Raw genomic sequence first — 72,089 nt, 5'->3', positions numbered from 1 at the left:
TCATTCATGTTTCTATCTCCCTCTCCCACCCCCTTCCTCTCTCTGAGAACAATAAAAATATATTTTAAAAAATGTAACTGATTTCTGAATAGTTATTTTGTATCTGTTTACATAACTGAATTCATTTATCAGTTCTAGTAGTGTTTTGGTGGAATCTTTAGGGTTCTCTATATACATGATGTCATCTGCAAATAATGACAGTTGTACTTTTTCCTTTCCAATTTAGATGTCTTTTATTTCTTCTTGTCTGATTGCTATGGCTAGGATTTCCAGTACTTTGTTGAATAAAATGTTGAAAGTGAACATCCCTGTCTTGCTCCTAATCTTAAGGAAAATGCCTGCAGTTTCTGCCCATTGAGTATGATGTTGGGTGTGAGTTTGCCATATTTAGCCTTTAATTATGTTCAGGTATGTTTCCTCTATTCACATTCTCTGAGAGTTTATAGCATAAATAGGTGCTGGCTGTCCTCTAAGGCTTTTTCTGTGTTTACTGATACTATCATGTGGTTTTTATCCTTCATTTTGTTTACGTGGTGTATCACATGTATTATTTTGTGGATATTTTACCAACCTTGCATCTTTGGAATAAATCCCACTTAATCATGGTGCATGATCTTTTTTAAATGATGCTGGATCTGGTTTGCTAATATTTTGTTGAGGATTTTAACATCTTTGTTCATCAAGGATATTGGCCTATAATTTTCTTTCTTTGTCATGTATTTACCTGGTTTTGTAATTAGGATAATGTTGACCTTGTAAAATGAGCTTGGGACTATCCCCTCCTCTTGAATTTTTAGAATAGTTTGAGAGGATAGGTGTTAGTTTTTCTTTGAATGTTTGGTAAAATTTTGCCTGTGAAGCCAGCCATCTAGTCTAGGACTTTTGTTTGTTTGGAGTTTATTAATTACTGCTTCAATTTCACTAGTTGTAATTTGTCTATTCATATTTTTTGATTCTGTTTTGGAAGAGTGCATATTTCCAGGAATTTGTCATTTCACCGAATAAAATAACAACAGACTTTCAGGTACTGGGAGCTCATTTTTCAAGTCCGAGAAAACAAATGAAGCCAGACTTGGAGAAAAGTAAAGCCAAATTGCTTGTGGAAAAGTGTGGGGAGGAGGAGGCAGAAAGAATTCATGAGTGGTCCTTCTCCAGGAATTTAAGGCAATTTCTTCCTTCAATAATTCTTCAAAAATAGTTTAAATAGTTGGTCTGTCTGCAAAGGCTTACAGCCTCCTTTGCAGACATCAAGGAATGCACTTTCAAACAACCTCTTGGAATCCCTTCTCAGAATTTGTTATTGAGACGGGCCTCTATGAGAGAGAGCAGGGTAGGTTTTTGCTTAACTGATTTCAGTCCTAGATCATAATTTCAGTTATATTTTTAAACTTAAGTTTTAAAACCTCATAAATTTTTTATATACAATGAAATAAAGAGTTCAGAAGACATAGGTTAAGCATTTTCCAGCATGTAGCCATCAGTCTATTAAGTTCAGGCAGCAGCCCTGCTATTATGTTGAAAAAGGGCCTGGGACCCCTTTCTGTTCTATTTGGCAACACATTTGTTAACAATTTTCTTTTCCAAGTTACTCTTGCAGGGAAACTTTGGTGGCCTCATCCACAAGTAGCTCAAGTGAAAAAAAAGCAGTTGGTGATTGTGAACAGTCAGTGATGCAACACCAGGTGGCACTCTTGTCACAGTGAGCGCTACAGAGCAATTCATTAGTCAAAGGATGCACCGCTTCAAGAGATGTGGTTGGTCTGAACACCACTGGGAGTCTGCCTGACAGTTGGAGCAGCAACTGGTCACAGTGCTGGCCATATGTGGGCTTCAGAAAGTGGACTGGTACAATAAGGCAGGGGGGCAAAACATCATAGAGCAACAGCAAAAGAAAAATAAGAACTAATAGTACACTTATTAGTTACCTTCATTATTTATTTTAATCTTTATGACAATCATCTTTTCACTGGTGCTCCCTACACATGCCCAAGACAATTATTAGATAATGACATTTCTAGGTAGAAATAATATCCCCCCATGATCTTCAGGATAAAATCCAGCTTCATATACCACCAATCATCCGTCTTTCTTCATTACTGAAGTGTCTGAAGTTCCTGAAATGCATCCTGTTCTCTTGTATTTGCTTTATTGTGTATGATAGCATTCTACCTAGGACTTTCTCTGTCCTTTTGTCTTTGTGGATGAACACAGTCATCACTTCCTCTTGTAAGCCTTCTTTGACCACCTCTACTGGGCAAGAGTGTGAGGACTGAAATATATGTAAAGTGCCTGACTGCGTGGTAGCAAATGAATGTGTTTCTGTTACACCAGTCCAATTATTTTAGTCTATTTACATACCACTCATTTTCATTTATTTATGCATGAGTATTTACTATTTCTTGAACCATCTTCAGGTCCGTTATGTTTTTTTTAATTTTTTTATTGCTTAAAGTATTACAAAGAGTATTACATATGTATCATTCCCCCCACCCCCCTTGACATTCCCCCTGCCTCCCCTACCCCCAAGTAGCTTGTGTCCATTAGTTATGATTATATGCATGCATACAAGTCCTTCGGTTGATCTTTTACCGCCCCCCCTTTCGCCCCCAAACCCTCCCCGGCCTTCCCACTGTAGTTTGACAGTCTGTTCGAGGCTGCTCTTCCTCTGTATCTATTTTTGTTCATCAGCTTATAATGGTCTTTATTATCCATAAATGAGTGAGATCATGTGGGATTTTTCTTTCATTGACTGGCATATTTCACTTAGCATAATGCTCTCCAGTTCCATCCATGCTGTTGCAAATGGTAAGAATTACTTCTTTTTTATAGCAGCATAGTATTCTATTGTGTAGATGTACCACAGTTTTCTTTTTTTTTTTTTTAAATATATTTTATTGATTTTTTACAGAGAGGAAGGGAGAGAGATAGAGAGTTAGAAACATCGATGAGAGAGAAACATCGATCAGCTGCCTCCTGCACATCTCCTACTGGGGATATGCCCGCAACCCAGGTACATGCCCTTGACCGGAATCGAACCTGGGACCTTTCAGTCCGCAGGCCGACGCTCTATCCCCTGAGCCAAACCGGTTTTGGCATCCACAGTTTTCTAATCCATCATCTGCTGATGGGCACTTACGCTGTTTCCAGATCTTCGCTATGGTAAATTGTGTGGCTATGAACATTGGGATGCATATATCCTTTCTGATTGGTGTTTCTGGTTTCTTGGGATATATTCCTAGAAGTGGGATCACGGGGTAAAATGGGAGTTCCATCTTTAGTTTTTTGAGGAAACTCCATACTGTCTTCCATAGTGGCTGCACCAGACTGTATTACCACCGGCAGTGCACAAGTGTTCCCTTTTCTCTGCATCCTCTCCAGCACTTGTCATTTGTTGATTTGTTGATGATAGCCGTTCTGACAGGTGTGAGATGATACCTCATTGTTGTTTTGATTTGCATCTCTCAGAAGAGTAGTGACTTTGGGCATGTTTTCATATGTCTCTTGGTTTTCTGAATGTCCTCTTTTGAAAAGTGTCCTTTTGTTAAGTTGTATGAGTTCCCTATAAATGTTGGAGATTAAACCCTTATCAGTGATAACATTGGCAAATATGTTCTTCCAGGCAGTGGGCTTTCTTGTTGCTTTGTTGATGGTTTCTTTTGCTGTGCAGAAGCTTTTTATTTTGATGTAGTCCCATTTGTTTATTTTTTCTTTAGTTTCCAATGCCCTAGGAGCAGTATCAGTTAATCAATTGCTTCGGCATATGTGTGAGATTTTGTTGCCTTTGGATTCCTCTAGTATTTTTATGGTTTCCTGTCTTACATTTAAGTCCTTTATCCATTTTGAGTTTATTTTTGTGTATAGTATAAGTTGGGGGTCTAGTTTTATTTTTTTGCATGTGTCTGTCCAATTTTCCCAACACCATTTATTGAAGAGACTGTCTTGACTCCATTGTATGTTCTCGCCTCCTTTGTCAAATATTAATTAATCATATTGGTTCGGGTCGATTTCTGGCATCTCTATTCTATTCCATTGATCTATATATCTATTCTTGTGCCAGTACCAGGCAGTTTTGAGAATAGTGGCTTTGTAATACAGCTTGATATCAGGTGTTGAGATCCCACCTACTTTGTTCTTCTTTCTCAGGATCACTGTAGCTATTTGGGGTCTTTTTTATTCCAGATGAATTTTTGGAGAGTTCGTTCTAGATTTGTGAAATATGCCGTTAGTATTTTAATTGGAAGTGCGTTGAATTTATAGATTGCTTTGGGTAGTATGGACATTTTAATGATGTTGATTCTACCAATTCATGAACATGGTATGTTCTTCCATCTGTTTATGTCTTCCTCTATCTTTTTTTCAACGTCCTGTAGTTTTCTGAGTAGAGGTCTTTTACCTCTTAAGTTAAGTTTATTCCTAAGTATCTTAATTTTTTTGGTGTGATGGTAAATGGGATTGTTTTTTCAGTATCTCTTTCTGTAAGTTCACTATTGGTGTATAGAAATGCCATAGATTTCTTGGCGTTAATTTTGTATCCTGCTACATTGCCGAATTCATTTATCAAGTCTAATAGTTTTTGATGGAGTCTTTAGGGTTTTTTATGTACAATATCATGTCATCTGCAAATAAGAACAGTTTTACTTCTTCTTTTCCAATTTGGATGCCTTTTATTTCTTCTTCTTGTCTAAATGCAATGGCTAGTACTTCCAGAACTATGTCGAACAGGAGCGGTGAGAGTGGGCATCCCTATCTTGTTCCTGTTCTTAAGGGAAATGGTTTTAGTTTTTGCCCATTGAGTATGATGTTGGCTGCGGGTTTGTCATAAATGGCTTTTATTATGTTGAGGTATGATCCTTCTATTCCCACCTTGCTGAGAGTTTTTATCAGAAATGGGTGTTGGATTTTGTCAAATGCTTTTTCTGCATCAATTGATATGACCATGTGGTTTTTTTTCTCTCAATTTGTTTATGTGATGTATCACGTTTAATGATTTTCGGATATTGTACCATCCTTGCATCCCTGGGATAAATCCTACTTGGTCATGGTGTATGATCTTTCTGATGTACTGCTGGATCTGATTTGCTAAGATTTTGTTGAGGATTTTGGCATCCATGTTCATGAGGGATATTGGCCTGTAATTCTCTTTCATTGTGTTGTCTTTATCTAGTTTTGGTATGAGGGTGATGCTGGATTCATAGAATGAGCTTGGAAGTGTCCCTTCCTCTTGAATTTTTTGGAATAGTCTGAGGAGGATAGGTTTTAGTTATTCCTTGAATGTTTGGTAAAACTCCCCTGTGAAGCCGTCTGGCCCGGGCTTTTGTTTGCTGGAAGCTTTTTGATGACTGCTTCAATTTCTTCCCTAGTTATTGGCCTATTGAGATTTTTTGATTCTTCCTGATTGAGTTTTGGAATGTTGTATTTTTCTAGGAATTTGTCCATTTCCTCCAGGTTGTCTAGTTTGTTGGAGTAGAATTGTTCATAGTATTTTTTAGCATTCATTTGTATTTCCATGGGGTCTGTTATTTCACCTCTGTCATTTCTGATTTTGTTAATTTGGTCCTCTCTCTGCTTCTTGGTGAGCCTGGCTAGAGGTTTGTCAATCTTGTTTATCCTTTCAAAGAACCAGCTCTTGGTTTCATTGATTTTATGTATTGTTTTTTTGGTCTCTATGTCATTTATTTCTGCTCTGCTCTTTATTATCTCCCTTCTGCTCACTCTGGGCTTTTCTTGTTGCTCTCTTTCTAATTCTTTGAGATGTAGAGTTAGATGATTTACCTCCATTTTTTCTTGTTTTTTTTGAGGTAGGCCTGTAGAGCTATAAACTTCCCTCTCAGGACTGCTTTCATTGTGTCCCATAGGTTTTGGATTGTTGTGTTTTTATTGTCGTTAGTATCCAGGATGTTTTTAATTTCTTCTTTGATCTCATTGGTAACCCAACCAATATTTAATAACATGCTATTCAGCTTCCAAGTTTTTGAGTGTTTTGGATTGTTTTTATCATAGTTTATTTATAATATTATGCCATTGTGGTCTGAGAAGATGCTTGATATGATTTCAATCTTCTTGAATTTTGGGAGACTTTGCTTGTGATCAAATATGTGGTCTATTTTTGAAAATGTCCCACGTGCACTTGAGAAGAATGTATATTCTGGCTTTGGGGTGAAATGTTCTGAAGATGTCAATTAAGTCCATCTGATCTAGTGAATCATTTTGGATTGCTGCTTCTTTGCTGATTTTTTGTGTAAAGGATTTATCCAGTGATGTCAGTGGTGTATTAAAGTCCTCTACTATGATTGTATTGTTGTTGATCTCTCCCTTGCCATCTTCCAGGAATATTTTTTATGTATTTAGGTGCTCCTACATTGGGTGCATATATGTTTATCAGGGTTATATCCTCTTGTTGTATCGATCCCTTTAGGATTATGAAGTGGCCTTCCTTATCTCTTGTTATGGCCTTCACTTTGAGGTCTATTTTGTCAGATAGAAGTATTGCTACCCCAACTGTTTTTTCCTTTCCATTTGCCTGAAAGATATTTTTTTCCATCTCTTCACTTTCAGCATTTGTGAGTCCCTTCTTCTGAGGTGGGTCTCTTGTAGACAGCAAATGTATGGGTCATGTTTTTTTTATCCATTCAGTCACTCAATATCTTTTGATTGGAGCATTTAGTCCATTTACGTTTAAAGTTGTTATTGAAAGGTACTTGTTTGTAGCCATTTTTATTTTTGTGCCATTCTTTCTTAGCTTTTTATTTCTTCCTTTACACTAGTCCCGTTAGTACTTTTTTGCATTGCTGGCTTGGTGGAGATAAACTCCCTTAGCCTTTTTTTTGTCTGTGAAGCTTCTTATTTCCCCTTCAATTTTGAATGATAGCCTTGCTGGATAGAGTATTCTTGGATTCAGTCCTTTGCTTTGCATCACTTTTGTAAATTTCTGTCCATTCTTTTCTGGCCTGATGTGTTTCTTTTGAGAAATCATTTGATAATCTAATGGGAGATCCCTTGTAGGTAACTTTCTGTCTCTCTCTTGCAGCCTTTAAGATTCTCTCTTTGTCCTGAATGTTTGACATGGTATTTCTGATGTGTCTTGGTGTGGGTCTTTTCACATTCATCTTGCTTGGGACTCTCTGTGCTTGTGTAACATTTTTCTTCCCCACCGCAGGGAACTTTTCTGACATTATTTCTTCAAATAGGTTTTCTAATCTTTGTTCCTCTTCCTGTTGTTCTGGCACCCCTATTATTCATATGTTGCTTCATTTCATGTTGTCCCATAGCTCCCTTAGGCTCTCCTCCTGCCTTTTAATTTTTTTCTCCAATTGCAGTTCAGTTTGGGTGCGTTTTGCTTCCCCATCTTCTAATTCGCTAATTCGGTCCTTCGTTTCTCCTAACCTACCTTTGAAACTTTCCACAGTGTTTTTTTTATTGCAGCTATATCACTCTTTATTTCTTCTTGATTCTTCCATACTTTATTGATTTTTTCCTCCAACTGATTTATGCACTCTAGGACACTTATTCTGAATTCTTTTTCTGACATATTGCATGTGTCTGTTTCACTTAGCCTCTTTTCTGGTGACCTTTGTTTTCTTTCCTTTGGGGGTTTCTTTGTCTACCCATTTTTGGTCTCACCCACTGATCTAGATGTCTAGTTGTGCAGGGGCTGCTCCTTGGGTGGCAGTGGTTCCTCGGGCTGCAGTTGCTCAAGTGGTCACAGTATTGGCTGCTTCTCAGTTGGCAGTGGCTCCTTTGGTGGGTGCTGTTCACAGCAGTGGTGTCTCCTCTGGTTGGTAGGTGAGGCTGCTCGCACAGCTGCTGTTCCTTGGACAGGGGTGGGCTGATAATGAGGCTGCTGCTCTTCAGGTTGGGTGGGCTGAGTGCGGCTGCTGCTCTTTGGACAGGAGCGGGCTGTTCACGTGGCTTTAGCTCCTCGGATGGTCTCAGACTGCTCATGTGGCTGCTGCTCCTTGGATCGGGGCTGGCTGCACGCTGCTGCTGCTCTTCGGGTGGGGGTTAGCTGCACGTGTGGCTGCTGCTTCTCAGATGGGGGAGGGATGCTCACCCAGCTGCTGCTCGTTGGACAGGTGCAGACTGCATTTGGCTGCTGCTCCTTGGACCAGTGTGGGCTGTGCAGGGCTGCTGCTCCTCAGATGTGGTCAGTCTGTCTGTTTGTGTGGCTGCTTCTCCTCGGATGAGGGCGAGCTGCTTGGGCAGCTGCTGCTCCTTGGGCTATATTGAGCTGCATGTGCAGCTGCTGCACCTCGTATGGGGGCTGTCTGCTTATGTGGCTGCTGCTTCTAGGATGGGGGATGGGCTGCTTGCATGGCTACTTCTCTTCAGGCGGGAGCGAGCTGCATGTGTGTCTGCTGCTTCTCAGATGGGGGCAGGCCGCTTACCCAGCTGCTTCTCATCGGACAGGTGCAGGCTGCGCGTGTCTGCTGCTCCTCAGACCAGTGTGGACTGCGCAGGGCTGACGCTACTCAATCATGGGCTGGCTTCTTGTGTGGCTGCTCCTCCTCAGACAGGGCAGGCTGCTCACGTGGTTGCTGCTCCTCGGATGAGGGAGCTGGCCACTCACACAGCTGACAGCTGCTGCTCCTTGGACTGGTGCAGGCCATGTGAGGCTTCTGCTCTTACGCCTGGTGCAGGCTGCTCATGGGGCTGCTGCTCCTTGGACTGGTGTGGGCTGCTCACTTGCCTGCTGTTTGCGTGGTTGCAGTGCCCCGGGCTAAGGCATTGGGCTGGTCAGGGGGAGCACACTTCAGAACTCACGAGTCCGCGCCCAGGGTGGCTGGAGATTCATTGACCATGGGACCCCAGCCAAGGTAGCAGGTTCCTGGCAGGGGTGTCTGCAGAGTCCCAGGTGTTATCTGAGGGCACCCTGGGTGGGAGTGAGGCCTAGCTCCCAGTTACAGCAGCTCTCCCCTTAAAAACACTAGGCTTCTGGGGATGAGTCAGCCTCCTGGAACTGCTTACACAGTAGCAGAGGCTGCCTAGTTAGGCAAGCCCAATTAGCCTGACCCCGAAGGCCCTGCAGGATCTATCTTTGCCTCACTCACATACACACACACACATCCCACATGACCACACACTCCTCTTTTGGTCCCTCACTGACTCATGCTCTCTCCCTCACTGCCACCTTCTTCCTGCCTGTGTAGTTGGGTTTGGGGTGTTATTGACCCATTTGTGGATGGAGTTTCCTCTCCAGGTGTCTGGTTATGAGGCTCACCCTCTAGCACCTGGCCAGACAGGATAAAATTCACCTCGACAAGACACAACACAAAGGGACCAAAGCATGAATGCACTCATGACAATAATAACCTTATTATCAGTGACCGCCTGAGAAAAGAGAGAACAAGTTATATCAAAGAGAGTGAAAAAGATAGGAGAGAAAAGAAGGAAGAAAAGGAGATTTTATATATATATATATATATATATATATATATATATATATATATATATATATATATCTCCTATCTAATAAAAGAGAAACATGGTAATTGGTGTACGACCGCTACCCTTCCCATTGGCTAATCAGGGCAATATGCAAATTAACTGCCAGCCAAGATGGCGGCCGGCAGCCAGGCAGCTTAAAGTGAACATGAGGCTTGCTTACTTCAGTGACGGAGGACTCCAATGTTCCCCGCCTGCTGCTGCCGGCCTCTGAGCTGCAACTCTAAGCAACTATGTTACAAATATAGAAGCTAAACAAAACCCCAGAAACCTGACTTAGTCTGTCGGGCTTCAGCCAGCAGGATCGCAACATTGTTTCAAATAGAGAAGATAAACAAAAGCCAGAAACCTGCTTTCAGCAGTGGAGGCCTAAGAGCTGGAGCCAAGCCTCAAAGCTAAAGCTGGCCCACAATTAAAACAAAAGAAAAAAAGGAGTGGTTGGGAGCTTCAGTCACCCGCCAGCCTGAAAACAGCCCTCAGCCCCTCACCCAGACTGGCCAGGCACCCCAGTGGGGACCCCCACCTTGAAGGGTGTGTGACCAGCTGCAAACAGCCATCATCCCCTCATCCAGGCTGGCCAGGCACCCCAGTGGGGACACCCACCCTGATCCAGGACACCCTTCAGGGCAAACCAGCCGCCCCCAGCCGTGCACCAGGCCTCTATATAGTAAAAGGGTAATATGCCTCCCAGCACCGGGATCAGCGTGACAGGGGGCAGCGCCCAAACCCCCTGATCGCCCTGAAGCTCTGTGTGACAGGGGGTGGGGCCACAACCTCCCTATCTGCCTTGCTCTGTTTGTGACAGAGGAAGGTGCCCTAACCCCCTGATCAGCCCTGCTCTGTGCCTGATAGGGGGGAGCTCCCTAACCCTCCTGATTGGCCCTGCTCTGTGCGTGACAGGGTACAGAGCCCCAACCCCCCTGATGGACTCTGCTCTGTGCGTGACCGGGTACGGAGCCCCAACTCCCCTGATGGGTCCTGCTCTGTGCATGACAGGGGGCAGTGCCCCAACCCCCTGATTGGCCCTGCTCTGTGTGTGACAGGGGGTGGCGCCGCAACCTCCCCATCGACCCTGCCGTGAGTGTGACAGGGGGCGGTGCCCCAACCCCTCAATTGGCCCTACCCTGAGCGTGACTGAGGGTGGCATTGCAACCTCCCAATCCGCCCTGCTCTGTGCATGACAGGGAGCGGTGCCCCAACTCCCCAATCGGCCCTGCTCTGAGCCCAACCAGGGGCTGTACCTAGGGATTGGGCCTGCCCTCTACAACCCGTGAGCAGGCCTAAGCCAGCAGGTCGTTATCTCCTGAGGGGTCCCAGACTGCGAGAGGGCACAGGCTGGGCTGAGGGACCCCCCCCCCGCACCCCCGAGTGCACAAATTTTTGTGCAATGTGCCTCTAGTCTATATATATATATATATACATATATATATATATATATATGATATATATGATATATATATATATATATTATATATATATATATATAACACCACAGAACCAATACATAAACAAACAAATAAAACAAACAAAAAATAATAGTAATAGTAATAATAAAAATAAGAATAAAAAAAAATGCAAACACCAAACCACCAGCAAAGAGGATCGGGGCAGAATCTGTAGATGCTGAGCTTATATATAGAAGATAAGGTTAAAAGTTGGATGAATATGGGGAGGATCTCAGTTCAGTATAGAGGAAGTAGAAAGGGGATGGATGGATAAGAGGAAAGAGAATGAAAAAAATAATAATGATAAATTTATAAAAAATTTGATTTCAAAAATGGTATAAAAATAGCAAATAAAAATAAAATAAAATAGAGTTATGGAAAAATAATGTGAAAAGAAATAGAAAATAAAGCAACAAACAAAAACAGGAACAAAAAAGAAGAGATAAAAAAAGTAATAAAAAAATAAAATAAAATAAAAATGAAAAAGTGAAGTGTTTGTTTGGCTGGCTTAAGATCCCAATCTTCTATACTGTAGTGTTTCTCTTTAGTCCAGCCCCTTTGTGCTCTCAGGGACTATTTAGTTTTTTGTTTGTTTGTTTGTTTTTTAATCCTTTTACAGTTCAGGGTGGAATCTGGGTGTGGCTGTATTAGTTGCCTGGATACTGGAGGAAGGGGGCTATCTCTTCAGGACAAAATGGCTGTCTGAGTCCCAGGCTCAGGCATGACTCAGCACCACACTTTTCTGGATCCTTCTGTCCCCCCAGATTCCACAATTCCGCACCTTCTCCCATGCTCCAGCCATGGGTAAGTGTCTGTATCCGAAAGGTCCTATGAACTCAGCTCTAAGAAGAAAGGCATAAGCCACAGAGGCCAGAGAGGCTGCACCTCTGTGAACTCTCCTGCTTTCACTCCTCAGTCTTTCCTGATTGTGGACGCAGATCTAGCAGCAGTTCTGTGTACCTTTTTTGCCCACTGCGCCTGTCCCAAGGGAGGTGGGCAAGCCAGTGCTGTGTGGATTCCCTCTGATCCTCAGGGCTCACAGTTCTGGCCGATTATCCTTCCCAGGGCCTTGACTTTACCTTTCTCAGGTCCGTTATGTTTTTATTGTTAGATAGAGATCAGAATGCTACTTAATAATCCCCTTTATGCAAGTGCAAGTTGACATTTTCTGGTATGTGTGTGTGTGTGTGTGTGTGTGTGTGTGTGTGTGTGTGATCTTCCTGATTACTTAATTCAGTAAGCCCTTTCTTAATACCCACTGGGAGGATAGGGTATAAAAATGGATAGCATAATGAAGAAACTTATTGTATAGTGATTCATAATATTGTATTATTGTTTAAAATGTCAAGGATAAATTTCATCATTGTTATGGGGAAAATTTGGCAGTAATAGTGTCCCCCCCCCCCCCCCAGGTTATAACTTACAGATGGTTTTCTGCTATTTTTTTTTTTTACTATAGTTTATATTAGTAATTTCCAAATGCATTGGCTCTTGCCTACAGTAAATCTTTGAGCCCTCCTCTGCTAGTTAACACTGCCTCAGAAGATCCTCTTGATATTCATTATTTTATAATTGGATTAAACAATAAACAAACCCGATAAACAAAAATAGAGGCAGAGACATGGAAGCATCAAACGGACTATCACACTTCAGAGGGAAGGCAGGGAAGGGTGGGATGGGGAGTAAGAGATCAACCAAAGGACTTGTATTCATGCATATAAGGATAACCAATGAACAGAGAAACTAGGGGGGTGAGGGAATGTGCTGAGGGGTGGGGGTGGCCGGAGAGAGATCAATGGGAAAAAAGTAGACATATGTAATATTATCTGTAATACTTTAAACAATAAAGAATTAAACACACACACACACACACACACACACACACACACACACACACACACACACACACAAACCCCCTCAAACATAACAAAAAAACAAATGAAAAACCACTACAGGATCCTATTGTCAAATGTAAAATTAGTCTGCTTGCAAGTTCTTATTTATAACTGTGAATTAAGGCCTTTGAATAGTCAGGATCCTGGAAACAATCAAAAGATACCTCCAAGTAGTGAGAAGAGGACTGCTTGTGGAGATGTGGAAAAACAAACTTCCCTTGGGCTAGCAAATGAGGAGCTAGTCCTCCTCTTAGGCCTCAAGAAGCAAGGGGAGGGAACAGATTGGGGAACTCAGAGAGGGTAGTTATAGGGAGAGGACTGCCTGACCAGAGCTGAAGATTTCTGCAGACAGAGGCAGCTTTTCCATGGAAGAAAGGCCTACTCTTGCATGAATTTCATGCACCGGGGCCGCTAGTATTGAAAATAATCACCACATTAAGTCCACTTAACATCCACCACTGTATACATAGTTCCAAAAATATTTTTTGGTGATGAGAACTTTAAGCTCTACTCTCTCAGCAACTTTAAAATATAAAATGTAGTCTTACTACTATAGTTCTTATGCTATATTTAATATCATATGGCTTATTTATTTTATACTAGAGGCCCAGTGCACAAAAATTTGTGCACTTGGGGAGTGGGGGGGGTCCCTCAGCCTGGCCTGTGCCCTCTCGCAGTCTGGGACCCCTCGGGGGATGACCACCTTCTGGCTTAGGCCCACTCCTCGGGGGATTGGGCCTAAGCTGGCAATCAGAAATCCCTCTGGCAGCCTGGGAGCCCTCAGGGGATGTCCACTTGACAGCGGGGAGCAGGCCTAAGCTGCAGTCTGACATCCTTAGCGCTGCTGAGGAGGCGGGAGAGGCTCCCACCACCACCGCTGTACTGGCAGCCGTCACCCTGGCTTGTGGCTGAGCAGGGCTCACCCTGTGGGAGCGCACTGACCACCAGGGGGTGCCAGGGTCCAGCCCCAGCAGGTCCAGGGGTCCCCAAAGGTGTGGACGGAGTCGGCGAAGAAGGAATGACACGGAGACAGCGTTCAGTTGATCATCATAGCCGGGTTCTCTTGTCACGGAGAAAGTGTTCAGTTGATCAGCAGCCTTGCCAGGATCTCCAGCCACAATCTCCAGCCAAATTCTATGTCCATGTTCTCTTGCTAGGTTCTCCAGCCAGGTTCTCCAGGTTCTCCAGTCAGGTTCAGTCACCAGGTTCTAGTCAGGTTCTCCTGCCAATTTCTGTAGTCAGGTTCAGTCCAGGATCCCCTGCCATGCTCTCTCACCAGGCTTTGCCTCCAGGCTCCGAGGCCAGTCCCTGTCCAGGATCCTCCAGCATGCTCTCGCCAGCGAAGTTCTTCTGTCCGTAGAGAACGTTCTGTGTAGGTTCTGTGCCTAGGCTCTGTCTCTCTTGGTCCTGTCTTCCAAGCCCTGTGTTCTCAGTTCTGTGTCTGAAGTTCTGTCTCTTGCTGTCTGGTTCTGTGTTCTGAGTTCTGTCTCTGTCTCTAGATTCTGAGTTCTGTCTTGTTACAACTGTATTTATACCAGTTGATTCAATCCTATCAATCTCTATTACAAAGGTTAGGGCGTTTCTTATCTCCATTCCAGGGGGAAAAGATTATGTAGTTTAAGCATGATTGTTCATAGTTAAAGGGATTAATTACCCGCCTGGCACTTAGTTGAGGGGTTTTATTCCCTCCCTAACTTCAGGGGAAAATCCCTACCTGGGGATTCAACCTTTCTCGGAGAGGTGACTTTGGTTAAAACACAGCGCCAAGAAGGTGAGCAAACATATTAAGAAACGTATGCCATATATGCCAGGTCCCTTGAAACAGCAAGGATGGACCGGCTCCCGGCAAGGGGGCATCTCCTGCATTGAGCATCTGCCCCCTGGTGGTCAGTGTGTGTCATAGTGACCAGTCATTCCCAGTCGTTCTGCTATTAGAGTCAATTTGCTTATTAGCCTTTTATTATATAGGATATGGGAGTTTGTAATTTTTAACTTTCTTCACTCATTTTGCACACATCTTCTAACCCCTCTGGCAGCATATAATAGGTTCCTTCTTTGGAACCAATCTGAACTTCAAATCTATGAGCTTGTTTTTTTATTTTTATTGGTAGTTTCCACATATAAGTGAGATAATATGGTATTTGTCTTTCTCTGTCTATGTTATTTCACTTAGCATAATGCTCTCAAAGTCCATTCATGTCGTCTCAAAAGACAAGACTGCCTTATTTTTCATGGCTGAACAATAGTCCATGGTATAATATATACCATATTCTCTATCCATTCATTCATTGATTTGACACTTAGGTTGTTTCTGTCTCTTGGTCACTTAAAATAATACTACAATGAACATGGGGGTGCAGATGTCTTTTTGAGTTAGTGTTTTCATTTTCATCATATAAATACACAGAGGTGGAATTGCTAGATCATACTGTAGCATTATTTTTAATTTCTCAAGGGACATCCATACTGGTTTTCCATAGTGACTACACCAATTTATATTTCTACCAACAGTGCACAGAGTTGCTTATTCTCACATCCTTGCCAGGACTTGTTATTTCTTTCTTCCTCCTTCCCTCCCTCCCTCCCATCTTCCCTTCATTCCCCTCTTCCTCTATCCCTTCCTCCCTTTCTCCCTTCCTTCTTTCCTTCCTCCCTTCCTTCCTTCCTTCCTTCCTTCCTTCCTTCCTTCCTTCCTTCCTTCCTTCCTTCCTTCCTTCCTTCCTTCCTTCTTTCCTTTTTTGTTAATCCTTACCTGAGGATATTTTTCCACTGATTTTTAAAGAGAGTAGAGAAGGGGAGACAGAGAGAGAGAAACATTGATGTGATAGACAAATTGATTGGTTGCCTCCCATATGAACCCTGACCAGGGCTGGGGCTTGAGCCTGAAACCAAGGTATGTGCCCTCGACTGGAATTGAACCCAAGACTCCAGCCCATAGGCTAATGCTCTATCCACTGAGCCAAACCAGCTAGGGCTGTTTTTTAATTTTTTTTTTAAATTTGTGTTTATTATTGAAAGTATTACAGATGACCTCCCTTGTCCCCCATTGATTTATGTCATCTTTTTTTGACATTTTATATTTATTTATTTATTTATTTATTTATTTATTTATTTATTTATTTATTTTTACTCTTTATTGATTAAAGTATTATATATATCTCAGTTTTCTCCCATTGACCTCTCCCCGGCCACCCCTATCCCCCAGCACATGCCCTCACTCCCTAGTGTCTGTGTCTATACATGCGTACAGGTCCTTTGGTTGATCTCTCCCCCTTCCCCTCCCACCCTTATCTTCACTTTCCCTTTGAAGTATGAAGATCTGTTGGAAGTTTCTCTGTCTCTGGATCCTTTTTTGTTCATCAGTTTATGTTGTTCATTATATTCCACAAATGAGTGAAATCATGTGATATTTATCTTTCTCTGACTGGATTATTTCACTTAGCATTATGCTTTCCATGTCCATCCATACTGTTTCAAATGGTAAGAGTTCCTTCTTTCTTTGCAGTAGTGTAGTATTCCAATGTGTAGATGTACCAGTCTTTTAATCCACTCACCTGCTGATGAACACTTAGGCTGTTTCCAAATCTTAGCTATTGTAAATTGTGCTGCTATGAACATAAGTGTGTACATACACTTTCTGATAGTTATTTCTGAGTTATTGGGATTCTTAACTCTTTGATCATAGGCATTCTAACAGGTGTGAAATGATATTTGATTGCTTTTTGGTTTGCATTTCCCTTATCATTAGTGATGTTGAGCATCCCTTTCATGTACCTGTTGGTAATTTGTATGTCTTTTATAGAAAAATATTTATTCAGATCCTCTGCCCATTTTTAAATTGGATTGTGTGGTTTATTTTTAAACAGTTTATTTTTTACTATTAAGTCTTATGAATTCTTTATATAATTTGGATATTAACTCCTCACATATATGATTTACAAATATTTTCTAATGTTTGGTAGATTACCTTTTTATTTTTTCCTCTGCTTTGCAGAAACTTTTTAGTTTGCTGTACTCCCACTTGTTTATTTTTGCTTTTGTTACCTTTGCTTTTGGCGTAGAATTCAGAAAATCTTGACATGCCAAGGCCCATGTCAAGGAGTTTACCTCTTATCTAGTAGTACTATGGTTTCAGGTCTTAGATTCAAGTCTTTGACCCATTTTGACTTAATTTTTGTATGTGCTATACGATAGTAGTCTGATTTTTAATTTATTTTTCTATCTTTCTGTGAGGCTACAGCCATCATGGCCTGGGTTCAAAACCTGGAGAAAGGGCTGACATGTAAATTAATACACACGACAAGAAATATAAATTTGGAAATTATGGGGGAAGCCAGTTGTGAACTTGGTTCAAGGGACCAAGTTCCACTGAATCTCCATTCCCATCTGCTTTTTATTTACTAGAATACACAATTGCCATTTTGGAATGCAAACAAACATATCAAAGGTGATGTTTAGCCATAACCGGTTTGGCTCAGTGGATAGAGCGTTGGCCTGTGGACTGAAGGGTCCCGGGTTCGATTCCGGCCAAGGGCATGTACCTTGGATGCAGGCACATCCCCAGTGGGAGGTGTGCAGGAGGCAGCTGATCGATGTTTCTCTCTCATCGATGTTTCTGGCTCTCTGTCCCTCTTCCTTCCTCTTTGTAAAAAAATAAATAAAATATATTTTAAAAAGGTGTTGTTTAGTAAACAGTAAAGAGATCATCAGGTTAGAAGAGTTTGCCTTCAGCTATTGAGTCAGTAGCAGGTAATAAAATGCAGATATTCAGCCCTGTGAATATCAAAGCCCCATTCAACCTCCTGAATGGACTTCTCACATGTATATTAATTACTGTTGATCATGGCTCCTGGCATCTTTCCTCTCCTCCTGCTATTCTTTTGTATGTCTTTAGGCACAGATGATATAATGGTTACATATAGAATAATTGGAAAGGTTGTGCTATCCAATTTTGACTTTTACAAAATTATTTTAATTTTCTCAGTATACATTGCATTCTTTTTTTTAAAAAAAATATTTTTAATGATTTCAGAGAGGAAGAGAGAGGTAGAGAAAGATAGAAAAATCAATGATTGGAGAGAACCACTGATCGGCTGCCTCCTACATGCCCCCTACTGGGAATTGAGCCTGCAACCCTGGCATGTTCCCTTGACTGGAATCAAAACCAGGACCCTTCAGTCCACAGGCTGAAGCTCTACCCACTGAGCCAATCCAGCTAGGGCCACATTGCATTCTTGAAACACTGCATTTACTGCAAGATATAATGAACTACAGCATGGTGAAGGCTAAGAGACGGGTGCTTAAATCAGATGTGGGTTTTTATCATGGCTTACTTTCCAACTAGGCAATGGCCTTGGGTAAGTTATCTAACTTCTCCAAGCCTCGATTTCCTTACTTGCTGTGAGGGCTAAAACAAAAATAATTTTGTAAAAGTCAGTCTGGGCACATGATAAGTGCTCAACAAATCCTAGTTTTTTATTCTTTTTTTTTAAAAAATATATTTTTATTGATTGTTTACAGAGAGGAAGGGAGAGGGATAGAGAGCTAGAAACATCGATGAGAGAGAAACATTGATCAGCTGCCTCCTGCACACCCCCTTCAGGGGATGTGCCCGCAACCAAGGTACATGCCCTTGACCGGAATCGAACCTGGGACCCTTCAGTCCGCAGGCTGACGCTCTATTCACTGAGCCAAACCGGTCAGGGTTAGTTTTTTATTCTAATCACACAAATCCCACCTAATAGAAGACGTTTTTTTCTCTCATATGAAACATTGTAGAAATGCCTATCATCTATTAATGCCCTGAAATACAACGGTAGAATAACTTAATGTTCAAAAGCTTTGGCCCTGGAGTGAACGTTATATGAAGAAACAAATGTTTAAATAATTACCAAGAAAGCTGGAGGTGTTTGCAATATTGGCTGGCTGACAAAGTAATTCACACTGCTTAGTGGTGCACAGGGCAGTGCAAAACAGTGTGTTTAGATATGTAATATCTTCGCTTTTAAGTTCTTTCTTAGGTACCTAAGACTTGGGGAAATAAGAATTTTATGTCATAAGTGTATAGGTTACACTTGCCGTAAGGGATTTTTGATTCCTAAAAGAACTAATGTTTACAGTATTTTCTTTTCATTAATGTTAATTTCATTGCTTGTATATTTCTTGCCTTATAAGTTATGTACCACTTGAAATGTTTTAGACACTTAAATAATTGTCCGCAAGAAGGCACAGCAATTCTTCTGGAGCCTTGGCTTCTATCAAAACTGGGTAGTTTTCTTTGCACAAAGGTATATGCTAAGTGGCAATCAAAGACCAGTATAATTAGTTCAATTCCATTCCAGAAATATGATCTGAGCACCTAAAATAGGCCAAAGAGCTTTGCAAACAGGACTGACACCCATGAACCAAAGGCTACCTGCACATGTATTGCTGGAAAAAGATAGAGCACACCAATTAAACCTCCATTAAGGGAATTACTTCAGCAAAAGTATGGAGGAGTGGATTAGTTGTCTGCCTAATTTCCAAAACAAATTTGGTTCTTAATCTGGTCACAGTGGCAACAACATTTAATTATTTATTATACTCTAAGTGACTCAAGAATAACTTCAAGGCATTATTTTTATCATTTTAATAAAAGATTAGTTATTTGAATCCACGGATTTTATCAAAGTAATTTGCAAATCCTTAGAGAAGGATTATCTGGACCAACATTTAATAATAGGTACTTAATATACACCTTTTTGGTTCATTAAAGTCCATGTTCCTGAAAAATTTCATGCCTTTCATTTGAGTACTTGGTGCTATTTTATTTCTTCATATCACTTCATTGATAAACTTAAAATTTTTCCCCCCTCAAACTCTTATTTCCATTAATCTTGTGGAATTGCTGCCAGTCAAAAATTTTCCAAATTGTCATTTCAGTTGCCTTGGAATTTTGATTCACAAACAGTAGTGCTAAGGCCAGTAATGCACTCTAACTTTCTGTGCCTAAGCATGGCAGTATGAGCGAGTCCAATGATAATCAAGTTTTACAGCTACTGAGTAAGTCTCAGATAGGTTAGAAAATGACTCAAATTGCAGAGCAATTTAGAACAGAGATTAAAACTCCCGTTCCCTAACTCCCTGTTTAGTCTCTTTTGTATACTCAACAGAATTATTTCACCATTTGAAGATTGTTATAGAACCTCCACATACTCCAGAAAGCAAATAAGAGATTTACGTATTCTAATGGTTTGGCCTGTTAAAATATGTTTGCATCATCTATCTTTTGAAATATTTTATGGAGTGTGTTTGATAGAAGCAAGATTCCTTTAACTTTGTTGTAAGAAGCCATCTGGAGCTCTTGGTATACATTGTGTAAAATAATTTGGAAATCATTGGTAATTTGGCAAGACACACAATGAAATGAAAAATAAAGAAATTAGGAAATCACATTATGAAAGTCCTTAGAATCTATATTTTTCTATTTATATTGTATTTAGTTTTTTTGAATGTGTTTTTATTGACTTCAGAGAGAAGGGAGAAGGAGGAAGAAAGAGAAACACCTCACATGGATCGACTGACTTCACATGGGTCGGCTGCCTCTCACATGGATTGGCTGCCTCCTGCACACCCCCTAATGGGGATCGAGCCCACAAACCAAATCGGAGGCATGTGCCCTGACCAGGAATTGAATCTGCGACCCTCCGTGGCCAGGAGGGCATGCAACCAACTGAGCCACAACAGAGGAATGGATGCCTGTTCCAGGTTTTTGTTTTTGAGTTGTCTTTTCCTATTGGGGGAATCAACTCTTTCTTGGTAATATGTGACTACTCGTCCATTGGTTAATATTTCACGGCCCAAGTCAATAGGCTTTTTGTAGGGGTGGTACAATTTTGTGGTAGGACCATAGTAGACAAATATGTGTGGGTGAATTCTCTGGAATAAAACACATTGTAAACATTCTAGATTACATTTTCATGAGACATTGAACTTACTGATTAAACTATTGCAAAAGGAACGGTTTTCCACAAATGGGTTGGGCTACTCTGAAACCTTTTCACAAGGCCATCCAAGGGCAGTAAGACAATCAAAATGATGGTCACTGTCCAAGACTATTTCCTTTCTGATTCTGAGGTTATTTAAGTAAAAGATTAGAGTTAGCTTCCAAACCCGCCAAGTATGTGAGTGTTCAAATTGTGCTGGGTAGTATTCCTTAGTGTTTTCTCCAGTATTCCTACATTTAATTCTACTATTCCACAAGCTTCATGTGATATCCACACAGGGGATAAAATGCTACATTCTACCATTCATACCCAAAATAAAGCTCTGTGATGATCATATTTGGCTATACTCAGATATAATAGCAGATGAATTCACCAAATAACGTAGTCCTACCTCAAACTTCAAAAGCATGAGCTGGGCATATGAGCTTATTGTATAGGCTAGAGGTCTGGTGCATGAAATTCATGCATGGGGGTGGGGTGGGGAGAGAGCCTGCACCCTCTCTAATCCAGGACCCCTTTGGGGGATGTCTGATTGCTTATTTAAGCCTGATCCTGGGGATGAGACCTAACCTGGCAGTTGGACATCCCTCTCACAATCCTGGACTGCTGGCTCTGAATCACTCACCTGCCTGCCTGCCTGGTCACATGTAACTGCCTCCCCTGCCAGCCTGATTGCCCCTCACTGCCCCCCACTGCTGGCCAGGTCACCCTAACTGCCCCTCCCTGCTGGTCTGGTTGCCCCTAACTGCCCCTCCTGCTGGTCTGGTCACCCACAACTGTCCCCCCTGCTGGCCTGGTTGTCCCCAACTGCCCCCCCCCCCCACCACCTGGTCACCCCTCATGGCCCACCCGCTGGCCTGGTCGCTCCACACAGCCTGCTGTTCACTCATTTGGTTGTCCCTCACCAACCCCCCTGCTGGCCTGGTCATAAACAGCCATCTTGTGAGGGCATGAGGGTTAATTTGCATATTACCTCTTTATTATATAGGATAACACTCATTCATTTATGTAAAATGAGATTAAAAATGAGCCAGACACAGTGTTGTAGATCATATCAAAATTCTTTGTCATTATGCAGGTGTATTCATTTCTTCTGTGTGAGGGTCTCCTCATTTGCCTCATGGATACTGTGTGAGAGATACTTCTTTCTAAGGGCTCCAGATGGAAGCAGCATAAACTGCCTTTTGCTTTCTTCTCCACATTTCGAATCTTCTTATTTTCCTTATTGGGATAATAGGTTTCAGAGTAACATTAGCCATGTATTCATCCTACTCTCTTTTCTCTTGCTCCTGTATTCTTCCTCTGGAAAAGGTCTCCATTCTATTCCTATATAAAGCCTATCAAAGAAAAAGTAAAAGACAATGTAGGCTGAGATCATTCAAATTTTCATATGTAGATGAGCAAGATTAAAGCATAAAAATATCTCAACATTATTGTCACTTGAAAATTCTATAATGATAGATGAATATTAATGCTTAATTTTCTTTGCATTCCTGCTATAACAGTTTTAATCCTCCCCAGGGCATTGACTAGAGAGATCATATACAAGGAAATAAAAAAATTCAAAAATATTATACTTGTTAAATATGTTTATTTTTTTAAAAAATTAAACCTTTATTGTTCAGATTATTACAGTTGTTCCTCTTTTTCCCCCCCATAGATCCCCTCCACCTGGTTCCCACCCCACTCTCTCCCCTTACCCGCCCCCCACTGCCCTCATCCATATGTGTACTATTTTTTTCCAGTCTCTTCCCACACCCCCCACACCCCTTTCCCCCCAAAAATGGTCAGACCACTCCCTTTCTATGCCCCTGATTCTATTACATTCACCAGTTTATTCTGTTCATCAGATTATTTATTCACTTGATTTTTAGATTCACTTGTTGATAGATATGTATTTGTTCATAATTTTTATCTTTAGCTTTTTCTTCTTCCTCTTCTTAAAGGATACCCTTCAGCATTTCATATAATACTGGTTTGGTAGTGATGAACTCCTTTAGCTTTTTCTTATCTGTGAAGCTCTTTATCTGACCTTCAATTCTGAATGATAGCTTTGCTGGATAAAGTAATCTTGGTTGTAGGTTCTTGGCATTCATCACTTTGAATATTTCTTGCCACTCCCTTCTGGCCTGCATAGTTTCTATTGAGAAATCAGCTGACAATCTTATGGGTACTCCCTTGTAGGTAACTGACTATTTTTCACTTGCTGCTTTTAAGATTCCCTCTTTGTCTTTTGCTCTTGGCATTTTAATTATGATGTGTCTTGGTGTGGTCCTCTTTGGATTCCTTTTGTTTGGGGTTCTCTGTGCTTCCTGGAATTGTAAGTCAATTTCTTTCACCAGGTAGGGGAAGTTTTCTGTCATTATTTCTTCAAATAGATTTCAATATTTTGCTCTCTCTCTTCTTCTGGCACCCCCATAGTTCGGATATTGGTACGCTTGAAGTTGTCTCAGAGGCTCCTTACACTATCTTCATATTTTTGGATTCTTTTTTCTTTTCCAGTTGGGTGTTTTTTGCTTCTTTGTATTTCAAATCTTTGACTTGATTCTTGTGATCCTCTGGTCTGCTGTTGGATCTCTGTATAATATTCTTTATGTCATTCAGTGTATGATTAATTTCTAGTTGGTTCTTTTTCATATCCTCAAGGGTCTCACTAGATTTATTGAGGGTCTCACTAAATTTATCAATGGTTTCTAGAAAATTCTTGAAAAACCTTATAACCATGGCCTTGAACTCTATATCCAGTAGTTTTCTTTCCTCCATTTCTGTCATTTGTGACCTGTTTCTTTGTCTCTGCATTTTGGCTGCTTCCTTGTGTTGATAGAGTGGCTTTCTGTGCTAGGTGTCCTATAGGGCCCAGTGGCTCAGCCTCCCCAATTACCTGAGGTGGACATTCTTGGTGCACCCCTTTGTGGGCTTTGTGCACAGTCTTGTTGTAGTTAAGCCTTGATTGTAGTTGGTATCACTGGGAGGAATTGACCTCCAGGCCAATTGGCTGTGAGAATCAGCTGTGTTGGAAGTGGGAGAACTTCTGTGCTGGAAACACCCTTCTGGGGCAGCACTTGCTTCAGTGGGGCTTTGGTGCTCACTGAGTCTGCCCCCTGAGTGTGTCCCTTATAGATCTGAGGAGTTGTAGTCTGGATGGTCCCACTCTGACCACTGGGTACACTGGCTCTTGGATTTAAGGAGGTGCTAATTTAGCCTCTGCCTGAGGCTACCCACAGGAGCTACAGAGAGATCTGCAGATTCCTCTTCTTTGTTTGGGGTTTGGGGGGGCGCTCAGATGAGGCCCAGCTGTGAAGCAATGCAAGCTGCTGTGGGGCCTTGGGCCTTCTTTTGGATGTTCTGGGCCTCTCTGACCCAGCTGCAGTTTGTTTTAGATTGCAAAGGGCCAGGCCATTCATATGCAAAAGCCTCTGTGCACAGCTTGGGTGGGCCAGGGTCTCAGGGAATCAACAGGGTGGAGCAAACAGCTATGGCTGATCCTCTGCCCTGCCCTAAGAGGCCCCGGGTTTCAGTGTGCCGCACTAATCGCTGCAAGCACCTCTGAGAGAAAGCCGCCCTGGAGTTCTGCCTGCTGCCAGACAGTCCAGTTTCTCCCAGTATGAGTCTGTGTCCCCAGAGACTCGCTTGGAACTGGAGTTCAGAGCAGTTGGGAGCTTGTATCTCCCTCCCGACTGAAAAAGACAACCATGTCCTCAGTTGCCAGCCCTTTCCACGTGCGCCTCCTTACCTCTGCACTTTACTTCCGCACCTCCTCTGAGTCTCAGTGTGTTTTTCTCTTTTCTTCTAGTTGTAGAATTTCTACTAAGCCAGTCTTCCTGTAGTTCTGGATGATGTCCGTTTTCTCTTTTTGTTGTGTGTTTGAAGTGGTTGTGCGAGGCAGCAATTTCAGGTATTTACCTATGCCACCATCTTGGTTTCTCAATATGTTTATATTTTCATGTCTTTGTCTATTGATCCTTCACCTGCCTTCTGATCTTCAGTAAATTGTCTTTATTTATAATGATTTGCTATAGATATAATTGCATTCTCTCATTCCAAGGTTCTCTTCTCCCTGTCCCTAGTAGATCCCGGTGTGTCACTATTGGCAACCAGATTTTTATGAATATTACTTCTTTTACCTTAAATTAGGTCTTGCCAACTCTAAGTTCACCATTTCCTTTTGTTTATACCTTATATCCATTAGGCATGTTTGTATCCCCAACCTTTTATCCCCAAGCCTATTTCTTACCTTCTGTATATGTCCTTGCCCTAATTGAAACATAGATCTCCAGGTCATTGGCAAGTGCTTATTGGACACCAATTATGTGTAATTGTCTCCTTTTGGCATTTTGTAGTTCACCAATCCATTGCCTTTTTAAAAAAATATTTTTATTGATTTTTTTACAGAGAGGAATGGAGAGGGATAGAGAGACACATCAATGAGAGGGAAACATTGATCAGCTGCCTTCTGCACACCCCCCACCAGGGATATACCTACAACCAAGGTACATGCCCCTGACCAGAATTGAACCTGGGACACTTCAGTTCGCAGGCTGACACTCCATCCACTGAGCCAAACTGGTCAGGGCTATCTGTTGACTTTTGAGTGCCTTAAAAGATCCTGTATTTTTTAAAATCCTAAAGTGGTCAAAAGATACCAATTCTAAAAGACTCATTTCTAGATTGAAGAGGTGCTGCTTACCCTCATGTACCAGAGCCCCGTACATTTTTTGTTTGGATATATTTTATAGGAAATAAAGTTATTATAAATTTCTGAGGATATTATTACACACTAGTAGCCCGGTGTAATAACATGGATTAGTGCACATTGAAAGGACTTTAATTGCCAATAGTTGGTCTTTAGACATATTCTGTCAATGATGCCACTTTCTTTCAGCTTCAGAGGTACATTGTTCCAATAGTTGGTCTTCAGATACATTCTGGCATTGCTTGTGTTTGGCTTTATTTATATCATGCATGCACAAATCCATGTTTACTTTTAAATTGCCAGTGCACGTCACATGTATCAGCCAGTCAGTAATTTGGTTGGTCGGATGTATGTATGGTCAGTCACTTAGCCTTTTAGATGTTTAGATGACATTTTGGGATGATATTTGTAGGAGTGACATGCAGGATTGTTGGTGGTTTCAAGTGTGTAAAACATTGACACATTTACTATAACAAAAAACAAATGAGAGAGAATAAATAGATTGAAAGAAGGAAATGATTTCTAATTGATTTAATATAAGGCCCTGGGTTAAAAGATTAAAAAAATGTTATCAGAAATAAGCAAATATGGAACCAGAATAATATATTTTCATGGAAATCAACATAATAGGAGTTAACAAATGTCATTGACTGAGTTCTTCCATGTGCATGAAATATAAAGCAAATGGCTTTCTACTGAGGTTGAATATTTGAGCCGTAGTTTCAGAGCAGTGTTAGAGATAGAAGTTACTAGTATTTGGAGGAAATTAAGAGGTAAATGAGTTATCAGGTAATTGTGCATTCAGCAAGATAATTACTCTCAAGGCAAGCTAAGTGCCCACCAGTCACAGTGGCCCAATGCTGACATACAAAGCATACAAATAATTCTCACTCTGGCATAAAAGTGACAACTTTCTTGGAAGAAAAGCAGATACTGTAAATTTCTCAAAGTCTTTCTGAAACATTTTTTAAAATAATTTTTACTTCTTTAGAAAAAATGCATACATGGCAAACAATCTGTAATAAAAGGCCCATTCTATAATATTTTTCCTGGTCCTACTCATATCTGCAATCATAATCATATTTACAGACAAATATATCTATACTAATAAAAGAGTCATATGCTAATTAGACTGAGAGACCTTCCAGGAGACCTTCCAGATGTTCTTCTGGACAAAGCCATGGTGGCGGGGCTGAGGTAGAGGCGGTTAGAGGCCAAGAGGGGAGGGCAGTTGTGGGTGATCAGGCTGGTGGGGGGCGGGGCTGTTGGGGGTAAGCAGACCAGCAGGGGGGCCAGTTGGGGGCAAGCAGGCCATCAGTGGGGGTCAGTTGGAGGTGATCAGGACAGCAGGGGCGCAGTTTGGAGTGAGAAGGCCAGCAGGGGGACAGTTGGGGATGAGCAGGACAGTGGGGAGGGAAAGTAGGGGTGAGCAGGCCAGCAGCAGGGGCAATTTGGGGTGATCAGGCTGGTGAGGGGGTATTTGGGGGCAAGCAGGCCGGCAGGCAGAGTGCTTAGAGGCAATCAGGCAGGCAGGCAGGCAGGTGAGCGGTTAGGGGCCAGCAGTCCCGGATTGCGAGAGGGATGTCCGACTGCTGGTAAACTGGGACATCCTTCAAGGGGTCTCAAATTGGAGAGGGTGCAGGCTGGGCTGAGGAACACACCCTCCCCCATGCACTGGGCCACTAGTATTATATAAACATTTTCCAAAGAAAAGTGGCCAGTTCAAAGTTCTATGACCAGTGGCAAGCAAACTGAAGCAATCAGTGCAAGCCAGGTGATGCCCTGTTAAAATTTCAAAGGTTACCAAGTTTGGGCTTTAGAATTTGTTTAGAGAAGCATGATAACCTTGACTCTCAATGAAGTACAAATGTACTAATCTAAGCCTCATTGTCCACATTTAAATCACTATTTCCCCCCCCTCAAGGTTCAGGTAATTATATTTCACTATAGATTTCTTGGTTCTTAGAGCTGAGTGATTATATTTTACGTTTTTTTTCCCCTGTGCCTTTCCATTTTAAATTGTTATAGTTATAGTTTAATTTTAATTCAATTTACTCAATTCAATGGCAGGTGACCTAACACAGTTATTAGGCATCTACAATGGTCTTTGTGCCTATAAGAGGATTAAGCTTGTGACTTGATTGCTAAACTCAAGTTCAGGCTCTTTTGTGTGTTCAGTTTTTAAGTGCTAAAACAGAAATAGACCTCTATTTTATCCTATAAACCAGTATATCTCACTTTTAACAAAAATCTCACTGGTTAACAAAGAAGAACCTTTCATTAAAAAATATTAACACTAATTGGTTAAAGGTAAACCTTCTCAAAACTCATTTAATAAATACTCAGTATGCTAGTCTTTACAAGTGAGCGCCTCTTACAGCTCATTTGGATTTCCCTTTCCCGGTTTTAATGTGATAATTTCTCAGTTTTATTTTAAAGGTTCAAAAAAACCCAAACTTGTCTTTTTACTTTTCAAGTCATAACCAAACCAGAATTGTTATTGTTATTTCCTGATTTTATTCTTTCACTTGCCACTAAAATGCTGTTTTTTTCTTGGATATTTGTGTTAGTAATAGGTAAATTTTCCTCTTTTTTCATATGTCATCTATTTTAGGCATTTTAAATGAAGTGCAGGATAATAGAAAGCTACTAGATCCCAACTAAGAAGAACCAGGGATTTTGTCTTGGCTCTGCCACTCATTTGCGTTTTAAACTTAATCAAGTTTGTTCTTTACTCTGGACTATTCTCATTGTCCTCCAGTGCTGTTGAAAGAATTATAGTTAACATTTTACAGGATATTATGCTGCATTGTTATGTATCATTATTGTAATCATTATTAGCTATTGGAATAAAAGACTAGTGCCTATTCAATTAAATTATGTGGATTATATTTTGAATGAAAAATACATACTCATGGTTTAACAAATACTTTCTTTTTTATTTGTGAGTTTAAATAGCAAGCATTAATAAATGCTCAAATGCCCCTAAATATATAAACTTAAACCATATTCTATTCAGAATAAAGTTAAATAAAAATCAATTTGGAACATAATAGAGAAACTGGAAATAAACCCTCGCTTATTTGGTTAATTAACCTAAAACAAAGGAGGCAAGAATATCCAATGGAGAAATGAAGAATTGATAGTCCCTTCACCAAGTGGTGCTGGGAAAACTGGAAGGATACATGTAAAAATTGAAACTGGGATCACTCTTTCACACCATCTACAAAATAAACTGAAAATCATTTAAAGACTTAAATGTAAGACTTCAACCATAAAACTCTTAGAAGTTTCAGATAGTCAACTATTTGACATTAGTTATAAGTAATTTTTATTATTTTTATTTTTGACATATAATTGTCTAATCACTATGTTATCCACATGAAATTAATACAAAATAATATTGAGAAGACAGAACCAAGAGAGACAGAACCTAGGCACAGAACCTACAAAGAACGTTCTCTAGAGACAGAAGAACTTCGCTGGAGAGAACATGGCAAAAGATCCTGGACAGAAACTGGCCTCAGAACCTAGAGACAGAACCTAGCGAGAGAACATGGCAAAAGACCCTGGACTGAACCTGACTACAGAAATTGGCAAGAGAACCTGACTAGAACCTGGTGACTGAACCTGGCTGGAGAACCTGGACAGAACCTGGCTGGAGAACCTAGCGAGGGAACATGGCTACAGAACCTGGCTGGAGAACCTGGAGAACCTAGCAAGAGAACATGGACACAGAACCTGGCTGGAGATCCTAACCAGAACTTCGCTGGAGATCCAGACCAGAACTTCGCTGGGGATCCTGAACAGAACTTGGCTGGAGATCCTGACAAGAGAACCCGGCTAGGCTGCTGATCAACTGAACGCTGTCTCCGTGTCATTCCTTCTTCGCCGACTCTGTCCACACCTTTCGGGACCCCTGGACCTGCTGGGGTTAGACCCCAGCAAGTCTCTCTTCTACCAGAGAGGTTTTTCTAAGGTGTCAAAACATCATAATACACAGGAAATTAAAACTATATACCAATACACAGGCATTCAATTTTAAATAGATAGATGATAGCTAGATAGATATAGATATAAAATTAGGAATCACCTTTACCTTTATATTATAAAAGATAGTTGAGAACTAGGAATTTATTGACATCTCATAACTCACGCTCAGTCCAGAACAAATACTCTAGATGTTGCCTGTAAGGCAAATTGTCCTGTAAATTTACAATAAATTTCTAGCTCTCATTCTCTCTGCATATAAAAGTGAACTAAGTTAGGTTGACTCTATCCAGGATTGGACTCCTCTCCACTGATAATGGAACTGAGAGAAAATGCAGGGAAAGGTTTCTCCCGGCTATGTTGAATGGGGGGTATCTTGATCATTCTTAGGGCTTTGAGAAGAACTAGAAATATGAATGTAATTGTTTCTATGAACAGAATCTTTTGGAAGAACTCACTTTTGCTATCATGTAACTTCACTAGAAGTGTTTTTTTATGAGAGTGTCCTAAAAATGGCATTCTGTTACAAACTAAATCTCCCTTTATTAGCCATTTTTAATTACCTAATTTCATATATGTAGCATACATCTTCAAATTCCAGCTTTTTAAAAGTGAGACTCCAACATTAAAATTATTTGTTAATTCAATCTTGACTAATCTAATCTAATCTAATCTAATCTAATCTAATCTAATCTAATCTAATATATAACCAGTTATAGCTCACTGCTAGAAATGCCTTCTCACTAATCCCTCCTGTTTCACTGCCATACATCTCCACTACCATCCATGCCCAGTCTTCTGCCGGGATGGTCAATGTAAATAGTAAAAGATTTTTTTTCCCTGCAGAAAATGTTTAAATGTTTACCTCAGGTATCCAGATTATGTACTTTATCATTCTGAGTCCCATCAAGTCTATTCCCTTACTACCTCAAAATATATACTTGCACAGTATATATTGTGAACATCAGACTATAAACTAGCTGAAATTACCTTACTGCATATGTGCTTGGTGAATCTTTATTCATCCTTCACACCTCAGTTCAAGATTCTTTTACCATCTTTGAATCCTGAGATCAGTATTAGAGCTCCTTACTATGTGCCACCAGTGTAGCTTGCAAATGCTCCTACTATACTCAATAAAGATCAATTGTCTTTATTTCTCTCTATGAGATTAGGAATTATGAATTCTTTATGTTCAGGGATCGGTTCTTTTTTTTTTTTAAAATATATTTTATTGATTTTTTACAGAGAAGAAGGGAGAGAGATAGAGAGTTAGAAACATCGATGAGAGAGAAACATCGATCAGCTGCCTCGGGCACATCTCCTACTGGGGATGTGCCTGCAACCCAGGCACATGCCCTTGACCGGAATCGAACCCGGGACCCCTCGGTCCGCAGGCCGACGCTCTATCCACTGAGCCAAACCTGTTTCGGCCAGGGATCGGTTCTTGATAAAATTTCAATCTGTGCCTAGTAGAGCATAGGGATTGACTGTCCTATTATAGGTACTAAAAGGGTGTTTGCTTGAAGGATTAATGTTTTTGGATTTTTCCCTAAACTAAAGAAAACCATTTTTTAATATACATTTTTATTAACTTCAGAGAAAGGAAGGGAGGGGGAGAGAGAGATAGAAACATCAATGATGAGAAGAAATCATCAATTGGCTGCCACCTGCACTGGGGATCAAGCCTGCAACGCAGGCATGTGCCCTGACCGGGCCTGACCATGACCTCCTGGTTCATAGGTCAGCCCTCAACCACTGAGCCACACCCAGCTGGGCAAGACAACCATTTTAACCTTACACTTAGAGAAGGTATACCAAGTATAAATTAACCAAAGTACCTAAGCTCAGCCTGTTAATTAATAAAACTAGTCCAAACAGTGTAATTTTGTGGGAAGAGCTCAGGAGATTTATCTCAGTGCAGTGGCAGATGCAATGGCGTGAGCGCACTCGGCCTATGCAAGCTTCCTTGGCACACTTAAGAAATCATAACTAGATTTTTACAAGGGTTATGTAACTATTCCTAATTTAGGGATAATTAAACTAGGGCTCTGAGAAGATCATTTATGATCTAAAGTTACACAACTACTAAGTAAGATCATCAGACTCTTGCTGTTTTCACTACATGGATTACTTCTAAACCTACTATTAAGTAAGGTTGTTTATACCAAATGCTAAGTGAGAAAAATTTGAAATGCCAGACTTGACATTGCATTTAAAGTATACAGGATATGAGACAACTTGTGCTGTACTATTTGAAAAACACATGTAGTCTCATCCATAAAGAATGCTTTCTTGCCAGTGATATAGATGAATATTCATTTTCAGACCTATTTTTATGAACATATGCATTGTAGAAATGCCTGTATAAGTAAATAAATGTATTTTATAGTACAACTTTAAAAAAATACAAAATAATATTTAATGTAAACTGCAGTTGAAAAATTACAAAAAATAAACCCTTAAGAAAATTGAGTAATGTAAAAAAAGTAGAGTATCTTTAAACATATTTTACAGTATCGTGAATTAAAATAAATTGGAATTACTCTCACATTAGAAGGTTTTTGCACATATATTATTTATTTTATTTTACTTTTTAAATTAAAAAGATATTTTAATTAATTAATTTTAATCTTTATTCTTGATAGTGTTACTTATGTCATCTTTTTTTTCTATTGACCCCTTCCAGCCCACCCTCACTCCTAGCCCCAGGCCATCACCACCCTATTGCCTGTGTCCAGAGGTTATGCATGTATGCACACTAGAGGCCCAGTGCACAAAATCGTCCACTTGGGGGTATCCCTCAGCCTGGCCTGTGCCCTCTCACAGTCCGGGAGCCTTCAGGGGATGTTTGACTGACAGCTTAGGCCACTTTTAGGACATCAGTCAGACATCCTTAGTGTTACTGTGGAGGTGGGAGAAGCTGCCGCCACCGCCATGAGCTCACCAGGCATGAGCCCAGCTTTTGGCTAAGTGGCATCCCACCCTGAAGCAGCTGTGGGAAGCCTGAAAATAGTCCTCAGCCCTTCACTAAGGCTGACTAGGCACCCCAGTGGGGACCCCCATTATGAAGGGGGTGTGGCAGCCTGAAAATGGCCCTCAGTTCCTCACCCAGGGTGGCCAGGTACCCTAGTAGGAACCCCCACCCTAAAGGGGGTGTGGCAAGCCTGAAAATAGTCCTCAGCTCCTCATTCAGGCTGGCCACACCCCCATGGGGTGAGGGTCCCCACTGGGGGGCTTGGCCAGCCTGAAAATAGCCCTCAGCCCCTCACCCAGGCTAGCCACACCCCCATGGGGTGAGTGTCCCCGTTGGGGGCTTGGCCAGCCTGAAAACAGCCATCAGCTGGCCAGGCACTCCAGTGGGCCTGGCTGGGATACCCCACCCTGAAGGGGGTGTGGCTAGCCTGAAAACGGCCCTCAGCCCCTTACCCAGGCTGGCCAGGTACCACAGCGGTACCTCCACCCTGATCCGGGATACCCTTCAGGGCAAACCAGCCGGCCCCCACCCATGCACCAGGCCTCTATCCTATATAATAAAAGGGTAATATGCAAATTGACCCTAACTGCAGAATGACTGGAAATGACTGGTCACTATGACACACACTGACCACCAGGGGCAGACGCTCAATGCAGGAGCCATCCCCTGGTGATCAGTGTGCTCCCACAGTGGGAACTCTGCTCAGCCACAAGCCAGGCTGATGGCTGCCAGCATAGCTGTGGTGGTTGGAGCCTCTCCTGCCTCCTCAGCAGCTCTAAGGATGTGTGACTGCCAGCTTAGGCCCAATCCCCCCGGTGGATGTCCACCAGCCAGAGGTGGACATCCCCTGAGGGGTCCCAGACTGTGAGAGGACACAGGCCAGGCTGAGGGACCCCCCCAAGTGCAAAAATTTTTGTGCACTGGGTCTCTAGTCCTATATAATAAAACCCTAATATGCAAATTGACCAAATAGTGGAGCAATTGGTTGCTATTACATGCACTGACCACCAGGGAGCAGACACTCAATGCAGGAGCTGCCCCCTGTTGGTCAGTGCGCTCCCACAATGGGAAGGCTGCTCAGCCAGAAGCGGGCTCACAGCTGGCCAGTGGGCCTAATCTGGAAGGTGGACATCCCTTCAGGCATTCCGTACTGCAAGAGAGCACAGGCCGGGCTGAGGGAACCCTCCCAATGCACGAATGTCATGCACTGGGCCTCTAGTAGGCTAATATAGGGCCATCTCCAGGACAAGTGAAAAAGCAAGGAGAAGACTACGTATCCTAAACTCCTGTGTGTGGGGGAGAGGAAAGGGGTGGGTATACAGAAGATTATAAATGTGTGGATTGTCTCCGAAGAATTGTGAAGAATTTTATTTTTTAACCATAGTTTTCTCTGGGTTACTATGGGAGGAGATTTACTCTTCACTGTTTGCTTTTATCATTTTTATTTTCAATTAATGTTGACATACATTACTATATTAGTTTCAGGTGTGCTCCCCAATGAATAGACATTACATAACTTAATAAGTTAGCATCCTGATAAATCTCACACCCATCTGACACCATGAGTAGCTATTAGACTATTATTATATTTTTGTATTTCAGAGTTATGAGAGCTTCATGAAATATAGGAAAATCAATTCTCAGCTTCAAAAATGATGAATTTGATTTTTTTTTGTTTTCTATTTTAACTATTGTGTTACAATATGATATTGCAGTGAAAAGGAGATTGAGAAACAAATACTAATATTTTCATTTATTAAGTGCAAAATAGGCACAAAGTAGATGTGTGCCCGACAGAGGCCTAATTTTGTAAATTAGAAATACACTACATCCAGTTATAACAATTGCATGTTTGATGAAGTCTTCCTTGGAAACTCATATTGAAAAAAGGCTACCGTTAGAAATTGACTTAAAAAAAAGAAGTGCTTATTCTTCTTTCTCAGGAGGTAAAGAGAAGCCAATATAATTTATCCAAAAGGAAATTACTTTCTCTATTTAAGAAGTTAGAATAGTTTCCTTTTTTTCTTTTCTAATTTACGTTTTGGGGCTTTAAAAGTAGTTTTCTCCAATGGAAATAATTCCATAGGCAGACATTCTTTTATTTCTATTCCTTAGTGGTCTGAAAGACAAGTCAAGCTCCATTATTCATGTGAAAAGCATATTTGGAATTAGTAATCTATATAGTTCAGAGCTTAGCTCTTTTAGTAAGTCTTGTTTCTATGCTAAGTAATTGGTTTGGCTAAATTTTTGAAAATATTTAAAAACTAAAATGTTCAAATGGTAAATCACACACAAATAACATGGAAATGAATAATGCCTATAGGGACAAAAGTAGGTTTGCAGGTGATTGTATGGAAAATAATGCAATCACTAGTAAGTAATTATACAAGAGTACACTCCTACTCACAACTGTAAGCCTACTTTTGCCCTACCCGGTAGGTACAGATCATTTTAACGCTTAGGTAAACTTGGATAAGATGTTTTATATAACTGTAATGAACTGACAAAGTCTCATGGAGAAAACAGTTCCAGATGGCAAACATATGCAGGAAATTTAGTAAAACAAATTGTTGGCAAGAAAGCTATGAATTTTATAATCAGTTGAGGACAATGAAAATACAAAGATAAGTCTAGTTAATAATTTACAATGATTAGTTAAAGAGTATATTAGTGCTAATGTCTCTCCATTCATACCGCCCTTTCTCTTTTTTCAACCCCACAAGCCTTTGGCACGATGAAGTGGGTAACATTTATTTGTGTTCTCTTTCTTCTTGACTCTGCTTACTCCAGGGGTGTGTTTCGCCGAGATGCACGTAAGAATTCTACGATTTTATTGTTCAAATTTATTTCATTTTTCTAGTAAAAGAAATTTTCAGTATACCCTGCATCTTTAAAGAAGAAAGTTTTCCTTTAGCATTAATTTCTGGACTTTGATATTTTGTATTTGTGACCCCTCTGAAAGTTATCTTAATACTTAGAGTTATCTTAATACTTAATACTTAGAGGCCCAGTGCACAAAAATTTGTGCACTTGGGGGGGTTCCTCAGCCCAGACTGTGCCCTCTCGCAGCCTGGGATCCTTCAGGGGATGACCACCTGCTGGCTTAGGCCCACTCCCCGGAGAATTGGGCCTAGGCTGGCAGACAGACATCCCTCTGGCAGCCCGGGAGCCCTCGGGGTATGTCCACTTGCCAGTGGGGAGCAGGTCTAAGCTGCAGTCGGACATCCTTAGCACTACTGAGGAGGCGGGAGAGGCTCCCACCACCACCGCTGTGCTAGCAGCTGTCAGCCTGGCTCGTGGCTGAGAAGAACTCCCCCTGTGGGAGCTGAGTGACCACCAGGGGGCAGCTTCTGCATTGAGCATCTGCCCCCTGGTGGTCAGTGTGTGTTATAGTGGCAAGTCATTCCCAGTCATTCTGCTGTTAGGATCAGTATGTGTATTACCCTTTTATTATATAGAATAGAGGCCTGGAGCATGGGTGGAGGCCGGCTGGTTTGCCCTGCAGGATGTCCTGGAGCAGTACTCGGGTGCCTGGGCAGCCTGGGTGAGGTGCTGATGGCTGTTTGTAGCCTGGCCACAGCTCCTTCAGAGTATGGGTCCCCCCTGGGGTGCCTGGCCAGGCTGGGTGAGGGACAATGGCTGTTTGAAGGCTGGCCATAGCCCTTTCAGTGTGGTGGTCACCACTGAGGTGCCTGGCCTGCCTGGGTGAGGGCCTGAGAGCCGTTTTCAGGCTGGCCACACCCTTCAGGTTGGGGGGTCCTGCTGGGGTGCCTGGCCAATTTGGGTGAGGGGCTGATGGCTGTTTGCAGGTGGCCAAGGCCTCCAGTGGGGACCCTCATGCCATGAGGGTGTGGTCAGCCTGGGTGAGTTTCTGACGGCTGTTTGCAACCTGGCCAAGCCCCCCAGCAGGGAACCTCATCTCATGAGGGTGTGGCCAGCCTGGGTGAGGGGCTAATGGCTGTTTGCCGGCTGCCACACCCCCTTCAGGGTGGGGGGTCTTGCTGGGGTGCCTGGCCAGTCTGGGTGAGGGACTGATGGCTGTTTGCAGGTTGGCCGCAGCCCCTTCAGGGTAGGGGTCCCCGCTGGGGTGCCTGGCCAGTCTGGGTGAGGGGCTGATGGCTATTTGCAGGCTGGCCACAGCCGCCAGCCACCCAAGCTCCCAGTGGAGGCTGGCTAGAAGCAAGTATTTGGGATTTATTTATCTTCTATAATTGAAACTTTGGTGCCTTGAATGGAGGCCACAGCTGGTCAGGGTAGGCAGGAAGCTTGGCTTCCTCCATCACCAGGGCAAACAAGCCTCCCGCTTGCTCCATCTCTGTGGCTGCTGGCTGCCATCTTGGTTGGGTTAATTTGCATATATTCACTCTGATTGAATGGTGGGCGTGGCTTGGGGTGTAGCCGAGGTGCAGTCAATTTGCGTGTTTCTCTTTTATTAGATTAGACTAGAGGCCCAGTGCGTGAAGATTCGTGCAAGAATAGGCTTTCCTTGCCCTGGCTGCCAGCACCGCCTTCTCTCTGGTCTGGAGCTGCCTTCCACCCTTGCGTGATGCCCAGAGGCCTGGAGCAGCTGGGGTGGGACAGAACACCTATGTCGTCACCATGGCGATGAAGCAAGTGTCCCAGCCCAGCTGCCACCATCTTTGCCGTGTCAATTTGCATATTCCCTCCTTATTGGCTGTGGGCATTGCCATCTTTGTTGAGAAGTGATGGTCAATTCCATCTTTATTAGATAGGATAATTCTAACATTCTAAGTTTAAAAAACAGGTGATAATATTTAGTAACTGTAATTTCCTTTTGCACATGAAGGGAGATAGAGCAACTTAAACTTCACAGAATATAGTGGAAGATAGAATTTAAAACTCGAAATTGCCAAAACCCTATCTACTGAAACTTGACTGTGTTAGTCAATCTTATAAATAGAATTTGTATATATATATATATATATATATATATATATATATATATATATATATATATATATACATACTAGAGGCCCAATGCACGAAATTTGTGCACTCAGGGTGGGAGGTCCCTCAGCCGGGATTGCAACACAGTGCAGGCCAGGCTGAGGGACCCCACCAGTGCACAATCGGGGTCAGGGAGGGATGCGGGAGGTTGGCCAGCCAGGGAGGGACCCTGGGAGGGCTCCAGGGCATGTCGGGCCCATCTCGCTCAGTCCTGATCGGCCAGACCCCAGCAGCCAGCTAACCTACCAGTCGAAGAGTCTGCTCCCCTGTTGGTCATTGCATGTCCTAGCAAGCGGTTGAGCAGCCTTAGCATATCATTAGCATATTACATTTTGATTGGTTGAATGGCCAACTGGATGACCAGACACTTAGCATATTAGGCTTTTATTATATAGGATATACTAGGGGCCCGGTGCATGAAATTCGTGCACTGGGGGGGGGGTGGTCCCTCAGCCCAGCCTGCCCCCTCTCACATACTGGGAGCCCTCAGGGGATGTCCTACCGACTGCTTAGGCCCACTCCCTGCTCCCCTTGGAGAGTGGGCCTAAGCCGCAGTCTGGCCTCCTTTTGTGGGAGGAAACCAGGCTGATCAGGGGAAGGCACCAGCCCCATCACCCTGCTGCTGCAGCCACTGCCAGTCACAGCAGCCACCAAGGTGTTTTCATCAACACAGACTCCAGTCCCTTCACCATGAAAAAATGACAACTTTCTTTAGGCATTTTCAAGATGTGTCTTTCATAGGGTATAACATTTCTTTATTATTATTTTTTTATCCTCACCTGAGGATATGTTTCCATTGATTTTTTAGAGAATGTGGAAGAGAAAGGGAAAGACAGAGAGAAACATCAAAGTGAGAGGAACACTTTGATTGGTTGCCTCCTGCATGAGCGCTGACCTGGGCCCCAGCCAGGGAAGAGCCTGCAACCTAGGTACATGCCCTTGATCAGAATTGAACCCAGACCCTGTGGTAGGCAGGCCAAGGCATTATCTACTGAGCCAAACCGGCTAGGAGAGGATATGATATTTCTTAGCCCTCCAGCAGAGGACCTTTGTTTTTTTCTCCTGGAGTGAGGTGGATAAACTCTACATCACCTTCTTGGATTCCTGTTACCCAAGTTACAAAAAATATTACCAGTGGCATACAGGGAGCTTAGCCAATGAGTGGTCTGAAAAGGTGTTTCCTCTGTAGTTCACACAGATCCCTGACTCTGCCCCTGCCCAGGCCTCAGGCCTCAGACCTCTGGCTGGGGCTTTAGGCCTGGGCAGGGGACCCCCAGACTGCTCCTATAGTAGGCTCTGCCCCTTCCCAGGCCAGAGGAGTGTTAGGCCTGGGCAGGGGACCCCCAGACTGCTCTGATCGCCTGCTCAGGCCTAAGAAGGGGACCTCCAGCCCACTCTGATTGTAGGCTCCGCCCCTACCCAGGCCTCAGGCTTCTGGCAGGGTGTTAGGCCTGGGCAGGGGACCCCCAGACCGCTCTGATTGCCTATCTAGGCCTCAGGCCTCTGTTTGGGTAGGGGACCCCCAGCCTGCTCTGATCACAGGATCCGTCCCTGCCCAGGCCTTAGGCCTATGGCCAGGGCATTAGGCCTGGACAGGGGACCCCCAGCCCGCTCTGATTGCCTACCCAGGCCTCAGGCTTCTGGCCAGGGGTGATCGCTGGCTCCGCCTCCACGGTTCCGATCTGTGGCCTGGATCTGGCGGGGTGTCCGGCACTGCCCGCCCCACCTGCAGTATGCAAATTTAACGGCTACCTTTATTGGGTTAATTTGCATACTCCTCTGATTGGCTGGTGGGTGTAGTGAAGGTATGGTCAATTAACATCTTAGTATTTTATTAGTGTAGATTTTTCATACTGTTCTCTCAGTAGCTGTTAATAGATATTAAGAGCTTTAGTAGATACTTTTTAGGTCTTATTGAAGTTTGAATATAAATCTAAAGACATTTAATAATTTTAATGATTTTTTTCAAATAGTATCTCTGGTGATTCAATATTGCTTTTGTTTAAAAGCAGAAGAAATAGTTCACCATCATCCTAAAATATTTTGAAAGAATCAGACCCCAATATTTGGAGCAAGTGAATACCTAGTGAAATGGAGAGAAACATTAAAAAGTAATATAACCAGTTGTTTTCTTCCAAATTTAAACAAATCTTCTTTCTCCCCTGCCAGCTACAAGTGAGCTTGCTCATCGATATAAGGATTTGGGAAAAGAACTTTTCAAAGGCCTGTAAGTTAAAATATTGAAGAGTCAAATTTAATGTTTCTAACAACATGCAATTATTCTGAAGTTCTTATCTTCCCCTGTCTTTAGAGTCCAGACCAGGGGTGGGCAAACTTTTTGACTCGAGGGCCACAATGGGTTCTTAAACTGGACTGGAGGGCCGGAACAAAAGCATGAATGGAGTGTTTGTGTGAACTAATATAAATTCAAAGCAAACATCACTACATAAAAGGATACGGTCTTTTTTTTTTTTTAGTTTTATTCATTTCAAACGGGCCGGATCCCGCCCGCGGGCCATAGTTTGCCCATGGCTGGTCCAGACCCAAGAACAGTATTGTCTAATAGAATTTTCTACATTGATGAGACCATTCCATATCAATGTTGTCCAATATGGTAGCCACTGGCCACACATAGTTGTTGAGTACTTTTAAAAACTATATATTTTTACTGATTTCTGAGAGAAAAGGGAGGGGGGGGGAGAGAAATCAATGATGAGAGAGAATCATTGATCAGCTGCCTCCTGAGGATTGAGCTTGCAATCAGGGCGTGTGCCCTGACCTGGAATTGAACTGTGAACTCCTGGTTCATAGTTTGATGCTCAACCACTGAGTAACACCAGCCAGGCTGAGTACTTTAAACACTGAAAGCACAACTGAGGATCAAAAGTTTAAATTGTATATTGTATTTAATTTTAATTAATTTAACTATATAGTCACATGTGGCTGATGGCTACTGTATGGGGAAGTGTAGTAGCTCTGGAACTCTTACCTAAGCTTGATGGAAGGAAAATCTTATTATGGTTCCTTTCCCAGCACACACTCAGATTCCTTTACCTAGCAAATAGATCTCTGGTTTCTCCAGAGCATTTTAATATATATTTTTTTAATCCAGTAAGAATTAAAAAATAGTTTATTTTTTAAAGATCAGTTTTATTCTATATCCTTATCAAAGGAGATGTGTGTTGTGTGTTTGTTTTAAATAGTCCAAGGGTCTATGTAACACCCCTCATCTTAACAGTTAGATCTATTTAGCATGCATGCTGCTTTCTTATTCTGTATGTGTTCATCTACTCACATAGATATGTAAACATGGTGGAAGTGCATATCCTTTTTGTTTGGAAAACCACCTATCCCTGGTTAGGCCTGAGATAATTGCTGATGTGAATAGTTTTTCAGGATAATAGTGAGATGCATAAAATACTATGGGATACATGCTGATAACAATTTGTTCTCTAGCATAGCAACTGACTTTATATTAAAGTTTATTATACTACGTTTTCCTATGTCCCATGTTTCAGGTTGCTGGTTGACTTTTCTCAGTTTCTCCGGAAGTCCCCTTTAGATGCGATTGTAAAATTAGCAAATGAACTAACAGACCTGGCAGATGTATGTGCTCTTAATGAGTTAGCTGAAAATTGTGGCAAGTCACTTGTAAGTACACTGTGATTTTCAATATTATTACTTTTTATTTTAAGTAATCCTGAGCATTTCAAAGGGAAAAGAACCTATTTTGGCTTTCTTAGTTATTATTTAAATGATTATATTTGAGAGAAACACTCACAAATGGGTAGAACCATTGTACCTTCTGTGATAGAGACATTCTAGCTATGTCCACAGTTTTCAGGCATTTCTTTATTGAGACCACACACAATGAATTCGTCATTTGTGAAAGTCTCTTTGTTTTAAATCTGAAGTTTGAGTTGTTTTCATAGAGGCTAATACTAATAGCATGGTTTTTAATTTTCAGAAAGCACTTGAGTGATTTTTACGCTAATTTTGTTAGCTGGATATAATAATAGTACAGCGATATATTCCCCCTTTTAAGGATATTCATACTTTTATATCAAATCAAATCTGAAGGCATTAATGTTTTAAAGGATTTTGAGCTTTTGGTGTTTCCAGGTAGGTTTTTGTTGTTGTTAATCCTCTCCTGAGGATTTTTTTCTAGAGAGTGGAAGGGAAGGCAGAAGGGAGGGAGAGAGAGAGAGAGAGAGAGAGAGAGAGAGAGAGAGAGAGAGAGAGAACATCGATGTGAGAGAGACACATAGATTGGTTTTCTCCAGCATGGCCACCCCCCTCCCCCACCACCTCCCCCTGTCCAGGGATTAAACTTGGAACCCAGGTATGCACCCTTGACTGGGAATCTAACCATCAATCCTTGGGTGCACAGTCTGATGCTCTGACCACTGACCCATACCAGCCAGGGCGTAAAGTCCTGTTTTCATTTATCACTGAAGCTATTCCTCCTCTTATTTCTCTGTATGTGTGTCTCTCCCTGAAGTCAGAATCAGTACTTTAAATTCATACAATATTTTGACTCTAAATGTGAATAATAAATATATGTTTTTGAAAATCAATAAATTCTGTCTTAAGCAGTATATTTTCCCTGGTATTACAAGTATTTTCATAATAAAAGTGAATGGGGATGGAAATAATTCCTTTAATGCGATGGTTTTGAGACAACAGTTTCTGAAATAAAAAAGATTTATATTTTAATGCAATAACAATTAATATATAGTGAATTGTAGTATTTCTCAGTTTTAAAACAGTATCTGCAGAAAAGTTGGACCTATCAAAAGGGAGTAGGTCAAATAAGAAACTATCCCAACACTTTCTTCTCTGATGTGAATTCATCTGCTTCTTAGAGGAGTATTTTCCCTTGATTTTTATTATGATTGCTTCTAGTCTTTAGCCTCAGGTGAAAATTGGATTAACACTCATTCTTTAAAGCCATTGGCTGACATGTTGCCCTATTGTCTTATTCGTGTGACAGTTACTTCTTAAAAATTATAGATAGGCCTAGCCAGTGGTTTAGTGGTTAGAGCATTGGACTGTGCACCTGAAGGGTCTCAAGTTTGATTCCTGGTCAAAAGCACATATCTGGCCCCTACCCTGTTTGGCTCAGCAGATAGAATGTTGGCCCGAGAACTCAAGGGTCCCAGGTTCAATTCTGCTCAAGGGCACTTATCTTGGTTGAGGGTTTCTCCCCGACCACACTCCCTGGTGTTCCTCTCACATTCATTTTTCTCTCTGTCTTTCCCTCTCTCTTCCATTCTCTCTAAAAATCAATGGAAAAATATCCTCAGATGAGGATTAAAAACCAAACACAAAAAAAGAGCACATATCAATCCCTGGCCCCACCTGGGGCTTGTGTGGGAGGCAACCAATTGCTGTGTCTCTCTCACATGGATGTTTCTCTCTCTCGCTTGCCCTCCTTCTCCCTCCCCTCCACTCTCTCTGAAAAGCAATGGAAAAAATATCCTCAAGTGAGGATTAACAATAAACAAACACAAATTAAAAAGAAACATAGATGATCAAATTAAGGGAAACTAACCCTGAGAAAAAGTGGATTTCTATATGACTTCCTCAGCAAGGTTTACTGGTACATTACATTTTTAATATTGTTTTTTGGGTTATACAAACTATAAAACACCACCCTCCAAATTGAAACCTTCTGTCTGCCGTTTAGCACACCCTTGTGGGAGAGAAATTGTGTTCAGTTGAATCTCTTGGCAACCTGGCTGAGTGCTGCGCAAAACAAGAACCTGAGAGAAATCAATGCTTCTTGAAACACAAAGATGAGGATCTGGACATCCCTCCATTGGGGGCAATAGACCCCAGTGCAACATGCACTGCCTTTCATCAATTCGAACAGAAGGTTTTGGGAACGTAAGTAACTTATGCTTCAAATTTAAAAATTTTGAAATAGGTTAAGACTCAATGATAACAATTACTACCACAAAATATTTCCAATATAAAAACTTAAAAACTTTTGTTCTAATGACAAATAGAAAGAAATATTATTTAATGGTATAAAATGTTACACAATAAAACATTTGATCAATGATCTGTTGGAATCCATGAGAACAGATATGATCTACATGAAGAACATTGACAAGTATTAAAATATTATGAAGATATATATTTTGCTATTGCCAGAATTAACTTCATTTTAGTCAATAACCTTATATCACCAATACTTAACTATTTTATATGTGTGTATAAACTTTATATAGGTATATAAGTTTAGATTTTTCAGTGACATAAAAAATGACAAATGCAAGGTCAAATTGAGTTTAATTAGTAAGTCAGATGTCTTTAGGTTTTGGAGTTCCTAGAGAAAATGTTGATAGTAAGTGTTCCTGTAATCCTGTCTGCTACAGAAAAGTGACTGCCTGTCCTTCTTTTTAAAAATTTAGGTTCATATATGAAATTGCCAGGAGACATCCTTACTTTTATGGCCCAGAGCTCCTGTACTATACGCAGGAATATAAAGGAGATTTGACAGAATGCTGCGAAGCTGCTGACAAAGCCGCCTGCCTGGGCCCAAAGGTATGCCCAGCGGAACAGAAGAGCCAGTTCAGACTCATACCTCAGATTTGGGCATCTTATGTAGAGCACCTAAGTCTCTGATATAAACTTCTTTACCTTCAAAAAAGCCTTCCTTACTCTTACCCACCCCAAAGATGCTTCACCCTCTTTGAAGGACTCTGACATTCTTATTCCTCCTTGGATCTGATAGAGGGAACCACTGTGGATGTGTCTAAATACCCCTCTTATTTTATAGTGAAATACAGAAACTCGTTAGTTAAATTGCACAGCAAAGAGCCACAGCTTTTGTTTATCATTTTTGAAACTTTCATATTGGGGACGAAATTCAAAGTGGAGTATTTCACTGCTTCTAGAAGTCTGGGGTTAGTCATTCATTCTATAAATATTTATTATGTACTCATCATGTTTTATAAGGTATTTATTTATTTTTTAAGGTATTTATTTTTTAATATATTTTTATCAATTTCAGAGGGGAAAGTAGATGGAGAGATGAGTGAGAATTATTGATCGGCTGCCTTCTACATGCCTCTTCCTGGGATCAATCTCAAAACGTGGGCATGTGCCCTGGCCAGGAATCGAACCCTGATGTCCTGGTTCTAGGTGGATGCTCAACCACTAAGTGGAATTGGCCAGGCTACTAGGGAGTTTATTGATGTGAGAGTTGGTGAAGGAGGGATTTAAATGAATTTATGCAAAATAAAAAAATTAGTAAAATTTTATTCCCTGGGATATTAGTGTATTTTCCCTTCTGTTCCCTTTTCCCTGGCAATGCCCCATGCTGGGTGTTTATTATCGAGGGCAGTGGTCGGCAAACTGTGGCTCGCGAGCCACATGTGGCTCTTTGGCCCCTTGAGTGTGGCTCTTCCACAAAATACCGACTTCTGCGCATGGGCCTCGAAGTTTCAATTGCACTGTATGTGTGTGCCTGCACGTGGTATTTTGTGGAAGAGCCACACTCAAGGGGCCAAGGAGCTGCATGTAGCTCGCGAGCTGCAGTTTGCCGACCACAGATGGGCTTTCACTATGACCAAACTGATTTTTCCTCTAACGACATAGCAAAATAATTATTTTCCAACATTGAGTATTTGGGACTTTAGGTGTACAGTATGTCTTTAAAATTTAATTTTTCATAGTCTCATCTGAACTTATGAAGGGGTGTTTCATGTAGAATTATTTTTCTATTTTATTTTCCCCATCACCATTTATCCTCCTGTACCCTCCTCCCCCTCCCCCCATCTTCTTACTCCTCTTAATCACCATGTCCATGAGCTTTTCCTCTCTTTTTTTCTTTTTATTCATGTGAAATTAAAAATCTTTTTTCAAAATTATTTCTTTTTTAGTTGGATGCCTTGCAAAAAGAGGTACTGCGTTCAGCTCACAGAGAGGAATACAAGTGTTCCATGCTCCAAAATAGCGGAGAAAGTGCTTTGCAAAAATGGTATTTTGAAAGTAGATTTGTACTTTATAATGATGTAAAGAATAATGGTTCAGTTGAAAAAATTGTACATTTTTACACAGTGTTTTTACATAAGTCTTTTTGGTTGTCTACAATATACAAATTTAACACAAGTGAAAAATCAGAGCATAAATGACAATTTCTCATTATTTTAAATCATATTTTCTCAAGGTACTCAAAAATTTTGAGGGTATCTTTTTTTATCATTCAAGACCAGGTATTTTAAGTCCCATTTATTTTTAAAGATTAGGGATCATATTCTATTGGTCCATGATTTTTATACAGTTGTAGTCAGGGTCATTTATTTTATTGCCCCCTGCAATCATCAGAAACTGCTTACTTTTTGTTCTGCTAATTAAATTCAGCCATCAAGATCACTTCTCATTTTTTCATGGCTCCTGCTCTGTTCTTAATCTCTTGTTGCCTGGGCCTCTATTTTTATATAACTTAGCTTGTTCTCGGAGAATCCATCCTTCAGCATCTGAGCCAATAAAACTCACCCTTGTCCCCAATCCCTCACTTGTTAGTCAACAATTAATTAGACAAATTAATTGTGTTTAATCATCACAAACAGAGGATAAAATGAAAGGAAATAAACATTTATCAAGGTCTCCAGAAACCATCATTTGAACTATCTTTGCCTGTCACTTCTACTATCTGCTCAACAAAATCAAGCAAATAATTTAAAAAAACCATCCCAATGTGAAACAACGCACATGTAAACAGGCTGTGACTGGTTTTGGGGAAGAAGTATCATTTATCAGATGTAGGCAAGTCTAAAATGTTTTGTGAAAGCTTGTGCATATTAGCCTTTCACATCTGTGATCAGGCTTGAGTCTGGGCTGGTTAAATTTCTGGGTATAAATATGTTAAACTCTATAATCTTAAAAAGTTATGAAAGTTATTTTCTCAGCGTCCTTTGGAACTCAGGAGGAAGGCTTTTAATTAGATAAAAAAAAATAACTGGAGTTTGGCCTTTCCAGTTTATAAAGTGCTTTCCTATGCATCATCTAATTTAATTCTCACCACAGTCCTTTGATGCAGCACACGATGTGTCTCTCCAAGACTGAAGCTCAGAGGTTCTAAGTAACTATCCGAGGATCGCATTGCTAATGAGCAGTAAAATCATATCTGGAAGTCAGATATGGAATCCAAACCTGATGCTTCTCAGATGTTCCCTCTTTCAGAATCCTCTATGATTTCTAATTTTATGAATTGCTGACTTCTTTCTACCCACCACACACACTTTGAATAGATAATTCTGCCCTGAGCAAATATTTTGCCCTAAAATAACTTGGTTTAGCACTAGCACTAAAATATGAACTAATGAATTTTACAAATTATTTACATATTTTATTTTGTCCTCAATTTACTTGTTATAAGTAGTGTTTTTGTAGTGCTTTCACGTAAAATATTACATGTTAATAAATTGTGATGGGGAATTTTCCTTTTAGGTTCGTATCTGACCTGAGCAAGAGATTTCCTAATGCTGACTTTATGATGGTTTCCAAATTGGCAACAGATTTTACCAAAGTCCACAAGGAATGCTGCCAAAGTGACATGCTTGAATGTGCAGATGACTGGGTAAGGAATGCTCAGTATTCTCTTTGGTGTCTTTGCTTTGGTAACATGCTCAGTGCGTACAATGAATCTATTTAGTATAATTGGTGACAGCGGACAGTGAATTGAAATTTCTTCTATGTCTAATATTCTCAATTCTTTCCCTGCCTTGTGGCATGTTATGTATGTATGTATGTATGTATGTATGTATGTATGTATTTTTTGTAAACTTGGCTATCCCAGTCACAAAATGATCTGATACATACATTCACTAATTTGTAACCCCTTTCAGTCATATTGTACCTGAGAACAAAGGTTCAAACTGAAGTGGGGCAGCTGCAAAGGTAGATTTCTTTGGGAACATGGGTAGAGTTGGAGAAGAGCTGGTACCTGAAGACATTGTTGGAAATTATGTAATTTTTTTCTATATATCCTCCCTTAATACACAAATATTTAGCATAATATATCTCCCCCCCCCAATGTAAATATATAACCAATTACCAGAATCCTAATCTCTCGGAACACTTTCTGGAAAATTTAAGGCAGATATTTTGCATGTGTAAGTAGGGCTTGTGACTATGCTCTTGACTAATTTTTCAAAAAATCCCTTGCACTGTATTTAGTCATTTGGTTACACAATGCCTGCACTTAATGTCAGGGAATATTTGGAAAAACAATACTAGGTTCTATATATATGTGCTTTATTTTTCAATTACTGTTTACATTTAGTATTATTCTGTGTTGCTTTCAGGTGTACAGCATAGGTAATTAGTACATCATGTGCTTTATAGTACAGAGTGCACCCCTGGTATTTCCCACACACAGTCATTAGGATACTATTGACTATATTCCCTGTGCTGCAGTTTACATCTCTGTGATTATTCTGTAACTACAGATTTGTACTTCTTAATCTCTTCATCTTTTTCACCCAGCCTCCTAACACTGGGCTTCAATTTCAAAACTTAAGTGCCTTGACAGAGGAAATATAAAATTAATAAGTAACTGTTACTGACTCATTTTTAATCAAGTGGAAATATTTTAGTAGTGCTATCTGAATCTACAGATTTAGGAGCATTGATTGAAAATGTTCTTAGAAAGCAGGTTGGTATGTATATGGTCTTAGACTACAGTGGACATGTTCTGCCAAAATAATAAAAATTTGGAGAAAAACTATAACGATGTCAATTCATTTTGAATAACTTTCATCAATTAACTTACAGGCAGATCAATTAACTTACAAAGTACATGTGTGAAAATCAAGCATCAATCTCTACTAAATTGAAGGAATGCTGTAATAAGCCTGTGTTGGAAAAATCTCACTGTCTTGCTGAGAAGGCAGGTGACAATTCAGCTGCTAACGTAGCTGCTAACCTGGCCCCAGTAACTGCTGCTTTTGTTGAAAATAAAGACGTTTGCAAAAACTATATGGAGGCAAAAGATGACTTCCTGGGCAAGTAAGTGCATGAAGAATTACCCTTTCGTAGCAGTGATATAGTCTGAGGAGTTAGAAAACACTTCTAGCTTTTCCTTTGGAGGTGTTACCGTTGCTGCCTGCAATGCTTATTCATCCTTCTCTTTCTGAGCCTTTAACATTTTTGGGAAAAGTTAATTATTTTAAAAAATAGTCATAAAACAATACCGGTCATGGCAAAAGCTAAATCAATAGAGAAGAGAATACAAAGTTTTAAGTAGGCTTTTCTATCATCCCTCCCTCCTCATTCCTTGCTCCCTAGGAATATTTCTGGGAATATCTCTAAAAACATTATGTATATACATGAATTATATACATATCATTCAAGTATTTATTCAAATACTATTTCTTGAATGTACCATGACATGGGTGTATATAAGTCATACATCTTTATATCTCTGTATCTCCCTCTGTATCTGTCTGACAGCGGCATAGAAGTATAAAGAGAAGTATGGAGTCTGCTACCAGGTGCCCTATATTTGTTTGTAAAGATAAGAAGTTCCATAGCATGACAAGGCAGCATTTAGTTAAAAGATAAAAGAAATAGCCCTGGCTTACATGCGTGGCTCAGACCTGGTTAGAGTGTCTGCTGAAGAACCAACGTGTCTTGGATATGCATTCTGGTCAAGGGCACGTAGCTGGGTTGCAGGTTCCTTGCCCTGCTTGGGGTGTATGGGGGAGGCTACCAATTGATGTGGCTCTCTCACATCAATGTTTCTCTCTCTCTAAAATCAATTGAAAAGGTTATCTCTGGTGAGGATTAAAAACAAGATAAAATAAATAATTATATATAGTTAGTAAGTGGTGATAAACTTTGAATTTCAATTTTTGGATAAAATTCTGTGCACTAAATAATATTTCATAAAATTATGTACCCTTCCAGATTTCAATCATACAGAGAGGAAAATAAAAATGTAAGAATATCTATCTATCTATCTATCTATCTATCTATCTATCATCTATCTATCATCTATCTATCTATCTATCTATCTCTATCAATCATCTATATCTATGAGAAGCTTTTTGAGATATAGTTCAAATCAAACAAGAGATAGATAATAATAGGTGTTATTTATCAAACATTTAATATGTGCCAGTGTGTGTTATGCACAAATTATGGCATGTGTTTCTCAAAATCCACCTTATAAGTTAGATTCTATTATTACATCCATTCTAAAGAGGAGGAAACTAAGACTCTGATAGTGTTAGTCAGTTGCCTAACGTGATATAATAAAATAAGTGTTAGAATGAGGATTTGAATGAAGGTAGCTTTACTCTGAACCCCTAGCCCTTGGCCACCACCCTTTATTGCATGGGTTTAGTCAAATTGAGCCTTTGGAGTATGAGTCATGCTTGTGGTTAGTTAGGTGATTTTCTTGCTTCTTTGTTTAACAAAGTCTATTTTATTTTCATCTTAATTAGGTTTTTGTATGAGTACTCAAGAAGGCATCCTGACTACCCTGTCTCATTGCTACTGAGACTTGCCAAGAGGTATGAAGCTACACTGGAGAAGTGCTGTGCCTCCGCTGATGCTCAGGCATGCTATTCCAAAGTGGTAGGTTTCTCAAAGGAAGAATGAAATGCAGCTCTTTGGTGATTTCAATAAAAAGAGGGAAAAATAATGCCAGAATGCAAAATTTTCTATAATGCAATTGAGCCATTCTCTTGAGATAATTTCAATTTTGTGCTCTTAAACATTTTAGGAAGAATGACTTCAATAGAATGGTAAATAAAACCTAGATAAGTCAAGAGAAAATGATTTGAATGCAGCAAGCTCTAATTTCAAAATCTTGACCATATCTTTCTACTCTCTCCAGGTCCTGAGAATAAAATAAGATAAGGTGAATGTAAATGTTAATGAAAAGAGATGTAATTTAAATATGAAGAGAGTTTACCTGATTTCAAGGTTTATGAAGTATCAAGAGTTACGGTATTAAGGGAGGTTGTGAAATCTATTTATTTAAAAAAATTTAAAAATATTTTGATAAGGTTTAGAAATGGATATATAAGAAATTATGTAAGGTGAGGGAATCTTTTCTTGAGGATTTTTAGCATATTTTGCTATGCTCAGATGGGATTTTAGCAGGCTTAGGGTATTTAGCACCTTTAACAAATGTAGTGGTTTCCAAAGTTTAGATTTAGAGGGAAGTCATTTTTTTCCTCTACCAAGAACCTGCTGTATGCTAGGCACCATGCTGAATCTATGACTGAAGGTGAAATCTCTTACTTCAGAGAGCTCAGAATCCAGCTGGAGAGTTGGCTTTATAATAAAAATAATGCTTATAATCACAGCTATAATTTCTTGAGCATTGACTGTGCGCCAAGCACTGTTTTAAGCTTATCATTTCATTAGCTCAGGTGGTTTTTATGGAGCAATTCTTTGAGTTGAGTACCATCTTCATCCCTATCTTAGACGTGAAGTTTCTAAAACTTGGTGATCAGAAGTAAAGTTCCACAACTAGAAAATGAGCAAATACCAGCAGTCACCCTGCAGAGCCTGAATATTCTTACTCACTACGCTACGCTCTGCCGTTTGGAGGTACCTGAGAAGATTTGCATCAAAGATTTATTTATATGACTTTGAGCAGAAAGGAAGAAACCTGCATCTGGTCCTCCGGTGGAATCCTGTAAACACAATTCTTTTATCTTTTAGCTTGATGAATTTCAGCCCCTTGTGAATGAGCCACATGAAATAGTAGAAAAAACCTGTGAAGTTTTAGGAAACCTTGGAGAGTATGGCTTCCAAAATGTGTATGTATTTTTGTTTTTGACTAATTTTTTTCCTATTCAATTTGTAATTTTTAAAGACTTTCTGTATATACTAGAGGCCCGGTGCATGAAATTCATGCTAGAGTAGGCCTTCCTTCCCCCTGCTGTCGGCACTGGCTTCCTTCTGGCACCCCAGTTCCAGGCTACCCTCTGGCTGCTGGCACGCACTTGGGACCCATGTTTCCCTCGCAACCCCAGCTTCATCCAGAAAGACATCTTGAAGGACGTCAAGTCTAATTAGTATATAATGCTTTTATTATTACAGATACTCCCTGTCATACAACTTTCAGTCATTAAAATATAGTATATATTTCTAATCCTTCTTTGACAAGAAAGACTGGATAATGGGAGATGAAATAGTTGATGGGTTAAAGAGACCTATATTTGAATGAAGTTTTAAAAATTACCCTCTTGAGACTGGGAAGGAAAATACAAAATTTTTTCCTTGGAATATAGGAACTGTGGATGCTCTGTGAGTGTTAAGGAATAGTTTATGAACGAAAAAAAGACAGCAATGTTTTCCAGAATAAGAAATGGTTTGTCTTGAGTAGCAGTGGCTCAGAAAGTACTGTAATATATGAGTTGATAGACTAATATCCTGATCTAATAGAACCTTACATATAGAGGTAAAGTCAAAGGAGGGACACACCATTGGGTAGATATTTACTGTTCAACTTAGTCATGTCAGCACTCTTGTAACTGTGGGTGCTAGGGATAGCAATAATTAACAAGTCTCTTCCCTTGAGTAGATTACAGCCATATATTGCCTTACAATGGTGGTTGGAATTCCTAATGAAGGATTGTTACTTTGTGCCAGGTTGATGGCATACTTTGTCTCTTTTAATTTAATCTCTGCACCATTCCTATTGAGTCAGGTACAGATCCTCCCATTGTATAGACCAGAAAACTCATTCATATCTTTCTAATTTAGCACAGTGCTGCTACACAGGGGTGGACAAGAGTAGGTCTACAGTTGTGAGTAAGCTAAACATAGTTAATAAATCTGTGGTAATAATCCTAACCCGCATGTGTTTTTCCAGATGAACAACTGTAATTCTACTTCATTCTACCCTGTATATTAAGCTCTAAGTAGGTTTTATTGAAAGAAAGAAGCAATTAATAAATACATGAATTACACTGAGTTATAGTAAGCTAAATCACTTTCCTAAGATTATACAGCACACATGGAATTCAAAATTATGCTTACCTTGTTGCTTAAGGCAAGGTCTCCCAACTTTACCTCATGGTGGAGATAACTTCATGAATGGAAAATTATTGGAATTGATTTTGTCTAAGTGTTCTCTGCTTCACCTACTATGCTAGAAAAAGTAGTTTCTTGCCTGGCTGAGAACTCATGGACTCTTTTGTTACAGAGTCTTAGTTCATTACACCAAGAAAGTACCCCAAGTGTCAACTCCAACTCTTGTGGATTTCTCAAGAAAACTTGCAAGAGCGGGCAGCGAGTGTTGCAAGCTCCCTGAATCACAAAGAACAGCTTGTTCTGATGACCATGTGAGTCCTTTAAAATATAATAAGTCAACAGTGATGAATTTTGGCCTTGAAATATTTACAAAATTAACTTTCAGAAGCAAGAGTGAACTAATTGTGTGTGTGTGTGTGTTGTGTGTGTGTGTGTGTGTGTGTGTGTGTGTGTGTGTGTGTGTGTGTGTTAGGGTTAGCCAGGACTTGGATGTCCACATTATCCTGACTATCAGAATCAGGATTTAGATAAGGTTCTAAAGATGATAAATTATTCTGAAAAAAATTCCATGAATTTTTAATGTTTCATCCTGGCATGAAAATATATTTACTTTTTGGGGTGACTTTCCCTGAATGTATCAGTATATGACTGCTTTCTCCCCAATCCAATACATACCTAGGAGTCACCTCAAATTATTTTAATAAGTTATTTTCTCAAATGGATTATTCTGCAAATGTAGGCATATCTAAAAGAGAAAAGACTTTTAAATGTCCCTTATTACTTGAAGTAAGTAAATCACTCCCTCAAGTCAACCTTGCATTCAGCATTGGTAATTAAAACACAACACTATTTTTTGGTCCATCGGAAAGTAGAGTTCAAGAAAACTTTTCATTATGGTTTTGAATTTGTGCTCTACTCTCTGTTCTTCAGCTGTTCAAGGTCCTGGATAGGTTGTGTGTGGCACATGAGAAGTCACCAGTGAGCGACAGAGTTACCAAATGCTGTGCAGAGTCATTGGTGAACAGACCATCATGCTTTTATGCTCTGGAGGTTGATGAAACCTATGTTCCCAAAGAATTTAGTGCTGACACATTCACCTTCCATGCAGATGTATGCACACTTCCCGAGCCTGAGCAACAAGTCAAGAAACAAACGTGAGGAGCATTTCATTCCTGCATATGTTTGTAATCTTGATAGTGAGAACTGTCAATTGAATGGATGACTTCTTATGAAGTATTGATTAAATTCGTTAGAAAAGTGATTAAGTTCCTTAATATGTAAGTATTGGCCTTTTGAAAGTGATAAAAGTGTAAAAATTAAAATGGATAGATTTTTGTTTTCTTAGCAAAAAAGAAAAAAAGAAAGAAAGAAAAGTACAACAAAACTATATTATAATTTGGCCTAGCAATCATTCAGAATAATCTTATTTTTAAAAATTTATTTCAGAGAGAGGAAGGGAGAGGGAGAGTGAGATAAAGCATGAATGATAAGAGGGAATCACCAAATGGCTGCCTCCTGCATGCTCTCTACTGAGGATTGAGCCCACAACCCAGGCATGTGCCCTGATCAGGAATTCTAATACTGAGCTCCTGGTTCATTGGTTGCCACTCAACCACTGCACTACACTGGCCAGGCAAGAATAGTCATGTAAATAAAGACTGCAGTAGAATAATATCTTATCCAGGTTCAATTGAAAAAGCTGAACAATTAACTGATTCATTTGTGCAGATAGTAAATAAGTTAATAGAAGTCTTAGAAGAATATATGTCTAGACATAAATGATTTTAAGTTGTTTTTCTGTGCTATGACAACCTGCAGGCAAGGCAAACCTCTGAGATGTAACTTTTGTGAAAGGAATTTGGATGAAAAACATCTAGAAATGAGAGTTCTGAGACTAGACTCTCTGAGGCTGTCACAAGGGGTTAGATAGGCAACATAAAGTTGCTGTCCTGTCTGGTGGGTTCTGATCATGGCCATAGACTTAATTGGAATATTGCAAAACTTATTGTGCTCACACGACTCTCTAGCACTTTTATCTGTGCAGACGTCAATGAAAGAGAACAGCCAGGTCCATGAGTTTGGATAGTTTATTTCCCATGGCTCCTGCATATTTATTTTGAATGGGCCAATTTCTAAGACAAAATATATGGATTCTTGAATTAGAAACTTTAAAATGGAGTCCAAGGTAATTAAGCTGTTAAGGATCAATTTTAGTTCTTACATTGCTATAAACTGAATACTTTTTAAATGTAATGACATATAATTTCCAGAGATATGTCTGGGAAGAGTTTATTGATTTATTGACACTATTACTATTGAGCAATTTGCCTTGATGATTTTATTTGAACCTTCCACCAACCCCAAGAAGGTAATTTTTTTCTCCTCCTCCTATGGAAATGAGAATATTGAATTTTGTAGTGGTAAGCCTGGGCCTCAGGATCAGAGACTTGCCTGGCTCCAAGAATTATGATCTCAAACAACAGTGCAATGAAGCCAGCCCATCTGGTGAGGTGCTGTTCACTGGAATAGGAGCTGTTGTATGGAATGGAAATGCTCTGACTGACTGAGGCAGTGGCTTTCCTTCTTCCCATTCCCATTGGACTCCCACCAATGACAGTAAATATTTACAGTTTTCAGATAGCAGTGAATACACCATATGAGAAATATTAATACGAATTAAAAGCATTTCTTACATCTTGAAAATTTTTTAATGTTTTAGAAATTCATTGGGAATATTTTTTATATGGAACCCTTTTGACTTTTCAGTCCTGTGGCTTTTTATTGTTAGTAGAAAGTCAGAGACTGCAGACTGGAGAAGTATGCAGAAGCATCTCCATTTTTCTTGTGAGTAACCTCTTCCCTGTTTTGTTTTGGTTCATTTAAATGCAGTGCACTTGCAGAGCTGTTGAAACACAAGCCCAAAGCAACTGAGGAACAACTGAAAACTGTTATGGGGAACTTCTCAGCTTTCTTCCAGAAGTGCTGCGCAGCTGCTGACAAAGAAGCCTGCTTTGCAGAGGAGGTGCTGGAGTCACATTCATTTTAATATACAGTGTCCTTTGTTGCTTGCTCAGGCTGGGGCTCAGTGGTCTCTGTATCTGAAGGACACTCTATACCTGGGGCCCAGGAATCTTATTCTACATACATTGTCTGAAAAAATGACCTAAATTAGCTCTTGTGTTTTTCCCCTCCTGCTGCACTGAAGCATATTGTTAAATGTTTGTAGTGTTTGTTCTGTTTACAAACTTGGGCCATTTATGAATTCAAATAGGAATATTCAGAAGTTCTGAAATCTTTTGGTAGAGACATCATTAAACCAGAACCTTAATTTATTAAGCATTTTCTTTAAAAGTTCTCGTCTGCAATTTGGTTGAACTTAAGTTTTACAATTAAGATTTCACAGGAAAGTGGGGGAGTTTATCTTTAAATGTCTGAGTCATTTACTGTTTTCTCCTATGACTTGACAGTAATGTTTTTATGTCTTTGGGTACAATGGGTGTCAGTAATTTTCCTTCTAGAGATTCTAGTACTAAGTTGGTATTAAAGGGTGTGAAGCATGGAAAGTTATTTTGTAATCATCAATGTCTGTATAATGTTCATTTATCCTAATAATGATGCTAATACTTCCCTGAAATATGTCATTTCTTTGTATTCAGGGTCCAAAACTTGTTGCTTCAAGTCAAGCTGCCTTAGCCTAAAATCAGCATAATCACAAGCATTTCAGGTAACTATCCTCGGGATTTTCTTTAAAAAATTAATGATAACAGTTAATATTAAAATAGATAAGAACCATATGGTCTAATGCCAATCACTATTTTTAGGGCCCTTGTGTAGATGAACTTATTTAATTCTCACAATAGTTTTATGAATTGAGTTCCATTATTATTCCCATATTTCAGATGCTAAAATGAAAGCACAGATCAACCATAGACTAAGTAGTTTACCCGAGGATCACTGGGCTTCTGAGAGGTAGAGCCACAATTTAAAGCTGAAACCAGATGTTGACAGGTAATTGCTTCCTGTTCTGACTTAGTGTGATAGGGTAGATAGACAGAGCCATTGAACTAAGCAATGATTCACAGTGGATTACTTCAGGAATTGGGCTGGACCATATGCATTCTTGTCAATCTTGAATGACAATGATTGCACAAGGTTCAACTTAATAGCTCAATACCAAATTCATGTCATTGGAGAATATGAGAAACCTGCCATGTGAGCTCCTATTTAATAGTAAATAATTTGCTACTAAGTTTCCAGTATGTCAACATTCCGAGTTTTAAGACTTGCTCTTCTTAGATCAAAAGGTCCACTTTAAAATTTAGGTGTTTGACAATAAGCATGTTAACATGTTTTATCCATTTTGGTTGTTATATTTTGGGGAAAATTAAAAAATAGAATAAACTTTCTTAAAATAAGTTGTCTAATAATTTTGTAGCATGGATTTCTTTAATATTTTTCAAACTGACCGTGATGCTTATTCCACTAACTACGTTTTAACTTACTATTTGCTAAATGATAATCCTATATAATAAAAGCCTAATATGTGAAGTGTCCAACTGTTTGATGAGTTACTATGATGCACACTGACCACCAGATGGCAGATGCTCTGACCGGTAGGTAGCTTGCCACTCGGGTCTGGCTGATCAGGACTGGGCAAGATGGGCCCTCCAGCGGTCCTTCCCTGGCACCGATTGTACATCAGTAGGGTCCCTTGGCCTGGCCTGCACCCTCTCGCAATCTGGGACCCCTCTGGTGATGTCAGAGAGCTAGACTTGGCCAATCCCTGATGGCCAGCCTGAGGGACCCCACAGGTTCAGGAGTGCCTGCACCAGGACTCCAGTATCTACATATTGTGCATTCAGGCAAAGAAGAACTTCCTGTCTCTGAAAATTTGGTTGTTTGAAAATGGTTTGTTGTAGTACTAACTGGTAAGATTTTATTCCTTGAGGTGTAATTTGGGAAGACACCTTGCTTATTTGTAATTATGAAGGTAAGAAATAGATATTTAGTGAATAACTTGGAGGAGTGATGATGGCATCTGTGACTCTGAAGCTTGAGGAGTAGGATGATGTCAGTGACTAAGAGAAGACTTTACAATAACTAGTGGAGTGTCCTCTCCCCTAGCTCAGCAGAAGAATTCAGCTCCCATGGGTTGAAGGCAAGCTTGAATTATTTTCACTGGTGAAAATGGAAATTGCAGAAAGACAATCTCCAGTGGTCGGCAAACTGCGGCTCGCAAGCCACATGGGGCTCTTTGGCCCCTTGAGTGTGGCTCTTTCACAAAATACCGACTTCTAGGCATGGGCCATGAAGTTTCAATCACACTGTGTGTGACCTCACGTGGTATTTTGTGGAACAGCCACACTCAAGGGGCCAAAGAGCCACATGTGGCTCGCGAGCCGCAGTTTGCTGACCACTGGAAGCTATTTGACATTCATTTAAATAGATTTGAATGAGGGAAGGTGGGGGGGGAGTGAAGGGTTAAGAGATCAAACAAAGGTCTTGTTTGCATACATATGAGCATAACCAATGGACACAGATGGGGGGGAGGGGTAGGGGTTGGGGGTGTCCAGGGATAGATCAATGAGGGAAAAAGAGGCTTATATAATAAAGAACTTAAATTAAAAAAATAAAATAAATAGATTTGAAAATGCACTATATTTTACAAACAGTACTTATATTTGTACTTTTATTTTTCAGATTTCCCTGAAAGAAAGAGAAATGAAGACCCGCATCTTATTCATCTGTTTTTCATTTCATGATCCATCTAAAAAACATACAATGTAAAAAATATTTTGCCTATGTTATTTGTGATGAAATTAATAAAACAAATTTAAAAATCTAATATCATGGTTGAGGACTGTTATTTTTCAGAGTTGTTGCCATCCTGAAAATTTTGCAGTCTCGCTGTCCTCCCCCTCCCCCCCACTTCATTTCACAGCTTCTAATTCCTTTGGGATCATTAATTAAAAGAAACATTAATGCTCTTCTGAGTTGTGGATTATAAACATTGAATGTAACATTTTAGCATTATTATAATTCTGGAAAAAGAGTAAAGATTGTGGTACAGGTAGGGTATATGAAACATGGTGTGTCTTTACCACTAGAACTTTCTAAGCAATGCGAAGTACAAAGAAGATAGAGATGATTGTAAGGATAGTTATTTGTATGGGGAAGAAAACACTGATCCTGGAAGAAATTTAACAGTCTAGGATGACAATACGTTAAGAGTATAATAAATTTAACAAGTTTGTAGAATGGAGGAAGTGTAAGAGTTGGAAGATAACATTTTCTTATAAAAATTAGATGTTATACTCAATATTGGGCCTCTTTTCACTGGTTCTAGATGTGGTCACTGATGTCAGATCATTGTCTATGAATTTACATACTTAAAAGTAATTTATAGCCTTGTTACTTTTTATTTTTATAGTATTGGTTTTATATTGTACATGGTATTCCACAACTTGTTTATTTTGTCCTTAATAATTATGCTTCATAGTTTTAAGTATGATGCTTGCAAAAGGTTTTGGTACCAAGTTAACACAAAAAGGCTCCTTTTGCATCTGGAGTTTTACACACTCTCCCCCATCCATACCCAACCCTGACTTGTCCTCATGTTGATTGTATCAAATACTTTCCCCATTTGTTGCCATCATCACAAAGGGGTAAGAGAGCCTGGGAAGGGTGAAATGGAGGTGGAGTGGCTTGTTCAGGATCTCAGAGGCAGACCTAGATTTTGAGTAAGATGTTTCCATATAACTGGACCCACATGGGATTTGGTCTGCGTACCCTTGCCTGGAATGTCTTGCTGTTCAGACACCAAGTGGGGACTTAAACCTTTTGGAAAAACATTCTACAATATGGGACCCTGGAGCCTAACTTCCTCCAATTTCTGCAGGGTCAAGCAGATTCCCTAAATTTTCTGAACACTTGAACCTAAGAGTGGTCCAGGAGCGCAATGCCAGCCCTGGTTCTGAGACAGTGGCTATTCTGTCTGGCTCTCACTGTATGTCTTTTGCTACACAGATTGGGCAACCAGAACATGCAGACACCCAGATATGACTGTGTGTGTGAGTGTGTGAACTGTTCTTCTCATTTCTCATCAGGAGGTACATGATATCCACATGATTTATCATCAGGGATTTTAAGATGGAGCATGTGGACTTGATGTCTCTGCTCCAGAAATGGAATTTATTCTGCATCAACATTTTCTTAAATCCATCATTCAAACAACAAATCAAGATTTGATTGTTAATGTTTCCCAAAATAAATGTTAATACTTTTGCTTTTTTTAAGTATCCTGTGAATATAAATAATATTCATCATTTGTAGAATACATCTGAATTTGCTGGTTGAAAGAGTTACTCTTGGCATCTATTTTTCTTTTGTGCAGATTCATAGTTAACTTGCTTTACTCTATTGCTTTTTCATTTATAGATTTTTCATGTATAAAAGGTAAATTCTATTATGATGAGATTGCACTTTTTATTAGAGATTTGGCTCTAATGAGTTACGTAACTCTCAGCAAATTATCTTCCTTTTCTAGGCCTCTGATTTCTTCCCCACAGATGGGCTTGAATGAGATGAATGAGATGATCTCTAAGGTCTCCTTCAGATCCTGTTATTTGCCATGATGGCAAACTATTATTCTTACACTAGAGGCCTGATGCACGAAATTCGTCCACAGGAGGGGTCCCTCAGCCTGGCCTGCACCATCTCCAATCTAGGACCCCTCTCGCAATCCGGGACTGCTGGCTCCTAATTGCTCACCTCTCTGCCTGTCTAATCACCCCTAACCACCTCTGCCTGATCGCCCCTAACCTCTCTGCCTGCCACCTGATCACCCGTAACTGCTCCCCTCCCAGCTGGATCACCCTTAACTGCTCCCTGGCCTGCCTGATCACCCCTAACTGCCTCTGCCTGCCAGCCTAATCTCCCCTAACTGCCCTCACCTGCCAGCCTGGTAACCCCTAACTGCCCTCCCCTGCCAGCCTGGTCTCCCCTAAGTGCCCTCCCCTGCCAGCCTGATTGCCTGTAACGGCCTGTGCCTTGGCCCCCACCACTGTGGCTTTGTCCAGAAGGACGTCTGGATGTTCGAAAGATGTCCGGTCTAATTAGCATATTACCATTTTATTAGTATAGATAACGTATATGCTCCTAAAAAGTTATATTATTTTACACGCTTTAAATTATATGGTACATATTGAACCTCTTTTACCCTGTCTTTTTTTTCTTCTAAATATATCTTATTGATTTTTTTAAAAGAGAGGAAGGGAGAGGGATAGAGAGTTAGGAACATCAATGAGAGAGAAACATTGATCAGCTGCCTCCTGCACACCCCCAACTGGGGATGTGCCCGCAACCAAGATACATGCCCTTGACTGGAATCAAACCTGGGACCCTTCAGTCCTCAGGCCAACGCTCTATCCACTGAGCCAAACCGGTTAGGGGCTCCCCACTTTTTTTTAGATTATCCACATTTGTAGATATGGCATTAGTTCATTTTTCCATTGATTTTTAGAGAGAGTTGAAGGGAGAGGGATAGAGAGAGAAACATTAATGTAAGAAACATCCCTTCAGTTGCCTTCCTTAGGACCCCCGACCAGGGATCCAACTTGAAACCAGGTATGTGCCAGGTATGTGCCCTGACCTAGAATTGAACATGCAACCTTTCCGTGCACAAGGCCTCGCTCATGCTCAACCAACCTATCCACTTCAGCCAAGCCATTATGCAATTTCTGGAATTTTATTTCAATTAATTCTTACAAAGTCTGTGGGTTAGGTAATATTCACATTTTGCTGATGAGAAAGAAAAACCCAACCTCTTCATTTTGAGACATTATTCTTCACTCATTGCTGCGTTTCCCTGCCAGCCCTAGAAAGGCTCTTGACAGCAGTTTCACTGGGTATCCGGAGTCGGGAGCATTCCCTTCACCACCACCCTTCCCAAAGCCTCCTCTGCACTGGCACTGAGGCTGCCCTGGAGGGCGCTGAGGCTAGGTAACGCAAGACAATGACAGGATTTGGACCACTGGAGCCACCGTACCCACCTCTCCTCTCTGCCATTCTCTGCAGCGCTGTGGATAGGCCAAGGTTTGCGGCACTTCCAGAGCTGCTGTTGCTGCCTGGAGATTATAGGGGTACGCTGGAAGTCCTCCACATGCCTCTCGTCGGGGCAAACATGGTGGTGGACTTGGCGATGGCACTGCTATTTTTAGATACTTTTAAACACCCCAGCGCTGAGGTGAGACTTCGCTTCTTGATTCTGACTCTACTTCTCGACTGTGGACATGTACAAAGAACCATTAGGCATGCCTCAGCTTTCCTTCCTGCCGGTGGGCTTAAATTCCGCACGTACACACCCCCTTCCCCAGTTCGGTGTGGGCATGACGTCTTCGGGAGAGCATCGGTGGCCAGGACATTTCTCTGTGTTATCTTAGGCTTTGGTTGAGTTGGCTGTTCTGCTTGCTTTGCTCCCCTGCTCCTTACCCCTGTCAACTTTGGGCCTTGAAAATTCCTTGGTTCTCAGGTTTAGCTCAGGTGGTGTTTGGGAGGGTCTCAGACTGCCTTTCTTTGACAGCAGTTCCGGAGACCGAGCAGGTCAGGATGGTTTCGTGATTTCTAACCCGCCACTCCCAGGTCCTTGTTCTAATGGCAGTTAAGTTGCCCAGGTGTGACACTCATTCTGTTTAGGATTCACCCATTAGGACATGACATATTTGCAAGGAAAGGCTTTTGTGTGAAGGATACCTGCGAGGAGGGGAATCAGCAGTGAAAGGAACCAATAGCAGATTTGGAACCCCCAGACCAGGAACCTTGCTCACTCCCCACATGTCTCCCAATGTACTCCACGAATGTCTCCTGTGGGGGCCAGCCTGGGTGTGTGGGATGCTTGGAAGGCAAGCCTCCTGCCTGCTCCACTGGCTTTGTGGCTCCAGTGTGCGCCTGCATCTTTGTAGCAGAGTGATGATTAATTTGTATATTACCCTTTTATTAGATAAGACTAGAGGCCCGGTGCACAAAAATTTGTGCACTCGGGGGGGGGGGGGGAGAGGGGGTCCCTCAGCCCGGCCTGTGCCCTCTCGCAGTCTGGGACCCCTCAGGAGATAACGACCTGCTGGCTTAGGCCTGCTCCCGGGTAGCAGAGGGCAGGCCCAGGGGATCAACAGGGCAGAGCAAGCAGCTATGGCTGCTCCTCAGTCATGCCCTAAGAGGCCCCGCTTCTCAGTGTCCTGGTAATCCCTGCAAGCACCTTTGAGAGAAAGCCGCCCTCGAGGTCCAACTGATGCCAGACAGTCTAGCCTCTTCCCGTATGAGTCTGGGTCCCCAGAGACTGGCCCGGAACTGGAGTTCAGAGCAGTCGGGAGCTTGAGACTCCCTCCTGATTGAAAAAGACAACCATGTCCTCAGCCACCAGCCCTTTCCATGTGCGCCCCTGTACCTCTGCACTTTACTTCCACACCTCCTCTGAGTCTCAGTGTGCTTTTCTCTTTTCTTCTAGTTGTAGAATTTCCACTCAGCCAGTCTTCCTGTAGTTTTGGATGATGTCCGTTTTTTCTTTTAGTTGTGTGTTTGAAGTGGTTGTGCGAGGCAGCAATTTCAGGTGTTTAACTATGCTGCCATCTTGGTTTCTCTCCTTTATTTGTTTTTTTGTTAATTCTCACCTGAGGATATATTTTTTCCATTGATTTTTATTTTTATTTTTACATTTTATTTTTATTTTTTTAAATTGTTTTATTGCTTAACGTATTACAAAGAGTATTACATATGTCTCCTTCCCCCCCGCCCCCGCCGTTGACAATCCCCTGGCCTCCCCTACCCCCCAGTGTCTTATGTCCATTGGTTATGCTTATATGCATGCATACAAGTCCTTCGGTTGAACTCTTACCCCCCCCAGCCCCCGACCCCCAACCCTCCTCCGCCTTCCCGCTGCAGTTTGACAGTCTGTTCGAGGCTGCTCTGCCTCTGTATCTATTTTTGTTCATCAGTTTATAATTGTCTTTATTATCCATAAATGAGTGAGATCATGTGGTATTTTTCCTTCATTGACTGGCTTATTTCACTTAGCATAATGCTCTCCAGTTCCATCCATGCTGTTGCAAATGGTAAGAATTCCTTCTTTTTTACAGCAGCGTAGTATTCCATCATGTAGATGTACCACGGTTTTCTAATCCATTCATATACTGATGGGCACTTAGGCTGTTTCCAGATCTTAGCTATGGTGAATTGTGCTGCTATGAACATAGGGGTGCATATATCCTTTCTGATTGGTGTTTCTGGTTTCTTGGGATATATTCCTAGAAGTGGGATCACAGGGTCAAATGGGAGTTCCATCTTTAGTTTTTTGAGGAAACTCCATACTGTCTTCCATAGTGGCTGCACCAGTCTGCATTCCCACCAGCAGTGCACAAGTGTTCCTTTTTCTCCACATCCTCTCCAGCACTTGTCGTTTGTTGATTTGTTGATGATAGCCAGTCTGACAGGTGTGAGATGGTACCTCATTGTTGTTTTGATTTGCATCTCTCGGATGATTAGTGACTTTGAGCATGTTTTCATATGTCTCTTGGCTTTCTGAATGTCCCTCTTTTGAAAGGTGTCTATTTAGATCCTTTGTCCATTTTTTGATTGGATTGTTTATCTAGCTTTTGTTAAGTTTTATGAGTTCCCTATAAATTTTGGAGATTAGGCCCTTATCAGATATGACATTGGCAAATATGTTTTCCCATGGAGTGGGCTTTCTTGCTGTTTTGTTGATGGTTTCTTTTGCTGTGCAGAAACTTTTTATTTTGATCAAGTCCCATTTGTTCATTTTCTCTTTAGTTTCAAGTACCTTAGGAGCTGTATCAGTGAAGAAATTGCTTTGGCATATGTCTGAGATTTTGATGCCTTTGGATTCTTCTAGTGTTTTTATGGTTTCTTGTCGTACATTTAAGTCCTTTATCCATTTTGAGTTTATTTTTGTGTATGGTGTAAGCTGGTGGTCTAGTTTCATTTTTTTGCATGTATCTGTCCAATTTTTCCAACACCATTTATTGAAGAGACTATCTTGATTCCATTGTATGTTCTTGTCTCCTTTGTCGAATATTAATTGAGCATATTGGTTCGGGTCGATTTCTGGGTTCTCTATTCCATTCCATTGATCTATATGTCTGTTCTTGTGCCAGTACCAGGCAGTTTTGAGAACAGTGGCTTTGTAATACAGCTTGATATCTGGTATTGAGATCCCACCTATTTTGTTCTTTCTCAGGATTGCTGCAGCTATTTGGGGTCTTTTTTTATTCCAGCTTAATTTTTGGAGAGTTCGTTCTAGGTCTGTGAAATATGTTGTTGGTATTTTAATGGGAAGTGCATTGAATTTATAGATTGCTTTTGGTAGTATGGACATTTTAATAATGTTTATTCTACCAATCCAAGAACATGGTATGTTCTTCCATCTGTTTATGTTTTCCTCTATCTCTTTTTTCAAAGTCCTTTAGTTTTCTGAGTAGAGGTCTTTTACCCCCTTAGTTAGTTTTTCCTAGGTATCTTAATTTTTTTGGTGCGATGCTAAATGGGATTTTTTTTAGTATCTCTTTCTGTAAGTTCACTATTGGTGTATAGAAATGCCATAGATTTCTTTGGGTTAATTTTGTATCCTGCTACATTGCCAAATTCATGTATTAAGTCTAGTAGCTTTTTGATGGAGTCTCTAGGGTTTTGTATGTATAATATCATGTCGTCTGCAAATAAGGACAGTTTTACTTCTTCTTTTCCAATTTGGATGCCTTTTATTTCTTCTTCTTGTCTAATTGCAATGGCTAATACTTCCAGGACTATGTCGAACAGGAGTGGTGAGAGTGGGCATCCCTGTCTTGTTCCTTTTCTTAGGGGAAATGGTGTTAGTTTCTGTCCATTGAGTATGATGTTGGCTGTGGGTTTGTCATCAATGGCTTTTATTATGTTGAGGTATGATCCTTCTATTCCCACCTTGCTGAGAGTTTTTATCAAAAATGGGTGTTAAATTTTGTCAAATGCTTTTCCTGCATCAATTGATATAACTATGTAGTTTTTTTCTTTCAACTTGTTTATGTGATGTATCACATTTATTGATTTGCGGATATTGTACCATCCTTGCATCCCTGGGATAAATCCTACTTGGTCATGGTGTATGATCTTTCTGATGTACTGCTGGATCCGATTTGCTAAGATTTTGTTGAGGATTTTGGCATCTATGTTCATGAGGGATATTGTCCTGTAATTCTCTTTCATTGTGTGGTCTTTATCTAGTTTTGGTATTAGGGTGATGCTGGCTTCATAGAATGAGCTTGGAAGTGTTCTTTCCTCTTGAATTTTCTGTAGTAGTCTGAGGAGGATAGGTTTTAGTTCTTTTTTTTTTTAATTTTTAATCAGCTTTATTGGGGATAATTTACATTCAATAAAATTAACCTGCTTTAAGCATACAGTCCTATGACTTTTGACAAATGCATACTGTGGTGTAATCACCACTACAACAAGATATTAAACATTTCCATACTTTAGAGTCAGCCCCATCCCCATCCCCCAAGTAACACCAACCTATTCTCACCAACAATAATTTTGGGTTTTCCAGAATTTCGTATAAATAGAATCATGCAATATGTTTCTTTCCATCTAGCGTCCTTGGCTTCTCATAGTACTTTTGTGATTTAGCCGTGCTGTTGTATATATCATATACCGTTTGTCCCTTTTTATTGCTGACAAGTAGTTAGTTCACTGTATAGATGTGCAATACGTTATTTTCCCATTCACCAGCTGATCTCTTGGGTCATTTCCAGGTTCTGCTATACACAAAGCTGCTGTGAACACATGAGTGGAACTCTTTGCTTTCATTTCTTTGGGTAGATACCTAGGAATGGATGTGCCCAGTCATAAGTTATGTGTATGTTTAAGTTGTAGGATATGGCCATAAGTTTCCCAAATGGCTGTTCAGTTTTTTGTTGTTTTTTTTTTTTATTGCTTAAAGTATCACAAAGGGTATTACATATGTATCCATTTTATCCCCCCGCCCTAGACAGTCCCCTAGCCTCCCCTATCACCCCGTGTCTTATGTCCATTGGTTATGCTTATATGCATGCATACAAGTCCTTTAGTTGATCTCTTACCCCCCTACCTCCTGCCCCCCAACCCTCCCCGGCCTTCCCGCTGCAGTTTGACAATCTGTTTGAGGCAGCTCTGCCTCTGTATCTATTATTGTTCAAAAGATTATAATGGTCTCTATTGTCCATGAATGAGTGAGATCATGTGGTATTTTTCCTTTATTGACTGGCTTATTTCACTTAGCATAATGCTCTCCAGTTCCATCCATGACGTTGCAAATGGTAAGAGTTCCTTCCTTTTTACAGCAGCATAGTATTCCATCGTGTAGATGTACCACAGTTTTCTAATCCATTCATCTACTGATGGGCACTTAGGCTGTTTCCAGATCTTAGCTATGGTGAATTGTGCTGCTATGAACATAGGGGTGCATATATCCTTTCTGATTGGTGTTTCTGGTTTCTTGGGATATATTCCTAGAAGTGGGATCACAGGGTCAAATGGGAGTTCCATTTTCAGTTTTTTAAGGAAACTCCATACTGTCTTCCATAGTGGCTGCACCAGTCTGCATTCCCACCAGCAGTGCACAAGAGTTCCTTTTTCTCCACATCCTCTCCAGCACTTGTCGTTTGTTGATTTGTTGATGATAGCCAGTCTGACAGGTGTGAGATGGTACCTCATTGCTGTTTTGATTTGCATCTCTCGGATGATTAGTGACTTTGAGCATGTTTTCATATGTCTCTTGGCTTTCTGGATGTCCTCTTTTGAAAGGTGTCTATTTAGGTCCTTTGTCCATTTTTTGATTGGATTGTTTATCTTTCTTTTGTTAAGTTGTATGAGTTCCCTATAAATTTTGGAGATTAGGCCCTTATCAGATATGTCATTGGCAAATATGTTTTCCCACACAGTGGGTTTTCTCGTTGTTTTGTTGATGGTTTCTTTTGCTGTGCAGAAGCTTTTTATTTTGATGTGGTCCCATTTGTTCATTTTTTCTTTAGTTTCAAGTGCCCTAGGAGCTGTATCAGTGAAGAAATTGCTTTGGCATATGTCTGAGATTTTGTTGCCTTTGGATTCTTCTAGAATTTTTATGGTTTCCCGTCGTACATTTAAGTCCTGTATCCATTTTGAGTTTATTTTTGTGTATGGTGTAAGTTGGTGGTCTAGTTTCATTTTCTTGCATATATCTGTCCAATTTTTCCAACACCATTTATTGAAGAGGCTATCTTGGCTCCATTGTATGTTCTTGCCTCCTTTGTCAAATATTAATTGAGCATATTGGTTCGGGCCGATTTCTGGGGTCTCTATTCTATTCCATTGATCTATATGCCTATTCTTGTGCCAGTACCAGGCAGTTTTGAGAACAGCGGCTTTGTAATACAACTTGATATCTGGTATTGAGATCCCACCTACTTTGTTCTTTTTCAGGATTGCTGCAGCTATTCGGGGTCTTTTTTTATTCCAGATGAATTTTTGGAGAGTTCGTTCTAGATCTCTGAAGTATGCCGTTGGTATTTTAATGGGAAGTGCGTTGAATTTATAGATTGCTTTGGGTAGTATGGACATTTTAATGATGTTGATTCTACCAATCCATGAACACGGTATGTTCTTCCATCTGTTTATGTCTTCCTCTATATCTTTTTTCAACGTCCTGTAGTTTTCTGAGTAGAGGTCTTTTACCTCTTTAGTTAAGTTTATTCCTAGGTAGCTTAATTTTTTTGGTGCAATGGTAAACGGGATTGTTTTTATAATCTCTCTGTCTGAAAGTTCACTATTGGTGTATAGACATGCCTCAGATTTCTTGGGGTTAATTTTGTATCCCGCTACATTGCCAAATTCATGTATTAAGTCTAGTAGCTTTTTGATGGAATCTCTAGGGTTTTGTATGTATAATATCATGTCGTCTGCAAATAAGGACAGTTTTACTTCCTCTTTTCCAATTTGGATGCCTTTTATTTCTTCTTCTTGCCAAATTGCAATGGCTAACACTTCCAGTACTATGTTGAACAGGAGTGGTGAGAGTGGGCATCCCTGTCTTGTTCCTGTTCTTAGGGGAAATGGTGTTAGTTTTTGTCCATTGAGTATGATGTTGGCTGTGGGCCTGTCATATATGGCTTTTATTAGGTTGAGGTATGATCCTTCTACTCCCACCTTGCTGAGAGTTTTTATCAAAAATGGGTGTTGAATTTTGTCAAATGCTTTTTCTGCATCAATTGATATGACCATGTGGTTTTTTTCTTTCAATTTGTTTATGTGATGTATCACGTTTATTGATTTGCGGATATTGTACCATCCTTGCATCCCTGGGATAAATCCTACTTGGTCATGGTGTATGATCTTTCTGATGTACTGCTGGATCCGATTTGCTAAGATTTTGTTGAGGATTTTGGCATCTATGTTCATGAGGGATATTGGCCTGTAATTCTCTTTCATTGTGTTGTCTTTACCTGGTTTTGGTATTAGGGTGATGCTGGCTTCATAGAATGAGCTTGGAAGTGTTCCTTCCTCTTGAATTTTTTGTAGTAGTCTGAGGAGGATAGGTTTTAGTTCTTCCTTGAATGTTTGGTAAAACTCCCCTGTGAAGCCGTCTGGTCCTGGGCTTTTGTTTGATGGAAGCTTTTTGATGACTGCTTCAATTTCTTCCATGGTTATTGGCCTGTTGAGATTTTTAGATTCTTCCTGATTGAGTTTTGGAATGTTGTATTTTTCTAGGAATTTGTCCATTTCCTCCAGGTTGTCTAGTTTGTTGGAGTAGAGCTGTCCATAGTATTTTTTAACAATCATTTGTATTTCTGTGGGGTCTGTTGTTATTTCGCCTCTATCGTTTCTGATTTTGTTTATTTGGGTCCTCTCTCTCTGCTTCTTGGTGAGTCTGGCTAGAGGTTTGTCAATCTTGTTTATCCTTTCAAAGAACCAGCTCTTGGTTTCATTGATTTTCTGTATTGTTTTTTTGGTCTCTATGTCATTTATTTCTGCTCTAATCTTTATTATCTCCTTCCTTCTGCTCACTCTGGGGTTTTCTTGTTGCTCTCTTTCTAATTCTTTGAGTTGTAGAGTTAGATGATTTACTACCATTTTTTCTTGTTTGTTGAGATAGGCCTGTAGAGCTATAAACTTCCCTCTCAGGACTGCTTTCATTGTGTCCCATAGGTTTTGGATTGTTGTGTTTTCATTGTCATTCGTTTCCAGGATGTTTTTAATTTCTTCTTTGATCTCATTGGTAACCCAATCAATATTTAATAACATGCTATTCAGCTTCCAGGTGTTTGAGTATTTTGGGTTGTTTTTATTGTAGTTTATTTCTAGTATTATGCCATCGTGGTCTGCGAAGCTGCTTTTTATGATTTCAATCTTCTTGAATTTGGGGATACTTTGCTTGTGACCCAATATGTGGTCTATTTTTGAAGATGTCCCATGAGCACCTGAGAAGAACGTATATTCCCTGGCTTTGGGGTGAAGTGTTCTGAAGATGTCTATTAAGTCCATCTGATCTAGTGAGTCATTTAGGATTGCTGTATCTTTGCTGATTGTTTGTCTATAGGACTTATCCAGTGCTGTCAATGGTGTATTAAAGTCCCCTACTATGATTGTATTGTTGTCGATCTCTCCTTTGATATCTTCCAGGAGTTTTTTTATGAATTTGGGTGCTCCTACATTGGGTGCATATATGTTTACCAGGGTTATATCTTCTTGTTGTATTGATCCCTTTAGTATTATGAAGTGGCCTTCCTTATCTCTTGTTAAGGCCTTCACTTTGAGGTCTATTTTGTCCGATATAAGTATTGCTACCCCAGCTTTCTTTTCCTTTCCATTTGCCTGAAAGATATTTTTCCATCCTTTCACTTTCAGTCTGTGTGAGTCCCTTCTAATGAGGTGGGTTTCTTATAGACAGCAGATGTATGGGTCATGTTTTTTTATCCATTCAGCCACTCGATGTCTTTTGGTTGGAGCATTTAGTCCGTTTACGTTTAAAGTTATTATTGAAAGGTACTTGTTTGTAGCCATTTCTTTTTGTGTGTGTGTGTGGCTGTTTTCTTTCTGAGCTTTTTATTTCTTCTTTTTATACCAGTCCCTTTAGCATTCCTTGCATTGCTGGCTTGGTGGTGACAAACTCCCTTAGCCTTTTTTTGTCTGTGAAGCTTCTTATTTCCCCTTCAAGTTTGAATGATAGCCTTGCTGGATAGAGTATTCTTGGATTCAGTCCTTTGCTTTGCATCACTTTGTAAATTTCAGTCCATTCTTTTCTGGCCTGATGTGTTTCTGTTGAGAAATCATTTGACAGTCTAATGGGAGATCCCTTGTATGTAACTTTCCATCTCTCTCTTGCAGCCTGTAAGATTCTCTCTTTGTCCTGAACATTTGCCATGGTGATTATGATGTGTCTTGGTGTGGGTCTTTTCGGGTTCACCTTGTTTGGGACTCTCTGGGCTTGTGTGACTTTTTTCTTCCCCACCTCAGGAAAGTTTTCTGATATTATTTCTTCGAGTAGGTTTTCTAATCCTTGTTCATCTTTCTGTTGTTCTGGTACTCCTATTATTCGTATGTTGTTTCGTTTCATGTTGTCCCAAAGCTCCCTTAGGCTCTCCTCCTGTCTTTTAATTTTTTTCTCCAATTGCAGTACATTTTGGGTGTGTTTTGCTTCCTTGTCTTCTAATTCACTTATTCGGTCCTCCGCTTCTCCTAGTCTACTGTTGATACTTTCAATGGAGTTTTTCATTGCAGCTATATCACTCTTCATTTCTTCTTGGGTCTCACTTAGGTTGTTGATTTTTTCATCTGTTTCTTCTAGCTTCTTCCATATGTTATCAATTTTTTCATCTGTTTCTTCTTGCTTCTTGCAGAGGTTGTCGATTTTTTCCTCCATCCGGTTTATGCACTCTAGGATCCTTATTCTGAATTCTTTATCTGTCATGTTGCATGCCTCTGTATTACTTAGCTGCTTTTCTGGAGAGTCCTCCTTCTCTTTCCTTTGGGGGTTTCTTTGTCTACCCATGTTTGATCTCACTGACATATCTAGACGTTGAGTTGTTCAGTGGTTGCTCCCTTGGTGGCAGTGACTCCTTGGTCTGTGGTTGCTCTTCGGGCGGTTGTGGTAGCAGCTGCTCTTCAGTTGGCAGCAGCTCCTCTGGTGGGTGCTGTTCACAGCTGTGGTGGCTCTTCCAGCTGGTGGGGCGAGGTTTCACGTACAGCTGCTGTTCCTCAGCAGAGGATGAGGTGCTCAGGAGGTTGCTGTTGCTTGGATCTGCTGCGTTGATTTAAAGGCACAAAATACAACACAACAAGGCACCACGTACCAGGCACTCTACACAAATATATTCACGATATTAATAACTCCAAATAAAGGTGACCACCTGAATTAAGAGAATTAGGGGATAAGGAAGAAGGAAGAGAAAAAGATAAAAGAGAAAAAGGAAAAGAAAAGTAGGGACCAAAAAAAGGGAGTGCAAAAATGAAATTGGGAAAAAGGAAGGGGGAAAATAAAAGCGAGAAAAGAAAAGAAAAAGAAAAAGAAAAAAAAAGAGCGAAAAGAGAGAATGAAGTGGAAGAGGGAAGAGACTTTTTATATGAGGAGAATACTCCTATAGAACAGCCATTAATCCCAACAAATTCCAGCAACAGCTCCCTGGATATGAATGC

General features: G+C 40.6%; 1 protein-coding gene across 1 annotated transcript; it reads left to right on the top strand.

Annotated features, from left to right (window-relative positions):
- The first annotated feature begins 35,094 nt into the window (after positions 1-35,094).
- Positions 35,095-58,246, top strand: LOC132218140 (albumin-like). Its single transcript, XM_059668930.1, is given in 15 exon segments — positions 35,095-35,239; positions 39,564-39,621; positions 40,913-41,045; positions 43,084-43,283; positions 43,814-43,946; positions 45,287-45,384; positions 46,857-46,986; positions 48,187-48,416; positions 49,856-49,988; positions 51,087-51,184; positions 52,576-52,714; positions 53,334-53,557; positions 55,293-55,425; positions 56,060-56,127; positions 58,104-58,246. Coding segments are annotated over 14 exon segments (1,830 nt in total). The 5' UTR covers positions 35,095-35,160; the 3' UTR covers positions 56,102-56,127; positions 58,104-58,246.
- Positions 58,247-72,089: the final 13,843 nt, after the last annotated feature.

The sequence above is a fragment of the Myotis daubentonii genome, chromosome 1 (assembly GCF_963259705.1).
Source record: "Myotis daubentonii chromosome 1, mMyoDau2.1, whole genome shotgun sequence".
NCBI classification, from domain to species: domain Eukaryota; kingdom Metazoa; phylum Chordata; class Mammalia; order Chiroptera; family Vespertilionidae; genus Myotis; species Myotis daubentonii.
This window is presented reverse-complemented; position numbering and strand designations above follow the sequence as displayed.